This window comes from Haemaphysalis longicornis, unplaced genomic scaffold (genome assembly GCF_048455015.1).
Source record: "Haemaphysalis longicornis isolate Haplotype H1 unplaced genomic scaffold, Haemaphysalis longicornis Haplotype H1 scaffold_13, whole genome shotgun sequence".
NCBI lineage: Eukaryota > Metazoa > Arthropoda > Arachnida > Ixodida > Ixodidae > Haemaphysalis > Haemaphysalis longicornis.
In genome coordinates, this window is record NW_027526233.1 from 47,250,202 (window position 1) to 47,316,896 (window position 66,695).

At 49.3% G+C, this 66,695-nt stretch overlaps 1 non-coding gene across 1 annotated transcript; it reads left to right on the plus strand.

Annotated features, from left to right (window-relative positions):
• Nucleotides 1-47,193: 47,193 nt before the first annotated feature.
• Nucleotides 47,194-47,265, plus strand: Trnak-uuu (transfer RNA lysine (anticodon UUU)). The gene has a single exon. It is a non-coding gene; the product is annotated as a tRNA-Lys (tRNA).
• Nucleotides 47,266-66,695: the final 19,430 nt, after the last annotated feature.

Consider the following 66,695-nt stretch of genomic DNA (forward strand, 5'->3'; position numbering starts at 1 on the left):
AACATGCCAGCGGCCCTGTTCGAGAGGTTGAGGCTGCGTCAAGAACGAGAACTTGTTTTGAGACAACTTGCGAGAGACGGCCACATGTTTCCCACGGCACCTTACAGAACAAGATCCGAACACAAACAGCATGCTCGACGGCACGCACATGAACAAGACGACGTGGGCAAACTGGTGTACTGCCTGCTCACCACACCTCGCCCACGTAATCGACACGATTAGGGAACCGCAAGTGAAGTTCACTGCATTTGTGACGAGATCAGGGGCACCCGCTGCTCTGCCACTGAGCCAGTCAACGAGTTATATCACCCGCGGCGAGTTCCTTCCAGCGACGAGCAACTAGGCGCACAACGTCCGCAGCGCGCACAAGCCAGAACGTAGTATGTTGCTGGCACCTAATCTTCCGGTCCAGACCTACACGAACAAAATACTCAGATCGCGGAAAGCAACGGAACTTGTACGTAAGACATTTTCGCGCCGTGCTGTCCCCGCCGCAGTCCACGCAATCAATGGCATCGCACCGGTATTGGTGAACCTGGCCACAGTGAGCCAGACGCACTGCTCACGAAACGCATCGTATGCGGCGAATGACAGCACAACAAGGTTTGGGGGAGGTTTCAACGATAAACCGGACTCACAGCGCGCTAAACGTACCAGAGGTGGCGAACTACGTCCTACCCCGGACCGATGGAGCTGACGATGGCGAACGAAACCCATTATGCACGGAACGCCACCAAGCTAGTACAAGAAAGAAATGCTATCCGCGGCATCTTCCGCTCGCGCTGGCGGATGCGGTGCAACCCTACCTGTACGTACCAGCTTTCCGGCACCCGCTGGTTCAGCCCAAATCACACGGACAGATGACATCACAATAGTGCAGGTAGGTCCATCAGCGAGCGCGCCGACCGGGCCAGCTCATGAGGCACATCCGGTCCCGAATTTACTAGATACCTGGCACCCGCTGCTCCGATCGAGACTCACCCGACAAACACCATTTCGCACGAGAGGAAGCAAAAGCGAGGAAAACGAACTCGGAACGAATAGAACGCTTTCGAGCTTGCTTCCACAGGACACATACCCACCTCAGTATTTACGAAAGAACATGCAAACCATGAAAGATTTAGCCTCGAAACGGACACTGTAAGAACAATAATGACTGGACTCGATTGCCCTACCGATGCCACGCTTACAGCGCCAAGGACAGTGGGACCGAAAGGTATAAATGAACCACGCCCGCTTTACCACCACAACGGCTTCACTTCGGAGGCAACCGTTAAGAAGCGAGCATTAAGCGGCAAGAATTTGGACCGATCAGCCGAACGCCACGCCACTGCACACTAAACGAAAAGACAAGCTGCTCCCGCACCATACCCAATGCAGACCTCAATCAAAGCGACCTACTGAACACGCCGAAATATGCCATCCCCGCACACCGTAGCTTGCCACTGGACAAAATATATGCTTAAGCTCCCACATGCATCAAGCTCGTAAGAAGCTAGAACACAATTGTCGACTCAAAGGATGTGACTAACACAACGCCGTAAACACTGCAGAGTTTGTGGCCGACGAAGTGAATACCAAGTTACGCAAAAAAACAATTTACCATGTTCCCGTAAGGGGAACCCTGCGGAGGATGCTAAGCAGCAGTGGGAGTTGGTTGGTGTGTAAGCAGAGTTTAAGTAGAGTGGGTAGATTTGTAGTGCGGTGTTAGGATGTGAGGCGGAGAATAGAGAGACGCGCATGTCCAGTAGAGGTATGGACGGCGTAACAACAAGGGAAGGAACAGGCTCGACCATAAGCATCCTACGGGAAGATGGTGTAACCTTATTGGAGGGGAAGGGGGTGTTAGAGTGTAGAAGCACTAGAGAAGAAGAGAGAGAGAGAGAGAGAGATGTTGGAAGTGTTATGAGCATGTATTTATTTAGGCATTATCATGATCATGCTCAACGTAGGTGTCTTCGAGCTGTGGTTGGCGTTCCGCTTTGATTATGACCGCATTATTGTCTCTGAAATGTAAAGGCAAGGGCTGTTGTGGTGGATTAACCCTAAAGTTGCTGAAGATGAGTTCGAAGCACGTTCCACGGATGGTTGTGGGCTGAGCACTTGTAATCACGGCCCGCCGAGACTCGCCGGCGCACTGCGCCGCTGACGACGATGACAAGTCGAAGCCGCTTGAAACGTGCTCATCTCGTGCTGGCCCAGGAACACACCAGCAACGTTGTCGCTCCAGGAGCCGTTAAAGGTAAGACATCACCGGGCCGCCAGCAAGTCGAACATGCGCAGTGGGGGTGTGGACGGCACAACAACAAAAAGGTGGGGACATAGCCCCGACTATGAGAAGCTTCACATGTAAAAATCAAGCCGATTAAAAGTATACCGAACCTCATCGAGACAATTGCCCTCTTAACGAAGTTTCCTGTAACCGGAAAAACGAAAAACAAACGAAAGTGTCGAGACACTGAATAAGCGGACAATGATCTGGTTACAAACGGACATCAATCTAGGCGGACACTTATTTGTGCTTGAGAACAGAAAAAAACTTAAGGAGAAGCGTGCCAGCTAGCTCCGGCGATTCAGAGAATATCAGCGCCCTAATAAACGAAAGCGGAAGACGAAAGCTGCGTTCGAAGACACGCAGAAAACCGCAATTTAGGTCTACTGCCGTACCGAGTGCCTCCCAGCCCCCAGAGAGCACGACGCACCCCAGACTTCGTTATTTTATTTATGAGAACACAGAGAGACACTTGACGCAAAGCGAGTGTTTACGTTCTTTTTTGCTTCCTCACTGTACGTGCGTTTCCGCAGTGAGTCGTCCTATGACATTGAACCACTTGAGACGTTTTCTTCCCGTGCTTCGCTGTCTTGATATATATGCAATTTCGGATTTCGAACTGAAATAACCATTTATTTTTTTTATCTTTTAGCCTTTCACTTGAGCCACGACCGAGCTAACAGCACAGATAGTTTGAGTACTGATGAGTACAAATACAGTACTCTTGAAGACAGATTGAGTTCGGGTACTCATGTGTACAGATTGCCTTGTAATGACGACAGATTGAGTACTAATGAGTACAAAGTGAGTACTAGTACTCGTGAGTAAAGAGGAGTACATAGGCTCGCGAGAGTAAATTGAATATGAGTTGGTGACTACAGTATACGTATGAGTGCAGAAGAACTGAGTTGCGTACGAGTACTCTTTAGGACAAATGTGTTCGAGAACAAGTGAGTACGATTACAAATGAGTATGTGGTGATTGAATAGGAGTGATTCTGAAAACAGACGAGCTTTTTTGGTGTGAGTTTGAGTGAGTACAGCGTTAGGGAATAAAATTGTGATTGAGTTTGAGTGAGTTCTTTCTGTTTGGGCGAGCTATGGTGTAGAGAGCTAACCTGAACATCATTCAAATTACTTGAGAAGAAGCGGGACGTTTGTAGAAGTTTGAGGATAACAAATGTCCTTAAAAGGTGTTGATTTCTTCCCTCCTTGGATGATTTGACATTTATTAGTAACCAAATAAAGAAATGTGGAACTTCCTGTTGATAAATGTTAGTGAAGTGCTGGTAAACAAGCAATCGTGAAGTATTTTGAAAGATGATGGCGATAAGTTCGGTTAACTTTTGTATGTACCCCTTGTAGTATAAAAATAGCCAAACTAGCGCTGTATACCACTCCACTTCCCTGCATATTAGTTTCAAAGCGTTTTCGGTATGCGCCTATACGCCAGTCACTACGTTAAAGGGGTCGGGTGTTCGGTTGAACTGTAAAACGTGGCAATAACTGCTTAGCAACCAATTTAATTGTCAACCGCCAAAGGAAGAAGCTTCTCTGGAATGGAAGACGCCGTAGTGCCCAATATCATGAACAAATTACAGGATTACTTACGACACACAATCCTGCATAATTCCCCGACGAAGCAAAGCGGCGCAGACCTACTTCCCATTTTTTTTTCGAAGTATTCGGGATGCGTTATCATCTCGTCTTGCACAGCTATTATGTTCGACAGGCCGGATTTGGCCGCCTTCAGCTCAACTCTGCTGTACAATAAAATGTTTTTTTAAGGTATCTCACTTTAATAATATAAATGCAGTATTTTTACAGCAGGGCAGTGCGCAATGCTCTCATTGTTGCTTAGATAAAAAAATTAGCATTGGCTTAGCCCGGCTATGCCAGGATATACGTAGCGTGAGCTAGGGATCAGCACCCGTACTCCAATAGGATTGGATTTCAATCAAACACAATCCACTTTATACCAATCCAATCCAATTGGATGCAATCTAAATCAATGCAATCGAAGCCAATCCAATACAATCCAATCAAGTCCAATCCAATCCAAGCCAATCCGATCCGATCCAAACCAATCCAATGCTTTACGCGCGCAGAACGGCCCTTCATGGCATACGCGAAACCGCTCAACCTCGGCCAGTGTAGCTTCCGCTACAAAAACGTTTGTGATTGTGCGGCGTAACATAACACGCACATGAAGTCACCAGCTGTACTTGATTTGCACTGCTTTAAGCATCCTCACGTTTTCCGGATCAGAGCTGCGGATAAGTGCAGAGGTTTCCCGTAGTGCACGCGTGCACCGAAATGCCAACTAAAGTGACGCTATTTTGTGCCACACGATTCAAAACAAAATAAAAGTGTAAGCTACGGACTGGAATGCTTGGGAACACCGAGTAACGGAAATTATGAGAGTTGCAGATGCAGCTTTGGATAAGGTGTTGTACGGTGACAGCGTTAAACTAAAACGAGCACTGAGCGGCGTTTTATTCGGCATTACTGCTTTCGTATTGGGAACTTTTAGGAAGTGCTTAGTAGTTCTCGCATTTTTCGCATGCACGTAAAGCATACATATTTATTTAGAAAACTGTAAAACCATGTCACGATTCGAAATATATTTCGTTGCAAAAAGGAAACTTTGTGGTACCGAGCAGTGGAGTTAGTCCTTGTTGGCAGTTATTGTTGGGACACAATCAGTATTAAACGGTAATGAAATATCAAAAGTTCTGCTCTGCTTTCTGTCATGATGTTTACGTATGGATATACATGGTTATGCGAAATGTTATGGCTCGCGTTTTATTATTCACCTGCTCACTTTTTTGTTTAGGGGAGTCTTCTAATGCCTGCGCCATGTGGGTAAGGGAAGATGTCAGGGAGAAGCCGCCGAAGTGTTGCCTTTTCATTTACTACAAATTGTGCCCATACTACGGCTATGCTGTAAAACCGTACGACCGAGGAGTCTGCCCGACAAAGAGATCCCACAAGGAATCACTGCCGTCCCCCGTTCTGCACACTTGATTAGCCCTGAAAGAAGAGTATACTGAAAAGCATCTAAATATAGCAGTATTGGTAATGTGGGAGAAATATTTCTGAAATAAAAATTATTGGTACCGAGAAACATGTGTTGGCCCTTTCAACGGCGCTTGTTGGACTCGCTTATTCCGCGAACAGCACTTGCCATAAACCAGTCAGCCAGCACGCAAGAGAAACCACGCGGACAGTCTGAATACACCAAAGAAAATGTCAACCATCCACCATCTCCCAATGTTCCGCAGGAACCTTTCCGTCTTTGCGCCGGCACATATTTAGGTACCAGAAAATACATATAAATACCGGAAATAAACCACAATGCAGTAACAGTTATAGCGACAGAAATGGTGTGCGTGTTTTGCTACTAACAAACCTTCTTCATTCGTACGCAGATATGGTAGCGAGGATTGATTTGATTGATTGTAGGGTTTAACGCGCCGACGCAACACAGGTGATGAGGCGCGCCGTAGTGGAGGGCTCCGGATTAATTTTGACCATCTGGGGATCTTTATCGTGCGCCGAAATCTCGTACACACGGGTGTTCTTGCTTTTCGCCTCCTACAGAAAAGCGGCCGCCGCGGCCGGGAATCGAACCCGCTATGGTAGCGAGGAACCTTACAGTTTTGAAACACGTCAATGGGTTAGCCTTTATTGTTAAGCACAAGTTTGATTACGTCAATGGGGATATGTTATGGTAGCGTATTGTCACGTGACAACGCAGGGATGGGACGTTGGAAGGAAGGTGTCCAAACAAAATAAATACCTTAGTCAACCGCCCAATGGAAGTTTTATCAAACCCAGGCTTTCCAGCCTAAACACCGACTTCGTCTGCTCTTCTTTTTGTCGTTCATCCATCAGCATCCCTCAACAGCAGCACCTGCCCAGCTCGGAAGAGATGGGACTAACTTAATAAACCGCTACCTTTAGGGTAGAAGGTTGGGCTACTTGGTTATCTGACAGCCTTTTACTAGCAGAAAACAGACGCGAACGTCAGCGTATCTTTTCGTCAGCGTATGTTTTTCTTTAGTAAAATGCCGCTATCTTCAGTGTCAGTTTCTAGGGAAGCTGGCCAAAGGCCGTGACACAAGTCCCCGGCCACAGAAGAACCGCCTGTATCATATGAGAGAGAAGTAACAGTAGGTTAATCCCATGTGTGGTACGTCTTGGGGCTAATCACATGAACGATCTGGGGTGCCGAGTTGACAGACAATCTCGGAGGCACCAGAGACACAATTTTGTAGATGAAGGTGTAACGCATGCTCGGTGCGTTAACGGCCACTGAAGGCAGACATGAACTTCTGAGACCGTCAAACGCGGAGGGGAAAGGATCCAAAAAGAACTAAGGAGCCCTTAGCAAAGTTTTGGGAATGGTGGTGCTCCTCAAATCGGGACCTCTAACCTACTCGTGAGGCCCATAGCTTTTCGAGGGCAACCTGGCGAGCCAGGGCAGAATAGGCAATGTAGTGCATGCATGCTGAGTGATCTGCTGAGTCGAAGCAGTAAACATGCTGTGGAACGCTAAATGGAGTTCAGGGCCACGAGTAGGATGAACAGAATATATCCAGCACTTCTGTGCCGGGAGGAATTATTTACAAATGTGACCAAGCTAGTCTAACATCCCAATACTAATGGTCTTTTGGGACGTACACTGCAACCTTGTCAGTAAGGGTTTTATTGCGCCGCTCACCAAGGCCTCTAGCAGCATTGACGACCCCGTAAACTACCAAGCACCACTGTGAGGCTCACCCCGCGAGCTTCGTGGCGCGAGTGGTCAACGCTCCCAGGAACTCTGAGCGTTCACCCAGGCACAGCTGCCGCAGGCGCGTCTGCTGCTGATTTGTGTTCTAAATGTATGTGTGTTTCTAAGGTTTGGCGTTTTATAGGCTGGTGCTGCCACATATATAGTAACCACGGACATTGGACATGGCTTACGACAATAACAGCGCCTTGGATTCCCAGCTCGGAGCAACCGCTGCAGAAGACAGCCATGGAACATCCTCCGCCACACAGGGTGACGTGGCTGAACTTTCGCTGCAGCTTCCAAGGTACTGGCCTGAGGACCCACACTTCTGGCTCGCCCAAGTAAACAGGCGGTTCGCCATAGCTCGCATAAAATCTCAAAGCCGAAACTTCAATCACCTCGTGTCTGCGCTGCCTCCCGAGATCCGAACTCAGCTTCGCAACCTGATTGCTTCACCACCGGCGACCGCCCTCTTTGATACCCAAACGAGTGAACTAATCAAGCGGGCGAAAATGTAGGAACAGTTACACTTGCAGCTTTTCCAACTTGGTGATCGCAAGCCCTCAGAGCTACTTCGTTCTTTTCAACAGCCATTCGAAGAAAAGGAAGCCACAATGGAACAAGCTCTACTTGGAGATCTATTTCTTAAACACCTGCCCACCTCCGTCCGCTTGGTTCTGGGAACAGCGAGCAGTTTATCCATTTACTAGCTGGCCCGGCTAGTAGACTCCTACAAGGACCTATTACCTCCTGTCGAACTTCCCGTATTCAAGTTATCACTGCCGGAACGTTTTGGGTCCACCAAAAAAAGTACCCATAATGCCGTCTCCACCTGCGCTACAGAGCATGGGGGAGGAATTGCATGGTGAGATCACCGAATTATCAGATCAAATCGCTGCTCCCTCAGCCCAGCGCCAGTCCCCTCCCTCGCGCGGCCGCTCCTTCTCCTGCCGCCGCTCGCGGTCGCCTTCAAGGCGACGGCGAACGGCGTATGCTGGTATCATTGCAACTTTGGAAAACCATTCCTTGTGTTGAAACAGCGCGCAAAAAAGAAGGACAGAAAGAAGAGGACAACAGCGCGAGCGCTGACTATAGCCCGAAACCTATTACACAGTGAAAAAGTAAATACGAGCGTGTGTGACCATAACAATCCTGACGTATATATCAAGTGTGCACAGAACAACCACTGACAGATGGGCAAACTTTGCAGTCCAGCAGTGATATGGACTGGCAACTAATACAATGTTCTGAATTCTTTTTCATGTCAAATGCTTCAGCTGTCGCCCTGGTGTTTGGTGCGAAAAAGGTTTGACAATGTTAAGGCATCAAGGAAGATCTGCAATTGAAAACAATCGCGGAAACAGTGTGTTGTTATACCCTATCTTCAAGCAATTTCACAGAATGAAAGAAATAGCAGTCAAGTTTGGCGTTGATGTGGTATTCTCTGCAATCAATAAATAAGACCAGCTTGTACCCAGATTTAACCGTAAGCTGTCCGGAAAAGGTGATTCTCATAGAAACGGTTGTGGTGTTCACCACAAGGCTGTTTGTTGAGTACAAACAATGCTCAATGCGATGTCGTGTACCAATGCAATGCAGTGTGCTGCATTCCTTTGAAATGCAAAAAAAGTAAATCGAGCAAACAGGGCGATGCCTCAAAGAGGGCCTATGGGAATATTGAAGCACACCCAATGGGACGCCCACATCACATTTATCATCTCATTTTAAAAGTTTCGGCTGCTTTCCGTTGCTTATTAGTAGAGACCAGATTTTAGGCAAATGCCTATTTTTTTCCTTGCGTTCCTATCGCCCCATATCGATATATGAGCACAAATTGGAGGTGAAGGAAGGCTTTTATGGTGGTTTTATAGTGCCTATAAATGCCTATTTTGGGTGTTGGAGCCTAAACTGCTATAAATGCCTATAAATGCTTTTTCTCTCAAATTAGTGTTTAAATCAGCACTATGTAGCGTCAAGTTTCGCTTTCGAGTGCAATTTGATACCGGTTATTCATTCTACCTGGAAATATTTACTGTTCTGAATTCTATGGGTTTGAACCTGGTCCTCTTTTTAACACTCCCCCCCCCCCCTCCCTCCTTTTGCGCCGGTGCAACCGGAGCGGCGGCTTCTGTATGCTTCACGGGTGGCTTTCCCGCAGGACTTGTCGGTGGACGCACAACTCTACTCCCCAGGGGAACTATGATACCGTCAGCGGCAACGAAAGTGATGGGAAAAAATTACGCCCACCTCCCCTCGCGGGAACCCTGGTGTGATGCAACGCATCTGGGTGGTTCCATTGGTGTTTCCGTTGGGTTGATTCTCTAAAGAAACCGTTGCATCAAGCAATCGTCGAGTACTGCGAGAGAGTGCAATCGGAGACGGACGACCGCCGACTGAAACCGCGTTCGCTATCGGAGAGCAGAGAGGAGGAGAGTGGAGGAGAGACGCACCTGTGCCGACGCCGCCGCCGCCGCCGCCGCCGCCGCTGCCGCTGTTAGGGGAGAGCGTTCGCTATCTTAGAGAGGATTTGAGAGTGGAGGAGAGACGGACGCCGCCGCCGGACAGACGCAGGAGTGACATAGCCCCGAGCAAGAGATGCGTTGCATCTAAAAACACTGTGACGTACACGCCATTATCTTGTTTGTAACGTGGCCTCCGCGATTTGCTGCCGGCGGCGCGCCGTTGGTAGCCGATCCGCCCCGTTGGTAGCGCCGTTGGTAGCCGACGCCGGTAGCCGATCGCGGAGGCCACGTTTATAATTTACTAGTTGAAAGGTTTACCACCAGGGCAGAAATTGGCTCTAGGCGATTCGACTAGACCAATAGGAGGCACCCTTCCCTACTGGTACGGTCTTTCAACGTGCACGGTCTGGCTTTCTCCGCTGCCCTTTTCAGCCATGCCAAAACGGAAGACGCCGAAACGGAAGATGGCGAAACGGGTTAGCCCAGAGGTATTACGGGGCAATTCCACGTCTAAGGTCAATGTATAGAACTTGTTACGAAAGAAAAAAAAAAGAATTGAATTGAATTGAATTGAATTGTTACTGCCATTGTGGCCTCATAGCAATGACATTTTTGGATTTCCTGTCGTGCTTACAGTTCGCTCACATCTTCACTTGAAATTATCAGCATTTATATAAAAATTTATTGCGCATATTTTATTCTTTTTAGTGCCTAAAACGTTGTTTTTGCCGCCTATTTTTGGTGCCTAAAACGTGCTTTTTTAGTGCCTAAAAATCCGGCCTCTACTTAATAGTACCACGGTTTTGATGACTCACAAAAACAGCAGAACAAAGGGGATAGCTGAAGCATTTTTTTTTTGTAAAAAGAATTCAGAACATTGTAATACTTGCCAGTCCATATCGCTACTGGACTGAGAAGTAGCCTATGGAGACAGATGTTGAATCAGTGGTTGTTATGTGCCCATGTCAGATATACTTCAAGATTTTTATGGCCACCGCGCTCTTATATGCGTTTAACAGTGTAATAAACATTTCAGGTGATAGTCCGCGCTCGTGCTGTATTCCTCTTCTTTCTGTCCTGGTTTTCGCTCGCTGTTTCACCACAATAAATCTATACCAACTGGCCCACTTGCCGACACTTTTATAAAAGCAGCGCGGAAGTGTATGGCGCACTGCACTTTTCAGGGAAACTCCCTGGCGCGCCACTAGATGCCACGAGTTGTGTCAGTTGCAAAGAAAGCCGCGTGTTTTTTTTTATTGCAGAAACAACCATTGGTCTGCGTTTTCTCCTTGACACCGGGGCGGAGGTCTGCGTCATGCCGTCCTCAACTGTATTCCGCAACAGCAGGCGTGCCACAAGCACCTTACAAGAAACCAACAACACTCCCATCGCCACTTGCGGAGAGAAATGTCTGTCCCTCGACAATGGCCTCCGAAGAACATTTCGGTGGATTTATCTTATCCCTGATGTGGCCTACGCCATCCTGGGCGCAGACTTTCTGCGTCCATACAACTTGTTAGTTGACGTGCACCGAGAGCGCCACATTGATGCTACAACGCAACTTTCTTTTCTTAGTATAGCATTGAAGGAACCGCTCTTGGTGGTCCCAAGCACCTCGTCGAATTCAGTCTACGACAAGCTTCTTCAGGAATTTTCATCCCTTCTGCGACCTGCCAAATCCATCCTTCCCGTCCGACATGACGTCTCTCACAATATTGTCACTACTGGCCCAAACATTTAAAGTCAAGCTCGTCGCTTACTGCCTGATCGCTACAAAATTGCATGTGGCAAGTTAGAACACATGCTTGAGCTCGGAATCGTTCGACTGTCACCAAGTGCTCACGCATCCCCGATGGACATGGTGCCAAAGCTGTCACCTGCTGTCACTGCGGGGACTACCAGTTACTTAACAACGCCACTGTTCCCGATCGTTACCCCCTTCCGCACATCGCAGACTTCTCAGCGCCACTGCATGAGGTGACAATTTACTCTAACACCGACCTTGTTAAGCCCTACCATCTGCATCCTGTGGACCCTGCGGATATTTCGAAGACAGCAATCATTGCGACATTCGGACTTGTTGAGTACGTGCGCATGACTTTCGGCCTATGCAACGCTCTACAAACTTTGCAACGGTTCCTTGCCACTGTGACCCGACGATTACTTTTCTGCTTCGCTTACATCGATGACTAGCTTTTGTTCAGTAGAAACGCAGAAGAACATATTCAGCATCTTCTCCAACTCTTCACTTCCCTTGCCGAATATGGCCTTCTCGTTAATAAGAGCCAAATATGAGTTCGGTGCTCACGAGCTCGACTTCATGGGCCACCGTGTAGACAAGAATGACATTCGCCCTTGCCTTTATTCCTTTATTGATTCCGTGTTCAGCGGCATGCAGAAAACAAAAAAAAAATAAGGAAACGACACCTGCCCCAGCCAAGGTGTAGCAGGCTGAAAGCGAATAAAAATAAATAAAAAGCATGGAAATCCCATATGCGTTTTTATAAAAAACAAATGTGTAGTTGAGAAAAACCAGTGACACTTAGCTCAAAACCAAACTCTCCACGCTTACCCAAAGCGCAGGCAACAACGTAATAACGAAGTAGTGAAACACATATCACAAAAGTAAATCAGAATCAGTACAAACAATTAAGACACAAATTAGGGAGCTCCACATACTTCGAAAAGAAAAGGTAAACAGCGCACATATACAGGGTGTCCCAGCTGTCAAGCACCAAGGTTTAAAAATAGAGCAATGTCGTAACTCGAAGAAAACCTAGTACATAGTGTTTGAAGTACCGTGGAGAAGCAGACAGTACTTTTTTGTTATTGAGACTTATCTAATAAATTGTAATTAAATATCTATCTCGAGAATTACTGTCCTAATTACTGGTGTCAATGAGGCTCTTGGAAGTACCCACAAGGGGCATCTAACTGCGGGGTCACTTGGTATTTTTAATATATCGCGGGTTTTCTTTATCAGTCAGAATAAATGAGCACGCAATTATTTCGTCGCCGAAAATACCGCAGTTAGATGTTTCTCGTGGGTACCTACAAGTGCCTCGTTGACACTTTAGTGATTAGTACAGTACTTCTCGAGGTAGATAAATAAATAAAATTGTTTAGTTAGGACTCAGTAACTAAAAAAAGCTGCCCGCTTCTTGACTGTACTGCAAACTTTATGCACTAGGTTTTCTTCGAGTTACGCTATTACTTTTTTTTTTAAATCTTGGTGCATGATAGCTTGGACACCCTGTATGTGGCTTCGAACAGTCCAGAAAAACGGTCTACGAACGCTCTATATCTGACACCAGTCCACAAAAAAGTGGCACCTGCGACTAGATTTTCGAAGCATATCTCGCAACGTTTAAAAACCGGAGAGAAACAGCATTCCACTTCAATGTTCACACTGCATAAGAAAAAGACAGACAACAGCCAGTGCATGTATCACTTGTACGAGAGGACTCCAGTCCCGCACACCGAATCAGGCTACAGTAGCTATCACAATGTGACTAAATCACATTCTGCAGCCCCGCACACTGTACACACCCTACTACAAAATGCTATTCATATGGTATTGCAGCCCCGCACAGTGCGAAAAACAAAAAACACTCAAACTAACACGGAAAAAAAGATTGAGCAAATCCCTCTTGCGAAAGCACCTCTTGGCTAGGGGTGATGGATATCTCTCACACTGTAGGCAGTGTCTTTGAAATAAGCTCAACCAGTTCCGTTAAAATTTTAACTGCTACACAATCATTCAATACTCCCAAGCAGCACGAGCATGTGCGGCCAATCTTTGCCCAAATAACACTTTCCCGCCGTTTGCCTCCCGGCCAATCTTCGGCCAAAGTGTTCGGCCCTTAGTCCAAAATGGTCCTTGGACGTGTAAGGCTGGAGCATGGCTGTCATTAATTGGCCAATCTGCTATGGCCGCTAATACCATTGGCTGACCGCTCATTGGCCTAATACGCGTGGCCTACAATGGGCCAAAGAAGTATGGGCCTATATTTGCCAAGCATATATGGCCTACCAGTGCCCCAACATGTATGGCCTACCTTTGGCCAATTATGTATGGCTTACCATTGGCCTGATGCAGATCATTTTATGCAGGCTAGAGGAAGCTCGCCCAATGCTGCTGCCATTCATGCCCTACAGTAGGCCGTTAACCTTGGATTAACATTGAAAAAATATATATGTAATTCATTTTAAATGCTTTAAAATGCTCAGAAAATGTACTTTTAAATACGTGCAAAATGCAGTAGTAATGCATTTTAAATGCACAGAAAATGCAGCTTCAAATATACTCAAAATGTGTTACTAGTTTATACTAAATAAAACCCTAAATGAATTGAGAGATGCCTTGCAATGTGACGTAGCGGGAATTGTTAACGTTCAACTAGAAATTTTATTTTGTGATTTCGAAAAGTTTATTAGGCTCAAGCGTAAAGATATGCTCCATTGTGAAAATGTAAGCCGGCCATGCTCTGATTGCGAGCCAGCAAATGACTTAAAAGAACAGCATGTATGCGCACAGATTGTCAGATTGAAAGTTAAAGTGGCCAATTTCGCCATTACTAAGCAGCAGGAATGAATGCCTTTCAGCCCCGTCTGTAGCCAGCGCAGATGCGGCGTTGTGAATCAGAGTCCTCGTACTTCGGATTCTCCACGCCGGACATTTTACCAGCACCTGCAGTGAAAAAAAAAAAACAGAGGAAAATATTAGGGAAACACTTCTTTATTAGACGCAAATAATGTCAAATCAATCAGGCCTTTTCTCTAGCTTTGCCAACGTTCCTCGTGAGGAAGGATGTTTTAGTTTCCGCTTCAAAGAAAAAAAACGCAATGAAAACAATTCCCTTTTGAAGGACGTAAGACAATGTCCCGATCGAAAATCCCAGCATACATTCTGCTGGGAAATCAGCTGGGCATTCTGGTAAATCAGGTCGGCATGGTGATGAAGCCTGGAAACTTACCTGGGCATTCGTTTTCAAAGCTGGGAGTAGGTGGGAATAATTACGGTAGGTTAGGTGGCCACGTCAGCTATCCTGGGCAATACTGGCGGCCTTACTGGTCAACGTGACCCGCCACAACCATGCTGGCGTTGATAGTATTGACTGGTCGTCTGCGATGGGGACGCCCTTTTTTCTCCATTTCAATGCCCACCGACGTTCGCCGTTAAAATGCGGCAACAGTGAAGGGCGCCATGAGCATTCGAAAAAAGCGGTATAGGCATCGACAGCGCCCATGCAATTTGTTGTGAGCGCAACATGTTTATATTTGCACGTAAAGTATTTGGAAGCTTAGCCAGTGATATACGTCCAGGCCTAGAAACGAAGCTTCAATTGAGTGGGCCGGCCTGCGTGCGCACAGGCATGCATAACGCGAACTTATCTAATATATTGCCGCAAACCATACATTGGGTTTGTTTATTTGTGTTTTGCTTTTACCGCCCGGCTGCGCCGGTCTTTGTTATCTCTGCGCCAAGGAAAGCGCGTGTTCCATTCTTTCTTTCTGTGCCGCATGTGTTATGTGTTGTGATAGGGAGAGCATTCTGATCTAACGTGAACAGCCCAGAATAATCTTCTTGGATCTACTATGTTCTCGATGTGAATGAACGTTTTGAGAACCACGCGCGCCGAAAGATAAAAAGCTTGCAGTGGGGACGCCGGAGCATTCGATTCGACGACACTCGCCTGTGCAAGTCACTTTGTTGACCGCTGCTTCGCCGCCTCTGTATTCTTTTGAGGTGTTAGGGGAGCACAAGTTCGCTCCAATAAACGTGTTTCTCATTCAAGACAACTGCATCGTCCTTCTATTCGTGACATCTGGTAGAGGTGCTGGGTACGCACCCTTCATGCCCACTACAACCTCTGGAAGCCGCCAAGCCAGTCCAACAAGAGCCACGCCCCGCCTGCAAGATTTACCACCCGAGTTCGGTTTACTACCGGAGAAGACGAAGAAGAAAGACGTCGCAACCAGCACCATGCTCAACCAAGCCAATCTTCCTGTCGTTCTGCAGCAGCCACGGCAACCGCCATCATTCCGAGGAGCCCCCGCAGAAGACCCAGAAGAATGATTGGAGAAACTAGAGAGCGTCCGGAAATTCAACAGGTGGGACGACGCAGAAACTTTCCCGCACGTTTTCTTTTACTTGAAACATTCGGCTCGCACTTGGTTCAAAAACCGCGAGAGCTCCTTGACAAACTGGGCTCAGTTCAAAAGCGATTTCACTAAGACCTTCACTACCGCGGTCAGAAAAGAACGCGCAGTGCTTTTACTTGAAAGTCGAACGCAGCACCCCAACGAAGGGGTAGTGATCTTTGTTGAGGAGATGAAGACGTTGTTTCGACGTGCGGATCCGGAGATGACAGAAGAAAAGAAACTAAGGTTTCTCATGCGAGGGGTAAAGCAGGGGCTTTTTGCTTGCCTTGTCCGCAATCCTCCCAAGACGGTCCCGAATTCGCGTCTGAGGCGGCGGCGATGGATAAGAAGCTAGAAGTTCGAACGAGGCAGTACGATCGCCCGATCAACGTGCTGGTTTCCGAGACGATCGGTGCCGGGGCTACAAGATCCGACACACTGCGTGAGACCATCCGAGCAGGGAGGAGCTTCGGAAGCTTTTTCCGACGACATCACAACCTCAAGTGGCTTCCCTGACTCACGTCATCCGCGAAGAGGTTCAACACGCTTTGGGCACTTCTATGCCACCCGAGGCACCCCCCCGAGCCACAGGCGATGACCTACTCCGCGGCTGTTCGTCGACCCCGTCCTGTTCCAACCCGTCTACAAGAAGCTCCACCGTACCGCCGTCCACTCTCGCCGCCGTCCCCACTGTCGCCGCCGTCGACCCTACCGCCGTACACAGCCCAAACCCAGACGCCCAGGAAGACTGACGTTTGGCGAACGCCAGATCACCGTCCGCTGTGCTACCAATGCGGAGAGGCCGATCACATCTATCGTCGCTGCCCGTACAGGAGACTCGGACTGCGTGGTTTCTCCGTCGACGCCCCACGCCCCCGACCAGTGTGCAGCGCCCTACTGAGATCGACGAATACCTGTCCAACACCAACCGAGGACCAGCCCGCTCACACCGATCGCCGTCGCCCTACCCATACCAGTCGCCTAACCGCCGTAGCAATGCTGATTTCGCACGTGGAAGGTCCCCCAGCCCACGCGGGGGAAACTAAAAGTAGCAACTTCTGCAGGTGAAGTTGCTCTACGGCGAAAAACTGGAAACCCTCCAACGACGCAAGGACGCCAGAAGACAGTGATTCACGGCATGCCCTCATCCCGACGACCCAAACTAGCCCTGACGAGACTCCTGAACACGACGACAGCTACACGGCGCGACGCGTACCCGGCCTGACCGAGACGTCCGTTGAGAAGACGACGACAACGACGATGCACAGTGCCCGACCGTCAACACGTACAAGCAGAGATACGACGCCCCGACGAACCCGGAACTCGAGAAAGACTGCAGCTGACGTCAAGGTGTCCACCGACGGCTTTGACGTAGTCGCCCTCGTGGACACGGGAGGTGACTATTCGGTAATGAGCGGACCATTTGCGTCTAAACTGAAGAAAGTTATGACCAGATGGGACGGTCCGTACATACGCAAAGCAGGAGGCCACCTCGTGACGCCAAGTGGAACGTGCACATTGTGCGTCACCATAGACGGCACAACGTACCCTGCGGCGTTCGTCATTCTGCCTAACTGCTCCCGCGACGTAATTCTTGAAATGGACTTTTTGATGGACAACGGTGCAATAATCGATCTGCAGACCAAGTCAATAACTTTTTCCCCCAATCACTCCATGACGCTCGAACCGAACCCCGAACGATGTTCTGCTGTAAGGATTGCCGATGATCACGTCACCCTGCCACCCCGCGCAAGCTTGAGGGTCGCAGTCTACTGTGAAGATGCTGCTCCTGAAGTCGACGCTATCGTAGACACTGATCAAAGGGTGCTTCTCGACCGTGGTGTGTCGGGCGCAAGAGGCATTGCGCGCTTCAAGGAACACCAATCCCACATTTTGGTTACTAATTTCACCGAGGAGTACCAGCATTAAAACAAGGGCGCGGCAATTGCATTCCTGGAAGAAATGCAAGAAGCAAGTCACGTGATCGCAGTCGCCGACTTTGAACGCACACCCGAAGAAATCTTCAAGCTCCCGCAGCCCTTCGACGTGAATCCGGCGCTACCGCAAGAACAACGGAAGAAATTATTGGCTTTGCTGCGTCGCTATAGCGAATGTTTTTCGTCGAGCGCCAAACTACGTCAGACCCCTCTAGCGAAGCACTGAATAATAACCGAAGATGGAGTCCGACCTACCCGACAGTCACCGTACCGCTTCTCTTCATACGAACGGGAAGCCATCCGGACTAAAATCGACGACATGCTCAGCGACGACATTATACAGCCATCGAAAAGCCCCTGGGCTGCGCCCGTCGTACTGGTAAAGAAAAAAGACGGCACATTAAAGGGGTCCTGAAATACCTTCCGCCGATGCATGGATGTAAATGTAACCAAATAAGACAATGTATTAGCAATCTCCTCCCGCAAGAATTTTGTTAAAGCGATGAGTATTAGCTGAGAAATCGTGAATCAAAAACCGCGTATTATCGTTGCACCGCGTTTCCTCCTCTTTTCAACTGTTGACGGCGCGCAAGCACTCCCTCCCATGATGCTGCGCTAGTCAGCGGTGACGTACTACCGCTTTACGCTCCTCCGACTGCCGTCTGCTACGGGCAAGTTTTGTTGACACCATGAATTCCGCACTCCGCTCAAGGATATATAAGCGAACGAAAAATCTGGCCGCATGTGTGCGGTGGCCTGGCCTTGCCCTTTCGCGGTGTGCGTTGCTGCAGTGCAGCACGTGACGTGACTTTTAATCGGCGGCTAACTCGCAGCCGCTGGGGAGGATCTTGCGCTCGGTGCCTTTCATGCACCACGCACTGTTTATCCAAAAAGCGCCATATCAGATGTGGCCCCCCTGGTGCCGGGTCTTATTTTGCGGTGGTGGTAATTCCTGCCGGCGCCATGTGAAAAGGACCTTTTAAACCTATACAGAACCGTGCACAAAACGCTTCAATCATGTGACCATTTCAGCTTGGGGCGACGCGTGGTGGAGAGCGACAACGTTGGCAAAACATGCTCCGGCGGGGCTCTGAGCTTTCTAGCGCTGGAGCGAGCGCCTTCCTTTGACGATCTGAAACATCGGTTGCATTGGCAACAAGGCACAAACCGCCCCAGAAGTCAGTTACGGTTGCGTGATCCCGGTTTAGCTCGGGGCCCCACCTCGCGACATGTGGGCACTGCAGGCGTACCACTCACTCTCATTAGGAAGTGTGAGATGCGTTTGGCATTACAGGAGGCGATGGTGTGTGTTGTGGACGCCTTTGTTTCGCGATGAAATGCGACGAAAAAGCTTCTGCGGGTGGATAGTGCTTCCCATGGTCTGGATTATCTTTCTCGAGCGACGTACGACTCAACCTCGCATGCGGTATGAGCAGTGTACGTGGCTAAAAGCCATCTCGGCTTGCGCGCCAGAGTTGAGTGACTTGCTGTTCGTCCCCGCAAACCGCGCGCGAGGTGAGTGCCGAATTTACGACTGGCAGGAGGAGGCAACCCATCGTCTGTCAATCGCGGTTCAGACTTGCAACGCATGTTGTGACGTTGTGTTCGTTCGAAACGCATCTCTGGATTGTTTTGAAGTGCAAAAAAATGTATCCGTCAAACCCGGGCATTCGGCTCAGGGCGTTCTCTGCGATTGCACGATAGAAGTGCCACGGGGCTTCAACACTTTCTTTGTGGAACGTACTCCGGTAAGAGAATATCCATGTCGTGTTATGGCCGTGTTGCATTCAATACGAACGGTTAAGCGTTTGTTTACACTTGTTTCGTTTGTCGTAAAATGTCCAAGCACTAAGACACTCCCCTGGCAGATCAGCCGGCGAGTCGACGCTGAGCAGACGACTCATCTCTTTGCCGGAAATCCGTGAAAAAGCCGTCCAATAGCAGGATGTCTAGCTCATGACGAACATCTGGGAATCGATGATGTAGACATGTGAAGATGGCGGCGTCCAAAAACAGGAAGGAAAGGGTGAGAAAAACGCGACACACTTTGCAATAAAAGTGTGAGCTTTCCGCTGCGCGTAAAAGAGTACTACTTGGCCCAGATGACCTTGACGACCCAATCTAACGATTGCGCTACTTCATTTAGTGTGCTCAAAATGCCTTTCAGGGCCCCTTTAAGGTTTTGTGTTGACTACCGGCGACTGAACAAAATCACGAAAAAGGACGTGTACCCACTCCCCCGAATCGACGACGCCCTCGACCACCTCTGCCACGCGAAGTACTTCTCATCGATGGACCTGAAGAACGGCTACTGGCAAATTGAAGTGGACGAGAGAGACCGAGAGAAGACTGCATTTATAACCCCAGACGGCCTATACCAGTTCAAGGTGATGCCGTTTGGGCTGTGCACAGCACCAGCGACGTTTGAAAGAGTCATGGACACTCGGCTAGCTGGCCTTAAGTGGCACACCTGCCTCGTATACCTCGACGGCGTAGTGGTATTCGCCCGGACTTTCGACGAACACCTTGCAAGGTTGGAGTTTGTACTCGAGGCCATTCGTACGTCGTGGTTGACGCTGAAGCCTGAAAAGTGCCGTTTCGCATACGGGGAACTCAAGTTCTTGGGCCACGTCGTCAACGCCGCGGGAGTCCTACCTGACCCGGCTAAAACTGCAGCCATTGCGAACTTTCCAAGGCCGAGAAGACAAGGGCGTGCGAAGGTTTCTCGGGCTGTGCGCATACTACCGGCGCTTCGTCGCAAACTTCGCACGCATTGCAGAGCCACTCACGCGCTTGACGAAAGATAGCACCCCTTTCAGCTGGGAAAACCACCAAGAAAAAGCATCTGCGAGCTGCAAAAACGCCTGCAAAGCCCGCCCGTGCTCGCTCATTTCGACGAAAATGCCGAAACGGAAATGCACACTGACGCTAGTGATATAGGCTTGGGTGCCGTCCTTGTCCAAAAGCAAAGCGGCTGCGAAAGGGTAATCGCCTATGCCAGCCGTGGTCTGTCGAGGGAGGAGAAAAACTTTTCTGCCTCTGAGAAAGAGTGCCTGGCTATTATATGGGCGATTTCAAAATTTCGCCCATACGTGCACGGAAGGCCATTCAAGGTTTAACAGACCACCATGCTCTGTGTTGGCTCGCCAATTTGAAGGACCCCTCTGGCCGTCTTGGGCGGTGGAGCTTGCGCCTGCAGGAGTTCGACGTTACAGTCGTTTATAAATCCGGCAGGAAACACTCCGACGCCGACTGCCTGTCCCGCGCCCCCGTCGACCCACCACCACAAGACTCTGATGAAGACAGCGCGTTCTTCGGGATCGTGACAAGGAGCGACCTAGCCGCCCAGCAGCGTGCCGACCCCGACTTACGCGTCATAATCGAGTACCTCGAGGGATGCAACGTTGGCCTTCCTAGGACCTTCAAACGCAGCTTACCAGCATTCAGCCTGAGAAACTCCGTCCTTGTGAAGAAGAATTTCAGCCCCGGAACAAGAGCGAATTACCTTCTCGTCATCCCCGCGGACCTTCGCGACGAAATTTTGGAAGCGTGCCACGACGACCCGTCTTCCGGACATCTCGGCACAGCCCGCACTATTGGAAAAATCGAGGCGAGGTACTACTGGCCCGGCCTTACCTCTGACGTCACCCACTACGTCCGGAGCTGCCGTGACTGCCAGCGACGAAAAAGGAGACTGTTTCGCCCTAACGTCACTTATCTCGTTTGATGTACAATGTTCTGTTGCAAATTGACGGTTCGAGAAGCACTCGCGCCGAACCATAAAAAGACAGATGTAGTTAGGCGTTCAGGGCGTTAGCATATTGCTGGGCGTAAAGCGGAGCGTACGCTCGTCGCGACGCGCCCAAGGATAGTTTCAGTACAGCGTTTTTCGTTGCGTGCGCTAACGCTTGGGCCGCCTCCTGTTGAGCCCAACGCGAAGTACCCAAATTTACCCACCTTTTTAACCTTTTCTTTTTTTTGCCTAACCATGGCAAGCTGTAGCTGGACGGCGTTTTTTTTTTCAATGCGTTAACGCTGGTTTCGATTGTAAAACTCTTGCAAGTACGATAGAAAGAAACATCCCCCTCGCGAGGGGCACGATCAAATGCAGTTGATTTCTGCGGGGGGGCGCGCCTGCAAGTCGTATGGATTACGTATTGGTTGTTGTAGTTGTAATTGTTGTCTTCCAGCGTAGACATTGTCGGTGAAGTCGATGGTGAAACGTGCCGTGAACCCCCTGCCGCGGCTATGACGCAACGTGGAGCGGCTATGACGCAATGTGGCGCGGCTATGACGCAACACAATCCACTTTAATTCAATCCAATCTAAATCCAAGCCAATCCAATCGAATCCAATCCAATGGCCCTCGCGAGAGAGTGTTATAGCGCCGAAATCGCCACCACGCGAACGCGTGAATCTGACGTCACGATTACGCCACAGATGTTAGCGACCGCAGCGCGCGCGAACGACATGTTTTAAGGGCGAACCGAGCGCGGCGAGTGAGCGCGATGCGAGCGCCCCTCCTGTTCTTGCGCGCGAACCTAACGCGGCGAGAGAGAGTGTTGCGCACGTCCCCACCTGTTGTGCGCCCGAACCGAACGCGGCGAGAGAGGGCGTTGCGAGCGGAGAGAAGGCGAGGAGGACGAGGGGGAGAGGGCGCACCTCTGGCCGACGGTTGAATGAGTCAAGGATATAAGGCACGTTCGTAACCTTCCTTTCTGTGTCGGCTTTGTGGCTCAGTTGGTAGAGCACCGTGCACCTTGCGTTCCGCCCGCACAGTCGTAGAATCGAAACCTGGCGCCGGCAAGTATTTATATAGTGTAGGGGGAGCGATGCGGACGCGGACCACGAACGCCAACGCGGGTGACATCGTGAGTTACTGAAATGCTCTGCATTTAAAACGCCGCCGACAAGACCCGAAGGACCTCTGCAACCGATCGCCGTCCCATCGAGACCATTTCAACAATGTGGAATGGACCTTTTAGGCCCGTTCCCTACGTCACGATCACAGAACAAGTGGATTGTCGTAGCGACAGACCTCATGATGCGCTACGCAGAGACCGCCGCTCTTCCGAGGGGGACTGCACAAGAAGTGGCAAAGTTCTTTGTAAGCCAAGTTGTGCTGCGACAGGAAGCCCCGGAAGTCCTCATCAGAGACCGTGGAACGGCATTTACTGCGGAGCTGATGCAAGGAGTATTACGCTACAGCAACACGGATCACCGAAGAACGACGGCGTACCACCCCCAAACGAACGGACAAACAGAACGTCTGAACGAGACTATCGCAGATATGCTGTCAATTTACGTTGACGTTGAACATAAGACTTGGGACGAAGTGCTCCCGAATGTCCCGTTTGCGTACAACACGGCTATCCAGAAGACGACGCAGCTCACACCGTTCGAGCTTGCCTACGGAAGACGCCCGACTACGATGCTCGCCGCCATGCTTCCGCACGTAGAAGACGACGACCTCAACGCCGACTCAACGCCGACGTCCACGGATATCTTCAACGTGCGGAGGAGGCCCGCCAGATCACTCGGGTTCGTATAACAGACCAGCAGCTGGTGGATGCGGGCCGCTACAACCTCCGACGCCGAGACGCCGAGTACCAACCAGGGGATCGTGTGCGGGCTTGGACTCCCATCCGATGACGCGGGCTCAGTGAGAAGCTCCTGCGACGGTATTTCGGACCCTACCAGATTCTACGACGTGTTGGCCAACTTACCTACGAAGTGATCCCCGATGGTGACTCCGGCACATCACGACGACGTACGCGGCCCGAAGTCGTCCACGTGGTTCGCTTAAAACCTTTCTACGGACGATAACGAATTTTATTTTTATTTTCGGACTGTCGCTTATGTTAGCATCGGGTAGATGCACTTTTAGAGGGGGGGTAATGCCGCGAACCATACATTGGGTTTGTTTATTTGTGTTTTGCATTTATCGCCCGGCTCCGCCGGTCTGTCTTATCTCTGCGCCAAGGAAAGCGCGTGTTCCATTCTTTCTTTCTGTGCCGCACGTGTTACCTGTTGTGATAGGGAGAGCATTCTGATCTAACTTGAACAGCCCAGAATAATCTTCTTGGATCTACTATGTTCTCGGTGTGAATCGACGTTTCGAGAACCACGCGCGCCGAAAGATAAAAAGCCTGCAGTGGGGACGCCGGAGCATTCGATTCGACGACACTCGCCTGTGCAAGTCACTTTGTTGACCGCTGCTTCGCCGCCTCTGTATTCTTTTGAGGTGTTAGGGGAGCACAAGTTTGCTCCAATAAACGTGTTTCTAATTCAAGACAACTGCATCGTCCTTGTAGTCGTGACAATATGAACTACAAGATGATATGCCGGGCTATGAATATATATGAACAGGTACAACACTACGAAGCCAGAGAGATAACCACCACCGTCGTTCCTAGCCGTTGTCGCCTGCAGCCCTGTCGCGCCATAAAATAGCTCATGGAACACGTACTGTTTGCTTACGGAACATGATCTCAACTCCTGCTGGAAGTAAGTGGTACCTGACCTCACCGTTCACCGACAGAATAGGCGTACATGAATATGCTAGTTTTATTTATTTTCAACACGTTTTTAACGGCGCGCGTCACTCGACTCAATTGGCCGCCGTCAGGGGGGCAGCGCGACACATGACGACGGCGGCTACGACTCCCACCGTAATGGCTGCTTGCTGTGGTTCCACGATTCGGTAAATGCACAGTGGCGTGAAACTTCTGGTTACGTGACGACTATGGATTTATTTACCGGACGAACAGGTACGGCTGGGCAGTTAAGGTAAGTAAAACGTCGTTCAGTAGTCCTGTGTATTTAAGTGAAACATCGTTTACTAGTCCTGTGTATTTAACGGAGCACTGTTGTCCAGCCGGTGCCGGCACTTCGGATTGACGTTCTGTGTGTGCAACGTATCGCTCGCGTTGGTGTGCGATATCTATCATATCGGCGTTACGCAGATTTGGCATTTGACAAGCGACCTTTTCTGCATTGTCACGTATGTAAGCAGAACTTGCTCCAAAGTTTGCGCCTTGGGACTTGCGAAGTATTATCATGTGCCAATAGTCAAACTGACCACACCGAAAACGCCACCGCCTTGTTCTTCGCAATGAGCCTCCCAAAAAATACCACTTTCCTCCAGCCCCCAGGTTATAAAAATAATGCGTAGCTAGTGTAATTGGCTGAGCACTGTCTTTAGGAGAATTTATACTAACAAAAAAAAGTAAAACGTGGGGTGTCCCTTGAATTCAGTCTAGAGCAGGGTATCGGAGTATATTTAGGGACCCCTAGCACGCTCCGCGCAATGAATGTTTCAGTATTAATGTCTTCAATTACGAGCGTGAATAGTGTTGCGCGTCCGTCAGCCGCCTCGGGAATATGCATTTATACGACTTTTTATGCGACCACGTTAAACCATTGCGCGTATCGTGTCCCGTTTAGACGTTGGCGTGCTACGGACGGACAAACAGCGTGGTTGTAACCAGGTGGCCGGTGCCGTGCGCGCTGTGAAGGTCGAAACTTATTGTAAATGGAAATCAAATGTGCATTCACACTCTCCATGTCGAAAGGACTTTGCCTTCTGGTTCTGCCATGCCCATCCCAATGATCATATTCTTCGAGAGGCACTCCTTTCATTTCATTCCAAGTTCTGAAAAGTTACATTGGAGAAGCGCAAGTGTTTCAAAAGAGCATTCCTGTTCTATGTGCGCTGGCGTTTTCGGTAGTGATGCACAGCCATTGCAGTTGTTCTTCTGATAGATGCAAAAAAGAAACACAGTAGTGGCGAGATTTCAGGGCATTTTACGAAACCAGGGTGGTTTAAATGGGGAGGATCCACTGGACAACATCATGATGTAGGCCAAGAAAAGACAACTTATGGAGCAGCAACGAGTGCGGGACAGAATCAAAGGCTTTTTTAAAATCCAAAAATACACAGTCTGTCTGTTCTTTCACGTCAAATGATGAGAAGAGATCACGTCTAAATTCTGTTAATAGCGTTGTGCAGGAAAAACCTGCCCGAAAGCCGTGTTGGCAGTTCGTGAAATATCAATTAGATTCCAGGTGTTTTATTATGGCGCTATATATTATATGCTCTAGGATTTTACTACAGACACTTGTGAGGGATATGGGCCTATAGTTTTCAGGATTGCTTTTCGGGCCACTTTTGTGAATGGGCGCAACGTTAGCGATTTTCCAATCCTCAGGCAGGTCACCAGAAGCGATCGACTTGGAAAACAGAGTAACGAGAAAATGGGCAATAGTATAACGGCAGGCATAAAGGACGTAATCGGGTATGCCGTCAGGTCCGCCTAAAGAATTAACTTTAACATTCTGGAGTTGTTTGAGTACACCATTCTAGGTCACAATGACGGGATCCATTTGTTCATTTATTTGTTCTGGGACACTCGGAGCGTTCTCGCAATACGTTGGGGAGAAAACAGACTGAAAGTAATGATTGAAACAATTAGCCTTTTCATGGTTTCCAGAAACAGTTGTGCCGTTAACGTAAAGACAGGGTATTCCTGTATGTTCCTTGCCCTGGGATTTCAAAAATTTCCACATTTCTTTGGGGTTTCCCTTTAACTTAGTTCCCATGGAGCAGATATATTTGTCTTTTGCAATTTTGGTCCGGATTTTTATGTCTTTGCCGAGGAGCCTTACGGCATCCATTACGCTCTGGTCTTTCTTTTTTCTATACGTTTGCAAAAGACGGCGCTTTTTGTTGATAAGTACACGTACGTCACGGGACACCCACGCCTTGTCGGCACGCCTTTTGCGTGATATTAGTTTGCTAGGAACACATTTTTCTATTAATTGCTGTAGTTTGTTCTTGAAAGCTTACCATTGAGTGTTGCAATTAGAGCATCGGCTCATTTCTTTAAACTCTGGTAAAAAGGATGCAAGTTCCCTGGATAAGGAGTCATAATCTCCTTTATTATAAAAGAAAACTTTACGTGGGTTATTGTGCACAGTTTTGAATCTGATTGGGGGTAAATAGGCATGGACGCAGTCATGATCACTAATTTCAGGGACGACTACAGTATTTCGGACAAGTGAGGGCCTATTGGCGAAGAGCAAATCTAAAACGGAAGCGCGGTCTTTTCCTTTCCTGGTGGGTTCGGTTACAAATTAGAAAAGATCGTTTGCTTGTATCAACTCGTAGAAACTGGCAGACAGCGCACACGCGTCGGTGGGAATGCATTTTTGATCCAACCACTGAACTTCCGGCATGTTAAAATCATCTCCAAGTATGTAATCGTGGTTCAATGTTGACAGAAAGTCTCATAAAGACCCGAAGGCTTCTGGATCAGCGCATGCTGATGAACAATAAAATGACCCGATAGTGATGACTCGTCCGCTGTTTAAGTAAACGTTACACCATACCGATTCTGCGCAACTCAACGATACGGTTAGTGAACTAGATTGTAAGCTGGCATCGACAAGCAGAAAAACACCTCCCCTTGGGTATTTCTGTCACTACGATATACGACAAAGCCATGTGGAAAAACGTCAGCGTCCTGGACCGAACTATGAAGCCAAGACTCTGTGCCAATGATAATCTGGGGCTTGGCTGTTGAAGTGAGCGTAGCAAATTCATCAACTTTGTTTCTTATGCTACGGCAGTTCACTACGAGGATAGTAAACTCTGGAATGTGTAATGCTGTCTGAACAGAGTTACGACCGCATGCACCATGTTGCGGAGACAACTGCGTCCCGCTTAGCTAACTTTTTTTTTTGGTTATACCCGCCGCGGTGACTCAGTGGCTAAGGCGTTGCGCTGCTGAGCACGAGGTCGCGGGTTCGATTCCCGGCCGCGCGGCCGCTTTTCTGATGGAGGCGCAAAGCAAAAATGCCCGTGTGTACGAGATTTCGGCGCACGATAAAGACCCCCAGGTGGTCAAAATTAATCCGCAGCCCTCCACTACGGCGCGCCTCATCGCGTGCGTTGCGTCGGCGCGTTAAACCCCACAATCAATCAATCAACTTTATGGTTCGACTACTTGGTCGAGCCCAGAATCGTAGACGAATGTTTTTAAAGCAAAGCTTTTTACCTCTACCCCCGAAGGGTTCTTTTGCGACCTTTGGTGTCACCAGAAAACTCCAGCGAACAAATAAAAGAATTTACTGGCACCGCCGGGAATCGAACCTGGAACTAATAGACTAACAAAGCGAGAGCCCGTTGTCTTACCGATTTAGCTACAAGGCCTTTTTTTATTAAATGCCTGTTTAGACATGCACAAACAAAAGGCACATACACTGGTTAAAAGTCGCCAGCTGAAACCCGGCTGACGATTGTCACACTAAAATCTTTTCAAAGAAGCAAGGTCATTCAGCAACGCCACCAAGTCATGCGGATGGCTCTGTATACTATATAGCTCTCTCATTTGCACCATACTTTCAATGAAGTTCTCGCGTACCGGCCGGGCATTTCGATCAGCATAGCGTACACCCATCCTATTCTTCCATAGGCTGTGGAGGCCTAACAGCATGAACATGTCATAAGGAATTCCTCCGTCGTTTACGACGGGCATATACCTTATTCCGTGTGGCGTTAACGGTAGTTCTTTTTTGAGTGTTCTTTGCAGCACGTCCCAAAAGAATATTGGGTCCAAACAATCCAAAAAAACGTGTTGAATGGTTTCTGGTTTTTTACAAACAGAACAGTTATTGTCCAAGGAACGAAAAAGCCTTTTTCTTGCAACCATGCATTTAACGGTAATGTATTAGTGTGGAGTTTAAAGAAGAAGGTCTTAACACTGGATCTTACTGGCATTCTCTTAACCCGCTTAAGTTAGCTACGAGCCCACGCGAAGACTTGGAAGACGGGTGGTGTACTCCCCAAGCACATCTACTGGTTTACCCCCTGCGTTCTCGCTGAATGCCACGTTAAAGCGCCACGCGACCACTCACGCCCATCTAGCGGCCCTGTGCGCACCTTGCTGATGTTGTAAGAGTTACAAAATTTAAAGGAAGCTCACACCAATGCAAGGCATCTCACTTCTAGTACACCAATGTGCTAAAGCCTGTGGCCTCTAGTGTTCACGTAAAAAATCGCAGCTCCTTGTCGTCCGCCCTCACGCCAAACAAAGGAATACATTCAAATACTCCTTGATGGCCAGGCCATCACTTCAAGCTTCAGCATCAAGAACCTGGGCCTACATCTCGAGGCTAACACCAAGAGTGACGTCTCCTTGCAGCGCCTCAAAAACAGCATTAATCAAATCATACACATGATCACGCGAGTTGTCACCAAGAAGCGAGTCCTAACGGGATCCGCTAACTTTTGATTAATGGAAGCTTTTGTCCTCTCGAGAGTCACTTACGTCAACCCCCTGTCTTCTTCTCGACAAAGAAGACATAGAGATGCTTTATGTAATGATTAGAAAGGTGGTCGAGCAGGCCATAGGACTTCTCATTAGTGCGTCCACACAGAGGCTGCTTAGCACGGGGCTCTACAACACCGTGGAAGAGCTGATAGAAGGCCATCTTTCTATCCAGAAGCTCCGAACGAACAGAACTGGGGCGGGTTGCCGCATCTATCCCCAGTTTGGCTGGGCCGCACAGAATGTCCCTCCGCTTGATGTACTCCTGGACTTTTGCCGATCGTGGCTACCTCCAGATCCAAACTCCATGCTTGTACCTAACTCAAGACCGAAGACATGACGGCAGCAGAAGAGGCCGCCATGGCCTTGGATCTCACTCAGCCAGGTATTCGTAAGGTAGTCACCGATTCCCAACAAGCCTACCGGAATTACCAGTCGGGTTTGGTGTCCCGACCTGCACGGCGTGTGCTGAAAAACCACTCCCAAAAATGGTTCCATTCCGCTCATCTAGACACCCACTGACGCTTTCTTTGAGGGCAACAAATATGCCCACCCAACAAGCCTGCGCTTTTACCTCCCGCGCTATGGAGCTGCACGAGGACAGTCACCCGCTTGTCACGTTCAGAGAGATAACCCAGCATTGTCGCCTTCTGAGACAGACCGTCCCTTCGCCTTACCCTGACCTTTCCAGAGAACCGCAAACTACCCTACGGCTCATACACCGGGCTTCTTCCCACAGACTACGCGTCTTCACGTAATGTATCCGAATCCCTACGACGCTAAATGTAAATTTTGCTCAGAAGTAGGAACACTCCGCCCCGTAATCGGGGTGTGCGACTTTGGCCCTGAGCACCCTCCTCTCTTTCCGTCAACTACCCAAAAAAAGAAATGGGAGATGCTGCTCTCCAGGCCCTCTCTACCTACCCAGCTTCAGCGGGTATACAGAACACATGCCGCGCAGACTGCACATGGGCCCCACAGAAGAAGGAATCACTCCCCAGGGCTGCACTCTGGGCCGTTCAGAAATCTGAACAGAAGTATTTCTTCCTCCTTTCGCTTCCTCCTTCTCTGCCGCAAATCTCGTCGCCTCCGTCCGCGGCGCAGAGACGGAGAAGTCAGATCGTCTAACACTGGGTTGGAGCTTACTTTATTTTATAAAAAAATTTCCACTCTTGTGCTACACCAATACAACTCAACGAAACACCGTTTATGCATCATGCATTGATTTAACCTTACCAAGAATATCTCTTTGAAGTAATGAATGGTGTGGTTAAGTGCATTTCACTTCTGTCTGGTTTTTATATTTTTGGAGCGATGTGAGTGAATTTAAGTGACGTCGCAAGGGTAATCGTTATGGATGCCATTTACAGCTTTGCTTTCTAACCACATTCACGGGGTGGATTGGCACGATTTTTTTTGTTGATAACTAGATTGTCATGCCTCAGTTTGTACGGTAAATCTAACGTACGGGCATGTTGTAGAAGTTTCGAATGTACTAATCTTACAGCAACGGTAAGATCATTGCGCATTGCAAAATCAGTCTCTTTTAGCGTAGGCCCACAGGAAAGGATGCGCTTCTTATCTTTGTAGCTAGAAAACATCACAATAATCGGACGGTTCTTACTCTCGCAGAATGGCCCAATTCGATGCGCACGCTCAATATGGTCGGGACTAACCCATTCGCCTAATTGTGTTTGAAAGAAAGAGCGTGCTTTTTTCTTCCGAATCAGCCCAGTTTTCGTTTACAGTATTAGTTATTCCTTGTATGATTAAATTATTTCTTCGAGTTCTGTTATTGGCGACTTCTAGTTTTCCTTTTAGCTGGGCGATGTCTCGGGTAAGGCAACTAGCAAGATTGTTTTCCGATGATGCGCTAGGCGTAGTTTCCTTGATGGTAGAGAGTTGAATGCCCAAAGCTAACTGAAAAGCTGTTGTGCCAGGAGACGCTGGAGCTGTTGACCGGCGGCTGACAGGGCGACAACCATCGCGAATTTATGAATGCTTGCGTCGACCGCATAAATCGAACGAGACTACTTGAATCACTACGGCACGTACGCCGTGTAGGCAGCACTCGAAAAAACGTAAACATACCGCGCGGGAACGCTGCGAGCAAATGTGACGTTACATCCGCCTAGCTAGAGTGAACTAGCTAGTTCACGGTAGCGTAGCGTTGCTCCTCACCCGGCGAAATGGTGTGTTACTTCCTCTCCTGAAGGGTAGGTGATTGTGCCGGCTGCTCGGCTCAGCGCGCTCACGCATCGCCTAAAGGGGTCCTGAAGAGAAAATGCATTTGTCTTTGCCTAAATTTGTCTGATTGAACGATCTTTTAGGAACACAAATCCCAAATATTTTCACAATTCATTGCTTCTGGAATTTAGGAGGCGCCGTTGAAATTCTCGTTTTGAGGCGCATCACAAGCGACCATGCGCGCGCCGGCGGTCGGCAGCGCCACTAGGGAGCCGTCACGTCAAATACATTCGAGAGTTCAACGCGGTTGAATGTTTTTTTGTGTATTATATTATTCTGGAAAGCTGCAAACCCAATATTTTAAAAATAATGCATTCTTTATTCGTTGCCAAAAAACAGTTTTCTATCCACGAGAGCGGTGTCGTGACCGCTTTAGTTGTCTGGCAACCATTGCAGCAGCACTCAGACCTAAGAGACCAACTGGGTGTTTGCACACTTTGTAGCCAGTTTCCCTGCTGGATTTCAATTCAGTTTATTCAGCATTCTCAACAAAGAACAACAAGCTGCTAGGGCAAGAACAAAAACCCGCCATAGAGAAGCTTGACAAAGGTCCTTGCCCCTGAGTTTGACAATGGCCACATTGGCAACGAGCACTGAACACACCAGAAATGAAACCAAAAATTTCTTATTAGACAACTAGCAACCAAATGTATAGGAATAAATAGTTCTACGTAAACAAGGATACCAGGATTTACAAGTACAAAAGGAATTTCACATCAATTTCCTCAAACAGAAATTACACAAACTCTAAAGATTGGCAACAAACAGAATTAACGCGTTACATCACGCAGAACGCAATGTGCAATATATTAGAGTATGGTTAGCCAAATGCTCTAGAAAAATGGTTATAGGTTATAAAAATATTTCCTCAATTCTTTAAGGTCGTAATTTGTTATATGTTTATATTCATTAGGAATGTGTGGCAAGTTGTGCTGCAGTGACTGCAATTTATAGTTATTACGAAATTTAGGTATAGACCAGATATCACTATTCCGCGTACACAACGTGCTTGTTCTATGCTTAAGGGAGGCTATGGTCGTCAAAAATGTTTAAGAGAATCGGAACTAAAAAAATTGGCCCCGTATCTGCTCCTTTCGTTGCAAATGCCGTCAAAAGCGATACTCTTTATCGGCTTTTGCGAAGTAAATGCCTCCCTTCGCTTTCCCGCTCACCTCTCATGTTGTTCCTCTTTCGTCGCGCTCCTCCCAAGGTAAAGACGCCAAAGGTTTGCCTAAATGATTTTAAATTTCCCGCGTTCCACTGCTCCAAACCGGGTGTCTCGATGCGAACGCTGCCGTACGGCGAAGACGCGCGTTAATCGAGACGCCCTAGTTCAACGTTTATAGAACCGCGTTTCCCTACTCCACGTGCGTTGCAAGAAGAACGTGGAACCTATCCAGTGGAACCTTGTGTAACTGTTGCCGGTTGATTTCATAAAATGGCGTCAGAAGGTACAGTGGCGCGGGCGACAGCAGCCGATGACGGAGTGAATTCTTTTTGTGCTGTTGATGAAGTATTTATTCTGGAAAGTCAAGCATGTCTGATTTTTTATAAAGGAACACTGCAAATATCACTTCTGTATTGATTTGTTGTCTCATATTTGCGTAATGTCTTGTTCTTCTTCAACAATGTTGACAAGTATGAACATTACACCGGACATAGACGGGTAGATTTAGCTGTGACTATATAAGACTATTGCGGAGGCATTGTTTTGCTTTGGCCGGGTGGCTGAATCCAGTCACAGACAGACAGACGGACAGACATACAGACAGACAGACATACAGACAGACGAAAATTTCCGGGTTGAAGTAGCCCAAGAAAGACTATCGTCTTTAATAAAATGGGCGTAAAATTCGAAACCGGTACATGTGTTCTACTTCGACTAAATTGAGGTCTTTGAAGGCTGTGTAGGTTGAAGCGAGATATTCCAGGTTAGCAATGTGGCGGACAATTTTCATTTGAAACATAAATATTTTGTTAATATTCGTTTTGCTTGTCGTTGCCCATACCAAACTTCAATAGTTAATATGCGACATAAACAAAGCATGTTAAATTTGAATCTTCGCCTTCACAGGCAAAAACCGTCTACAGCGAGATAACACTCCGGTAACTTGAGCGAGCTTCTTACGGATAGTTACTACATTTGAATCCCCGTTCAGATGAGAAGTAAAATTAATTCCTAGAATTTTGTGTTGATGGGTAATGCAAATTTCATTTCCATCGTATTTAAGGACATGATTAAGTTGTACTGGTTTATTCTTTGCCCGAAATATCATAACTTTTGTTCTATTGGAATTCATTTTCATGCGATTTATTTCTGACCAAATAGAAAGCTTGCGTAATATTTCATTACATTTCATTGCTAAGGTATTAACATCAGGTCCAGAGATTATTATACTACGATCGTCTGCATAAATTACAAATTTTACGGTGGCATCAATATTCACGATGTCATTAATGTACACATTATATAGAAGCGGGCCCAATACGAGTCCTTGGGGTATGCCATGTATGACCGGTAAATACGAAGATTTGTAACTGTTCAACTGAACAAATTGTTTTCTGTTGTTTAGATAGGATTTCATCAACGCGAGAGTTATACCACGAATTTTACCTAATAATAGCTTATCCAATAAAATGCAATGGTTCAGATGGTCAAGAGAATCGGAATTAAAAAAGGTAAAGACGCCAAAGGTTTGCTTAAATGATTTTAAATTACTGAAGTCTGTAAAGATACCAAGAGTAAACAGATTGTTTTCAATGTTTTCTAATACGTGTTCTTTAAGTGTAAGTAAAGCTGTTTCCGTTGATTTTCCTTTTGTGAAAACAAATTGTGCATATGATAACATATTTTTAACACCAAAGAATTTTGATATGCGAGTAAGCAATATTTTTTATAGACCCTTAGAAAATACTGGTATGACCGATATTGGTCGATAATTGGAGGGGTTATTTGGATCGCCGCTCTTGAAAAGTATAGTCACCCTGGATTTTTTTATATCCTCTGAAAATACGCCTGAATGAATAATCAAAATAAAAATATGAGTCAAAACAGCAGTGATACGCGGCAAAACGTATTTTACTGGTTTTATTTGAATGCCGTCTGCGTCTAAAGCTTTACTATTGTTCAAAGCCATAAATGTTCTGTATATTTTTATTTCATTCGTTGGATCCAGAAATATGCTATCAGCAGGGGTATTTGGCAGTGTTTCTACAGTTGGCCCGGAGAGACGGGCACACCAACCTTCGCGAAATGATTATTAAAATGCTCGGCAAGTGCTACGCGGACAACACGCAGTTATTGTGAAATTATCTTTCTGGGGGAAAGGCTTTTCCGTTGGCGTCCTAAGACCTCATTTATGAGCTTCCAGACAGCGTCAGGGTGTTTTTGCTTGATATACAAAAGAAGTTGTTGGTAGTAGGCCGCCTTTGCGGCTCTAAGTTCAGCATTTATTTTTGTTTCTAGTTTTTTTTAAGCTTTGAAAGATCTCCCGGCAATAGAGTGCGCAAGAAGGTAAGAAAAAGCTTGTTTTGTTCCGTATCAATGCTAGCATTGTGGGCGTAACCCATGGTTTTTTTATTCTTTTTGACTGCTTTACCTTTGTTATGGGAAAATTTGCTGTGTATATTTCTACGAACGCAGCTATAAACTTCGAGTAGGCCGTAGTTGCATCTGTTATTTCAAACAAGTAAGACCAGTCATATGCACTTATGTCTTGTTTAAGGATTCCAGTGAGCAATCAGTTATGTGTTGTATGGTCAACGGCTCATCTCGATGATGCCTAGTTTTGCCTTCAGTGTAAGACATAAAAATAGGACAGTGGTCACTGACGTCTGATGAAATTGTACCGGCTTCAAGAACGAGAGTATCGATATTTACGATCAAAAGATCAAGGCAACTGCAGGTGGTTTGTGTTACGCGGGTAGGCGTATTAATTACCTTAACAAAATCGGCAGAGCATAACCTGTTTGTGAAGTCATGTACATTAGGGTTACTGTCAAGAATATTTATATTAAAATCACCTCCGCAACCTAACCGATATTTATTTCAGGAGACGTATTCCAGAAAACCTTCGAAGAAATCGAGAAATCGCCAAATATTTCCATTTGGCGGCCGGTATACGACCGAAAGAACGTCTGCATTGTGGCGTATTGTTAATATTTCATAACCATCTTCGAATATGAAAAACTCTGATAATATTCATAATGACTACTTTGTTCTATAAGCACAGACACACCACCACCACGCCGATATGGCCTATGGCCTATGTTTACTGTACCAAGTGTCAGTAATCATTATTACATTAAAATGGAATAAATATTGCTTCAGAAAATAGCTGATGTCATGGTCTTTGCTTTCTGCAGAACGTGCATTAAAGTGTAAAACAGTGCTTTGCGATTTGTAGGGAGGTTTATTATTATGAGGTAACGCAAAATCGTGGTGTTTCATTTCAAGCGGTTAGCTGTGAGCGGGACGCGCGCTAGATTGCAGGCGTTTAGGAGCTTATCGCTCCCTGTTCCGCTGCAGAAGTAGTGGGCGGAGCAGCCGTGTTGTCTTTTTGTGTGCTGCGAATTTTTCCGAGGTGCCTTTCGCAAGAAATGTGCACCGCATCAGAGCTGTCGTATTTCCTTGCAAAGATTTTACCGTTGAAGGTCCACACTGACTTCCAATTACACTCGTACTTCCGCTTCACGACCATTCCTAGAATTTTTTTTGCGCAGGGCAAAGATGCTCATTGACGTACATGGGCTGGCGCTGTCTATTCCTAGATCCTTGTTAGTCAGCCTCAACTTCTTTGCTTTCTTCAAAGGACTGTCGCGCTTCGTTCGGTACGTAAACTGAGCAACTATGCTAGATTTTTCAGGTTTGCGGGTAGGAACGCGGTGGCAGGCAACGATGTCAGCTTCTGTCATGGTTTTTCTGATTGCCGTTCCAAGGGTTGACCCAATTTCAGTGACATTTTTGTTCTCTGCTTTAGGGATGCCCTGAATTTCAAGATTTGCGTTACGAGAGTACTGCTCCATTTGAATTACCCGTTTTTCAAAGTCAGTAGTTGTTGCCTCCAGTGTCATGTTCCTTGCCTGAAGTTCTCGGTTTTCACTTTGCAGTTTTGTATTCTTCGCTTGCTCTGCACTCAATTACGTCTTTAAATCTTCAATTTCCTTGTGAGCATACTCTAGACTTTGAGCCTGGGTACGCTGCTCAGTGCGGAGTTCTCGAATCTCCACGCGTAGTTCACGTTCTTGTGCCTCTTTGAATGTCTTAAGTTCCTGCTTCATATCTTCCTTCAGTTTCAAAAACTCAGCTTTCATGTCATCTCTTAGTTTAGCAAGATCTTTTGCCATGCTTTTTCAAGAAAAATCAAACTCGTAACCATGGCCAATACAACAGGGCAGAGAAAGAACATGCAAGCACGTCCGACAACTTGGCAGTAGCGACGATCCGCAATGTAACAAATTGTGACCCAATACTTACGCAGACAGAGCACTAACCTGCAGCAAAAACAGCAGTGGTTAGGCCTTCCAAGCGTCGTCGCCACTGCTAAGTGAGGCGCGCAGCCGAGCCAGGTTTCCTTTTGTAGCTGCGCCCGGGTCGCGATGCTGAAGATAGCGCTGCGACTGACGATAACGGCACCGAAAGGCAGCTGATTTCTTGGCTGTCTTCTGTGACGAGGGCGTGCACGGGCTCCAGAGAATGTCGGGCGTTGCGTGCAGTTCGGCGGAGCAGCAATCTGCGGCAAAAACAGCAATGGTTAGGCCTTCTTCCAAGCGTCATCGCCACTGCCAAGTGAGCGTTCACGTTCTTTTCCCGAATTCTCTTCGGAATGTCATCTTTTTTGTATGAAATTGCCCAAGATCACTAGAGCAAAAAAACAAAAAGTGCCCCGTGTGTGACTCGAACCTCAGACCTCCGGGCCAGCCAAACGTTACGGCCAGCCCAGTCGGACACTTTATCCACTACACTATCGACGTTGGAAGCGTGCGCGGCGAAACACTGCTGCATAAAAGCCTCTTCGCATTTGTAACCCAGAAGTCTGTCGTGTTTTCATAAATTTTAATCTACCCAGAGCTTTAATCGCCAACTTACTGCTGAGCGTTTCTGCAGTAAGCCACAGCGGAGCGTATACAATCAACAAAACAGCGTTAACAGCATTGTTCATTGCAGGAAACATGGAAGCAATCGTCGAACTGCGTGATGTTGGGACTCGGCGCTGTATCGGTGCTTCTCGCTAGTTATTTTTGCGCTTGATGAGTGAATAATGGATGGGTTTTAAGTTCCGACTACTCGAAGTTCCTTCCATAAACGTGTTTATGTAATAAACTCTCATTTTAAGCGTTCGGCCATGTAAGCGTACGGTCATGTATCTCGCCAAGTCAGAAGTTTCACGTTCCCACAACTCACTTTACAGGCTACGTGAGACAGACGTCGGCAAACTTGTGCAAGAACATCGGCTAGGAAAACGAGAGTTTAGACTCGTAGAAACAGCGTAAACTGTTTACGAATGCCCAGTATAGATTAAACGTGGTTACCTCTGCCTTCGCGTCTCACCGGTGGTGTTGACTGAAAGTTGGACCATGTTGATCAGGCGTATCAGAGATCAGACGTCTGCCGTTCAGTTGCAGGGCGAGTTTAATCATGGCGCCGATGTTGTAGCTTTATCTGACCCTTTGCAATCCCGCTCTACGCCGACATATTGTGCAGACGAGGGAGAACTGGGATTCGCTTCTTACGGACTTACTGAAACGTCACTTCACGAGTTGAGCAGAGAAGCCTCAGTGAAACCGCAACTCCATTTGTTTACACATTTTCCGATATTGGCCAACAAAACGGGTATGCAGTGTTTGTTTATCAAGGTTCCACGGTTATAAGCACACACGGAACACAGTTTTTTTGAAAATCTCCACACTACCCCTTTAAGCTCGGACTTCACCGACTCGGAGTACTGGGGACTGGGGTACTGGATGATATGGCGTCTGCGTCGCGGGGATTGGTCTTTCCTATCACCGGGTGGCACACCAACCTCTCTGTTATATCCCGTCTGAGCGACGAGCGCATCCGTGCCGTTTGCAGAGTGGGACGCAGCAGTGAGTCGGCATGACTCCTGCAGAACTCCTAATCGCATGTGGTGATAAAATCATAAAATCAAAATAGCAAGCAAACGCTCACAAACCTACCCGATCAGACTGAACGCCGAGGGGACTACGTGCTACGAATGGCTCCAAGAGAGCGCCGCGCAGCCGCGCTATATGAAGGAGCGGCGTTTTCTTTATCATGGCCGACGTTTTCGAATGACCTCAGTGTTGTCTTCATGAAAGCTCGCGTATTTACTACGTTGCCAACTTTTCCGAAAAGGGCCTATAACATGCTGAAAAGTGTCTGCTTGAGTTTGTTATTTTCAACTCTTCCCGCAACCCGCAAGCTGTCGGCGCCATTCCAGGTTAGTACCACGTGTTTTAGAGTGATTTTCCACCTGTTTTTGTCGCTTTCGTGCAACATAATTTTCTTCGACTGCGAATGGTTGAAGCACCAAGGAAATCGTATAGCTAGGGTAACAGCTCCGCTAAATTACACTGTAGCTAAATGCAGTTGCATCACCTCTCGTTGCAAGTGCGAACACCGCCTCATCCCGCGACATTCCCAGAGCCCGCGTCACTGGGTGAGCGCACATTGCATCTCGGTTTCGGCTCGTTTGTTCACAGGGATACAGTAACACGTCTAATAACCACCCGCGAGCATCCGATCTTAAGCTGACTAATGCGTCATAAGAAACTTCTTTTATTTCGTATAGGTATCTTAAGGCGATTGATGCTCGAAAGTGCCGCGCTGGCTGTGTGCTGAAAGCATGGAGGAAAGAAAAGTTGCTGAAAGCTCCGCCACTCAAGCTCCGGACCGGCCGGACGGCACGGGAGCATACGCTTGCAGCGCCGCTGGACGGCACTGCAAGGCCCAGCTAAAGATGTTTCTCTCACCCTCATCCTGTTCCGAGCTAAGCGCTCCGATCGGTGCTTCACGTGCGCGCACGCGAATGGACGCTCCCACATGTAATGATTGTTTTGTTCGGGAATGCAAACTCTCGCAATAAAAGGAAGACAAAAAATATTTGTTGCTTTTGTGTGGTCCTTCCTTCCGTACCGAAGCGCAGAACACGCCCTTTCTTGGGAATTTTACCATTCCAAACTTCCCCTTTCTGCTTTGCCGGATTCTGCGTGTAGTGCGACTCAACGACACGGCCGGGTCAGACAGGCCGCTGCGGTGGTCTCACGCGTACTTACGTCCCATCACCAGCACTATGTCGATTCAGCTACGCGCAGTTTGATCAAGCGTTTAGGGAGTTTCAAGTGATGAATGTTCCCTATTCGTCACGAAGGCAAGCAAAACTGCTGGCGTTATCAACGCACGACTCTCCGCGCCGACTTGACAGCTTGATGGCAAACTTATACGCAAATGCGGTTTATGTGTGCAAGCACGGTGGTCACCTGAGGTCTACGGGCAAGGGAATTCGTCCACAGCAGAGGTAAGCAACCGACTTGACGCATGTGGTCTCGTTCTTGAACGTTCGGTTACACTTGGTTGCTTGCGCTAGTTGAAGAGCGCAACACGCGCGCACGCACAGCGCAAAGCACAAAGAACAGCTTGTCGTAACCAAATCTTGTATTCAACGCCAACCGTCTCTAGAGAGTGCGCTCGACCATCTTTGATTACACTTAGAAAATCCCTGTCAATGATTAATCATTTTTTTAGAAAAAAATACTTTTTCTTTCACAACTAGCAATTTGAACATCGTGGCTATTAGCTGTGGCGATATAACCTATAGATTGCGATAAAAAAACTCGCAAAAATACAATATTGTACGGGACGTGCTAAAACATTTCCAGATGGCAGAAAAAAACGCGCTTCCTTTCTATAACGCATTCACCTAAGCTAGTGTGTCTCAATACGTGCTTTGCGGGGAAGCAATGCAGCGTTTCTGTACCATATATGTTTGACATTTTTTTTACAGCTCGTACAACTTTTTCAGAGACAATGCGGCTGTATTGTTCGTTTACATTGTTGACGGTAAATGCGCAAAAAAAAACATCGTAGTTGTAAAGCTAGCAGTTTCGGAGCACTAAACACTATAGCTGACTTTGGAACATTGCAATATTGCTCATGTTCAGGCGCTTATCGCTCTGCGTGGGGGTCGATGTAAAATAGTCTTAGGCGCATTTGAAATAGTGTAGAAAGTTTATATATATGTGAAAGTTTATTCTCAGGGCTTTGTGTTTTGGGCGAGAAAATAATTTTTATTTTGAGCGGGCACCACGAAGCTCAGTCGCTGGGCCGTAGAATATATATATATATGTATAGGCGCCGTAATCTTCACAGCAATACGCTTGCAAATTTTTTCGAGTTAAGCGAGAGTAAAAGTACGTTATATATATATAAATATATATATATATATATATATATATATATATATTTATATATATATATATATATATATATATATATATATATATATATATATATATATATATATATATATATATATATGATGCTACGGACGTAACAAATGGAAGTCGTGCGGAGCCACAGGCAAGACGTGGTACCACAGAAGCCGGTCAGCAGCGAGCCGGGCAGAAACTCTTCTTCGCCCTCCTCTTCTACATGCCAGCATACCCCCTGGATCCCGTTCCACTGTGACATACCCTACACAGGCGATTGACTGCCGACTAACGTAACAGACAACCTAGTGATTGTCCTGTACCTAACACTGTAACAATTTCCCCCGTGGAGACGAAGCGCACCGAGCGAGTTAAGGAGTGCGGCTATGACAACGTTTCAGCCGAGCTACATGCACGACCTGGGTCTTCCTGGAGCGGCGGTCCCGAGCAGTAACTTTTGCGATAACGTAGTTCGCGGCCCTCAGCTGAGACAGCACTACAAAGGGCCAGAGTACGTAGGCAAAAACTTTTGGTAGCGGCCTCGCTGGCGAACTGGAGTCCAAAACCAAACGAGCTTGCCCGGGTAGTAGGAGACTGGTGGGTGGCGCTGATCGTCGCGTTCTTTGGTTCGCCCCTGGGAGCTGAGGGTGCGCAGTCGAGCCAGTCGCCGGGCTTCTTCAGCGAGGCACAAAACCTCAGCCAGCGACGTATCTTTAGGCGAGGAGAATGGAAGGATGGTGTCTAGGAAGCTTTGAGGAAGGCGGGCGTACAGAAGGAAGAACGGAGAATAGCCTGTGACCTCGTGTTTGGAGGTATTGTACGCCTAGGTTATGAATGGAAGAACAGTGTCCCAATTGTTTTGTTCTGAATTGATGTACATAGACAGCATGTTAATTAGCGTGCGGTTTGTGCGTTCCGTGAGTCCGTTCGTCCGCGGCTGGTATGGTGTGAAATGTCGATATTCGGAGCCACACAGCTGAAGAAGCGCTTCCACGACGTCCGCCGTAAACTGGCGGCCACGGTCACTGATTACAACGCCAGGAGCTCCATGGCGTAGAATGACGCGATTAAAGAGGAAAGATGCGACATCCGCGGCCGTTGCAGTGCAAAGAGGAGCAGTCTCAACGTAGCGGGTCAAAAAATCCACACAGACGATGATCCAACGGTGACCTGCCTTGGACTTCGGCCCCACCAGATCAATACCCACTTTGTCAAAGGGCGACATGGGAGGATTCACCGGTTGCAAAGGGCCCGGAGACGGAGACGTAGGACGCTTGTAACGCTGGCATTGAGGGCAACTGGCGACATATTTCTGTGCTGCTGTCTGCATACGAGGCCAGTAGAAGCGTTCCCGGAGCCGATGTAGGGTGCGGGAAAGGCCAAAGTGACCTGATGTTACGTCGTTGTGCATTGCGCGGAGAACCAGATGTCGGAGCGTAGTGGAGACGACAAGAAGCAAACGCGCGCCACCAGCAGAGTAATTCTTCTTGAACAGAACGCCGTCGTGGACAATAAAGGGTGTCGACATTGTGTCCTCCGCGGTTGCAGAAAGCCTGCGCAGCGTTGGATCTTTCCGTTGTTTGGCACGAAAAAGTGGGGCGTCTGGGAATTCTGGTGACACGGAAGCCAGACAGTCCTCGAAGGTGTCGTCGTCGGTCAATGTGGCCGGTTGAGGTAAGCGGGACAAACAGTCCGCATCGGTATGACGGCGCCCACTCTTGTAAGAGACTGTGAAGTCGTATTCTTGTAAGCGTAAGGCCCATCGAGCTAGGCGACCGGAGGGGTCGCGCAGTCCGACAAGCCAGCATAACGAGTCGTGGTCCGTGATCAAAGTGAAGTGGCGTCTATACAGGTAGCAGCGAAACTTTTGTACAGCGAACACAACGGCGAGGCATTCCAATTCCGTGATGGTGTAGTTGCGCTCGGCTCTGGACCGGGTACGGCTGGCGTAAGTGACGACGTGTTGTGCCCCTTCGTGTAACTGGACGAGTACAGCTCCAACGCCCATGCCACTCGCATCAGAGTGGAGATCGGTGGTTGCCGTGGGATCAAAGTGGAGCCAAATTGGGCCAGAAGTTAGCAAAAAGTTAAGCTGCTGAAAAGAGGACTCATAGTCGGACGTCCAAGAAAAAGGGCTGTCTTCACAGAGTAAGGACGTCAGGGGATGGGCAATTAGCGCGAAGCCTTGAATGAATTTTCGGTAATAGGAGCACAGACCCAAGAAGCTCCTCAGGTCTTTCAGGGATCGTGGGGCTTGGAAATCGCGCACGGCGGAGATCTTCTTGGGATCTGGCCTGATGCCTTCCTTATCTACGAGGAAGCCTAGTACGAGGGCTTGGCGCTCCCTGAAATGACATTTTTTTAGTTCAGCACCAATCCCAGTTCCTCGATGCAGTCCAGGACAATGGCAAGTCTGCTATTGTGTTCTTCAAATGACCTCCCGAAAATAATGACATCGTCGAGATAGCACATGCACATGTCCCATTTTAAGGCACGCAGAATGGTGTCCATAAAGCGCTCAAATGTAGCGGGCGCATTACATAATCCAAAAGGCATCACATTGAACTCAAAGAGCTTATCAGGTGTCACGAAGGCCGTCTTCTCTTTGTCGGATGGGTGCACTGAAATTTGCCAGTAGCCCGACCGGAGGTCGACCGAAGAAAAGTACGACGCTGAATGTAAGCTGTCGACGGCGTCATCAATGCGCGGAAGCGGATACACATATTTTTTTGTCAGAGCATTGAGTCGACGATAATCCACACAAAAGCGCCAAGAGCTATCTTTCTTCTTTACAAGAATCACAGGAGCTGCCCATGGACTTGAAGACTCCCTGATGACCCCTTTTTTCAGCATCTCCTGCGTCTTTTCAGTTATTACCTTGCGCTCAGAAGGGGACACACGGTATGGTTTTTGACGAATCTGTGCCGTATTCTCAGTGATAATCCATGTTGCATGCGCGACGCCATCAGTGAAGTTTCGTGGCCATCCCGAGCAAAATCAAATACCGCAGCATGTCGGGTAAGCACCTCAAGTAACACCTGCTGCTTATGAGAAGGAAGCGAGGTATTTATCATGTGCTTGAGCTGGGTGGTGTAGTCTGTGTTGTCGTTAGTCGCGTCGTGCGTCCTATTCACCGCATGAATGGTTGCGGCAACGTCTTCGTCGGAACGAGCGGGTTGAAGTCCACGGGCAAAAGCACGGGTTCACGGGAAGCGTTCACCGTCCAAACGCAGCTGCACCCATCAACGACAACAACCAAAGCACGGGGTATGAGCACATTCTTCTCAACTGCGTTTGTTGCATCCGCCTCCACCAGAACTTCGTAGCTCCCTCGAAGAAATGTTTCGGACTTTACAGGGACAAACATTGGCGTCATGGGAGGTAGCAGAACCTCATCGGTTACAGAAAACAGGCCTTTAGTGTCATTACACCCTTCTTCATCACAAGTAGGTAGAGTTTCGTTTCGGAACTACATTTCTCCAGTTCCGCAGTCCAACATCGCACCGCAATCACGTAAAAAGTCTATCCCCAATATAACGTCATGAGTTGCCTGGGCTAAAACAATGAACTCTTTTCGAAAGCTGTCTTCGCCGAGAAAAACCTTCGCTCAACAGATTCCAACTGGAAACAAACGCTCGCCTCCGACTCCACGATACTGAATCTTTCGGTCACAGAAAAACATAACTTTTGGTCCAAGACGGGTTTTGAAAGCGAAACCCATGACTTACTGCTAGCGCCGAAGCAGTAAGCAGCAGCTCCGGTGTCTACCAAAGCTTCCGTGTTCACACCATCTACAGAAACAGTCACTTTGTTCTTTGACATAACGACGGGCAGGGAAATTGGCGAAAATGACCGGCCCGCGACCTCACCCCCGTCGGCCGCAGCATCTAGTTTCCCTCGGGTGGTGGGCTCATTCGGCGGCATGGCGTTGGAGATCGTGGTCGTCGAGTGGTCGCAGGAGGAGTGAAGCTCTTGTTGGAACACGGGGAATTATTGCGCGTTGTAGTTGGCTGGAACGACCGCTGGAAGGGTGCGTTGGTCTTGTTATCTGTGTATGGCCATCGAGGAGGCGGTTGGTAATGCTGGGGAGGCCGACGGCAAAAGCGGGAAATGGGGCCGCGGATACCACAGTTGTAGCACGTGCGCTGTTCACGGAATGCTACCGGTTGACCTAAGGAACGGCGTGGTCGGGAGTAGCCGACAGTTGCGTAACGGATTGGCTCCTCAAAGTAATTTTCATACTACCGAGATGGAGGACTGAAAGCTGTACGCCTGGTATGGTCTTCATTGTACGCGGTACGCTCATTCCTATTCCCTGCTCGAACCCAAGGCACCTGAGAGTGACTCTGGATGGCTTGCACTGTGCATTGGCGAAATACTGGGTCAGGAAGAGCGCACTGGTGAAAGCTTTTGTCACAGCACAAACCTTGTTGTGCGATTTCTTCTCTAATGATGCGACGAACCACCGAAGCTATGTCCTCGGAAGGGGTCGAGCCGACGTCCACGCTGGCAACATTAGTCACGTTTGCCAGGCGTCCAAACTTGGGGGTGATACGTCGCATTTTCAGGTTTCAAACGCGCGGCAATGGCGAATTACATCCAGAGCTGACGCCAGGTGTTCCTTAGTTATGAGGTAGTTATAAACATCCTCAGTGATACCTTTAGGCAGGTGACCTACTTTGGCTTCGTCTGGCATCGAAGGATTAACGAGGCTGCACAGTTTGGGGACTTCTTCAATATATGTGGTGCAAGTTTCGCCCGGAAATTGGGCTCTCTGCGCAAGAGTCTGCTCTGCCTTCTTCTTTCGGGCAGCTGTGTCGCCGAAGCTCGCCCAAAATTCATTGACGAAACTGTCCCACGTATCAAATCTGTGCTCATGATTGTCATACCACACCAATACAGTAAGGTACCAAGGAGAAGACCACTTTCTCGAGCTGTTCGCGAGCGTCCCACCTGTTATACTTCTGACTCGCTGGTAGTGCTTGAGCCAGTCCTCGGCGTCTTTTTCGATAATTCCGTTAAACTTGCGTGGTTCTCTCTGATGAGGCCAGACACCGACCCTTCCAGAGGATGTGGCACCCATCGGCCACGTTGGCATTGTCGCTTCTTGCGGAGGTAGCCCGGCAACACGCCTGCTGCGTAGAAAATAGGGTGGTTCCGCCTCGTCCAGGACGACGAATTACCCAGCACCTCCACCAGATGCTACCGACAAAACAAATGGATGAAAGCTTTATTTACAAGTCGTGCGGAGCCACAGGCAAGACGTGGTACCACAGCTTCCGGTCAGCAGCGAGCCGGGAAAAAACTCTTCTTCGCCCTCCTCTTCTACGTGCCAGCATACCCCCTGGATCCCGTTATACTGGGACATACCCTACACAGGCGATTGTCTGCCGACTAACGTAACAGACAACCTAGTGATTGTCCTGTACCTAACACTGTATATGTACGTCTCTGTTCTACAAAATGCATTACGAGGGTACTGGCTTCAGCAGTCTGAAATGCCTTTGGCTATCCCCGACTTCCGACCACGTCTTACGTGCGGCCGCTGGGAAAAGACATTCTACGTCTTCCCGCGGTGGTCGAGGGGCGGCGCTTGTTGACCGGGCTCTGAGCAGTCGTAAATACAGATTTGATTGATTGATTGAAGGGTTTAACGCGCCGACGCAACGCAGGCGATGAGGCGCGCCGTAGTGGAGGGCTCCGGATTAATTTTGACCACCTGCGGATCTTTAACGTGCGCCGAAATCTCGTACACACGGGCGTTTTTGCTTTTCGCCGCCCTCAGAAAAGCGGCCGCCGAGGCCGGGAATCGAACCCGCGACCTCGTGCTCAGCAGCGCAACGCCTTAGCCACTGAGCCACGGCGGCAGGTAGTCGTAAATACAAAACCCCGCCGTATAGTCGAGAAGGGAGTCGCCGCGGAACTAGCTCAATGGTAGAGCACCGCACGCATTATGCGGAGGTTGTGGGTTCGATTCCCGCTTCTGGAAAAAACGGCGGATTTTTTCTCGACTTGAATTTTCAATTTTTTATTCCTGCAAAAAAAAATGCAGTCTTACCTCATTCGGCATTATAAAACACTGTTAAAACGCCAAACAGCACTGGCAATAAGGACTGCAACTTTGATATATATATATATATATATATATATATATATAGTAAGGAAATGAGCGGCTCGTTGAAGAAATACAGAAACATAGGTCAGCAGTCTACAACGCCAAAGGAGGCATAGGGGTGTGGTTAGGCTCTTTTCTTTTTCACTACGGTTGATGAAGTAAACATTTTTTTAATATACAGAAGAAAGAAAGAAAGAAAAACACGCGCCCAGAGTGGGGACCGAACCCACGCCTTTCGATTAATTGTCGAATGCCTTAACAATTCAGATATCTGGGCGACTGTGTTCTCCATCACTTTCTGGGCTATTTTTATTTACTAGAAGTGTATCTGACGCTTGAGGGTTGTGGCCAGCGCCACTCTGACTACACGGGGAGAAGGGGACCTTCTTTGCAACCCCCGGGGCGTGACTAGAACGTCTACAGCCTGTCATGAGTGGGTAACTGGCGGGAAGCCCTCTTGTGCTACCTAGGCATCACAGTCGCCCAGATAGCCGAATTGGTAAGGCATTCGACATTTAATCGAAAGGCGTGGGCTCGGTCCCCACTCTGGGCGCGTGTTTTTATTTCTTTCTTTCTTCTGTATATTAAAAAAATGTTTACTTCATTAACCGTTGTGAAAAAGAAAAGAGCGTAACCACACCCCTATGCCTCCTTTGGCGTTGTAGACTGCTGACCTATGTTTCTGTATATATATATATATATATATATATATATATATATATATATATATATATATATTTATATATATATAAACATATATTGTAGCGTTGATTATGGACACGATGTCAGCAATTGGCCCAGTCGTCTATGCAAGGACAATTCCCCGTTGGGGATATTCGGTTTGGTACACGCCCGACGACGAGAACGCCGAAGAAGCGCTTGGCGCACGGGCCGATCCTGTATCGTGTCAGACCGTGCTTGCTTAGTGCGTAGAATCTCGGCTTCTGCGCAGGTCTAACTGATCGTTAGTGTTCCAATAAACCATGCTTCAATTTATATGTATATGTATATATATTATAGTGGGGTTTATTGACAGGGCGTTATGGCGAGGTCTTACTGCAGGGACGTCCAAGCGGGTCAGAGCGAGCTCTCGGCGGGTCTCAGAAGCAGTCTCGCGCACAGCAATCTCGGTGGGGCTGCCAGTCCCAGATCCAGGCACATACCCGCTTGTGGCGGATTGTCCCATATTCGAGCACATACTCGCTTTGGGGGAATTGTCCCGATACTACGCACATACCCATTTAAGTAAGTGCCCTTGCTGCTCGTAGTATCTTCATTACTCCTTTGGCGCGCCGTGGCACAAAATAAACCTTTGCAGGAGGAACACTGACACATCACACCCCGTGACAGTGGGGAGTGTGGCTGTTTCCGCATATCGGGTAAGATGATCCACTGCAATGATGATCCAACGGTTTCCTGCCGTTGTGCTCGGGAGGGGCCCGTAGATGTCGATCCCAACGCGGTCGAAAGGGCGCGCTGGGCATGGTAGTGGCTGTAGAGGTCCGGTAGGGTGTTGCGGCGGAGACTTGCGGCGCTGGCATTCGAGACAGGAGCGGATGTACTTTGTAACAAACGTGTACATTCCGGGCCTGTAGTAGCGTATGCGCAGCCGCTGATATGTCTTGAGGACGCCAGCGTGGGCGCATTGCTTGTCAGCGTGGTAGGATGAGCCGATAGCGGAACGCAAATGACGCGGAATAACTAGCAACCATCAGCTGCCATCTGCGAAATCGTTGCGCCGATATAGGAGTTCATTAAGAACGGCGCACTGTGAAGCCTGGCGACGGAGTGCACGGGACGCCGAAACTGTGGACGGACTCGACAGGTATTGCAGTATGGACGCAATCCAGGGGTCTTTCCCCTGCTCTGCAGCCATGTCGCGGATGTCAAGTGACGCCAGGGCGCAGTCGAGCGAGGATATGCAGGCATTGTCTGACTCCAGGGGACATCTAGAAAGGGCATCGGCGTCCGTATGCTTGCGGCCGGACCGATACACAACGGGAATGTCGTACTCCTGGAGGCGGAGAGCCCAACGGTCAAGTCGGCCGCATGGGTCTTTTAGTGACGACAGCCAACACAACGCGTGATGGTCCGTGACAACGTTAAACGGGCGTCCATACAGGTAATGACGGAACTTGTGAATCGCCCAAACGATCGCTAAACATTCTTTTTCGGTGACCGAGTAAGTTCGCTCCGCCTTTGTGAGAGTACGGCTGGCATAGGCAACTACATACTCCTGTTCGCTGTATTTTCGTTGCGCCAGTACAGCGCCAAGACCGACACCACTGGCATCAGTGTGTACCTCAGTTGGTAGGAGGAGTCGAAATGGCGGAGTATTGGGGGCGATGTAAGCAAGCGCCGTAAAGACACAAAAGCTTCCTCGCAGTCAGGCGACCAGGCGACAGCTTCTCTACCAGATCCATTCAGAAGCTTCGTCAAAGGTTCGATGATTGTGGCGAAGTTCCGGACAAAGCGGCCAAAATAGAAACATAATCCGACGAAACTTCGTAGGTCTTTAATCGTGGCGGGTTTCGGAAATTGGGCCACGGCGCGAAGCTTCTCCGAGTCGGGAAGGATGCCATTGTAGGCGGCCGATGAGGCGGTACGGCCGAGCCCACGTTTATTGTGGTTGCGTTGGCTGTGCCATGAACACGACGAGGCGCGTAGAGCGCGGGTGCCGTTCCCGAGGTGTGTCGGGTGCCGAGTGTCGCGTGTCCTCCATGCCACCTGGCCAAACTCCTGATGATGATCGTGCCGCTAGTGAAGATGATGATGGTGGCGCTACAGGGCTCCCCCCCCTAGCGTGAAGCGCGGTAAAGTGACGAATGTAAATGACAATGCACGAAAATGCACTACGCACTATGTACAGGTATGTACAATTTGTCCGTTGTCAGGAAGAGTCCGTGGGCACTCAGTGGTCAAGGGGTAGGGGTTGAATAACGGCACGGTCCTTGTCGTCGGCGAGGTAGCGTCCGGGATGTGGGGAAAGCTCTGGTGGACGAGGCTGGGAGTGCGGCAGCGGACGCGTGGGTGGAAGTGGTGCAACTGGATCTTCCGTAGACGGTGTGATTAGCAAGCACAGCTTCCACGCGAGGCACAGGAGCTGCCGATATGCAGTGTAAGGGGAGTTGAAATACCTGCGCGGGTGGGCTTTAGAGTGGGGATGGTGGCTGCATCGCCGTCTTTGCAACTTGCGCACACGAAACGGGAGGCGGCATCGCGGAGCCTTCCGATGTTGAGCTGTGGTTGCTCTGCCGTGAAGTCTCATTCCCGTCTTGCGCGCTAGTTTTGTGTGCCTTGCTTGTAGTCGCACAGTTGAGCTGACGTTATAGTGTCGACTGAAAGTTCTCTTGCAGCAGGGAATCGGTCGAGGTCAGGTCTCACCATCTTTTGAGACGACATGACTCAAAATGGTCAGTTTGCGAGCAGCAAAGCGGCATTTCTTCAAGTTCAGCTGTAATTCAGCAGACGTGTAGCACGTCAAGACCTGTTCTAAGTGCTCAAGGTGAGTGGTAAAATTGGGCGAAAACACGACAATGTCGTCTAAGTAACAAATGCATGTTTTCCACTTAAGGCCCCGTAGAACACTGTCCATCATTCTCTCAAATGTTGCGGGCGCATTGCAAAGTCCGAAAGGCATGACGTTAAATTCGTAAAGTCCGTCAGGTGTCACGAAGGCAGTTTTTGAGCGATCAGGTTCGGCCATGGGAACTTGCCAGTAGCCTGAACGTAGATAGAAAGACGAGAAGAATTCAGCACCTTGGAAGCAATCAAGAGCGTCATCGATACGAGGTAGCGGGTAGACGTCTTTGCAGGTGATTTTGTTCAGACGCCTATAATCAACGCAGAACCGGATGGACCCATCTTTCTTCGTGACAAGCACGACGGGGGATGCCCAGGGGCTTGAAGGGGGTCGAATGACGTGGCGCGTGAGCATGTCAGCGACGTGTTCGTCAATCACACGCCCTTCCGCAGGTGAAACACGATAAGATCGCTGCCACAGTGGGGCGTGGGATCCGGTATCGATCTCGTGGGCAACTGTTGACGTGCGGCCCAAAGCGGTCTGATGACAGTCGAAGGATTGACGGAAGCGATCGAGAATGGCGAGGATTTTGTCCCGTTGTGCTGGGGTGAGATCGCCATCGAGGGATCGTTGAAAAACATCGGGGTCTTCCTTGGGATGAGGACTGAGGACATTCACCGAAAACGAGGATGTTTCCTCCGGGACGGCCATGATCAGAATGGGGTCGAGAGCTTCCAGGTATCTGAGACATTCCCCACGATATAAGGTTGATGGGCAAGACGATGGGTTGCTGACAAGCATGACACTGGACCCAGATTGGACGTCGAGGACAGCAGCGGGCAAAGGAAAGCATTTCCGAGACGAAGATACACTCGATGGCGTGAAAACAACAGGTGAATCAGGGGTGACGTCACACGAAACAGGCGCAAGCACGGAGGAATGTGGCGGGAGAGACGTGTGGTCCATCACAATTAACCTCACGGACACGTCAGTCGATGATGGTTCGCAAGACGGAAATAGTGCGACCTCTGCACGATCACAATCAATGATGGCATGATGACGTGATAAGAAGTCCCAACCGAGGATGATGTTGTGCGAACATGGAGGAAGGACAATGAACTCGATGACGAATGTGATGTCTTGTATCGTTACACGAGCAGTGCACATGGCTAGCGGTTTAACCTCTTGCGCGCTTGCGGTTCGCAGAGTAAGGTCGGAGAGTGGCGTTAACACTTCTCGCAATGAGCGGCAGAGTCGTTGGCTTAAGACGGACACAGCGGCCCCAGTATCGACAAGCCCTAATGCGGCTACATCTTCAACGGTCAGTTCAATAACATCGGCGGGTGAGAAACGAGGACTTCGGCATTTAGTCGTCAGTGCAGTTCTTGCTGGGGAACCGCAGCCGTCAGTTTCCCTCGGTGGGTGGATTCTGGCGAGGGCGCATGGGGGAAAGGGAACGGGAACGCGGGGACGAGGAGCGGCGGCGCGGAAAGGGCTGCTGGTCCGCAGGGTACGAACTCGGTGTAGGGCACGTGTCAACACGAGCGAAGTATTGCTGCGGTTCATAGGCGGGCGCTTGATACGGGGCGTCGTGAGAAAACGATGGCCGCCGGCGGCACAACCGGGCCACATGTCCTGGAGTACAACACGCGTAGCAGATCGGGCGGTTGTCGGGAGTGCGCTAGGGATTCGGTGTTTGGGCTGGCGGCCGGTTATACGCCATCGTTCGCAGATCTGGCGTACGGTAGTAAGGCTGGAAAGCGCCTGGTTGCAGCTGTCGGACGACTGCAGCGTAACTCAGCGGTAGCGTTTCAGGAGAGGCGAGAGGTGTGACCACCGGTGGTGCACAGGGAACTGCCAGTTGTGGTGCCGCTACGGGTTGCGCGAAGGGCACCGTCGAAGGTGAAGCAAACGGTGCAGTTACAGAGGAAGTTACGGGAGCGGGAAGAGGCGGCGGTTGGTCGATTGAAGGAAGCGTCTCGGCAACCTGTTGTCGAACTAGGCGGCGCACTGTCGGAGGCAGTGGACCCGCAGGCACAGGAGCAGTGGGGAGCAGGGAAATCTGCCGCGTAACTCCTTCCCGCACGAACTGCTGGATGTGGGGCAAGAGGCACGAAAGGTCAGAAGGCAAGGTTAAGGATTATAAAACTTTGTGACTTCGCTCACAGTCTGCGGGTTCTTTCCCAGCAGCATCTGGAATGCATATTCTTGAATGCCCTTTAGAATGTGTTTGATTTTATCACACTCGGGCATCGCAGGATTCACTCGCCTGCATCGGTCCACGACCCCTTAATATAGCTCGTGTATGCCTCGTTCTCTTCCTGGGCTCGCTTGCGTAGGCTTGTTCAGCTTGAAACGTTCGCACAGCAGGTCGAGCGAGTGCTGCCAGGAATCGGGCCTTGAAATCCATCCAAGTGCGCGTATCAGTCGTATTGTTACGAAACCACAACTTTGTGACTTTGTCCAGATACAAATCGACGTTGTTCAGCTTCATGGTGTCATCCCATTTATTATGAATGCCCACCCTTTCGTAGGAAGTCAGCCAGTCCTCTGCGTCGGTATCATCCTCGCCGGTGAAGTGGGCAGGTTCTCGTTGGAGAAAAACACCGGAGCACATGATGGGTGCGGGCTGCGGCGACACCATTTCCTCCTGGTCGATTCCTCCGGGTACGGGCCTAAGCACTCGCTTGCTGCGTAATTCCAGGTTGGGGACCTTGTAAAGTGTAGGACCTCCACCAAAATATAGTCGGGTTTATTGACAGGGCGTTATGGCGAGGTCTTACTGCCGTGAAGTCCAAGGGGGTCAGAGCGAGCTCTCGGCAGGTCTCAGAAGCAGTCTCGCGCACAGCACTCTCGGTGGAACTGCCAGTTCCAGATCCAGGCACATACCCGCTTGTGGCGGATTGTCCCATATTCGAGCACATACCCGTTTTGGGGGAATTTTCCGGATACTACGCACATACCCATTTAAGGAAGTGCCCTTGCTGCTCGTAGTATCTTCATTACAATATATATATATATATATATTTATATACAGTGAAACCTCGATATATCGAACAGCGCTGTGCCCGCGAAATAGTTCGATATAACCAGAATTCGATATATAAAATCACGTAAAAAACGCGTCATAAACTGGTACAAATAAATAAATTAACGAATTGTGCAGTAAATACTCACTTGGTGCTTCAAAGTATTTATTCTTTTGGCTTAAAGTACTGCAGCAAGGTAGCCTGGCGTGTTATACACGACTTCCTCAACGTAGTCCAAACGTTCCACAAGCGACAGGCCGGTGCCTTCTATAGCGCTGCAGTAGCGGTGCGGTGGGGCCAAAACCGCTGAAGCCTCGGTCGAAGTCGGGAGCGGGGCACTATCAGCGCTTGCGGGTACAACCTCGGCCGCGTCTTCGTTTGTGCGCTCAGTAGTAACCCCCCCCAGGATCTCCACATCCGTCAGCTACGCCGTCGTTCCGGTGCTGTCGTCACCGCCAACAAAGTCATCAATGCACATGCTTTGTGGCTCAGCACCAACAAAGCGCTCCAGCTGGCCCCAGGTTTCTTCAAGCTCGCATTCTCCTTTTGCACCGTCCAATTCTGCTTCGGTGCAACCGATGCACAGCAGCCGGAAACGCCCATCGCGCCACCGCTATCCTCGAGGGTACTGCGGGATAGCTCGCCGCCTGTCAACAGAGCGGGAGCGGTCTGGGCAGTCTGGGGTGGCAGAGTTCGATATACACATTTCATGTCCGTCCCAGTTCGAAATAAAAAATTAAAAATGCGTGTAATTTTCCGCGTGATATAGAAAATGTTCGATATAGACAATAATTCGATATACCCATGTTCGATATATCGAGGTTTGACTGTATATATATATATATATATATATATATATATATATATATATATTTATATATATATATATATTATAATGGGGTTTATTAGCAAACGGCTAGAGCGTGGTAGCGGGGGCTGGTTGTACCAGAGGCCAAGCTAGCTCGGGAGTCCACGCGCAGGTCTCTCAGCAAGATCGTTCTCGATGGGGCTGCTCCGATGACTGAGCCTTGCACATAGACCCAGTTGGGGGATTGACTCCACCTGACAGTCAGCCTCGGTCTCAGTTGAGCACACACCCCTTTGGCCACACTGGGGCGCCTGCTAACGGCCACTATCTCTGTTACAATTACCCCCCGGGAAAAAAGGAGCCATCCTTGGCGACTCAAGGCGAGGTGAGGACGAGCGGGTCGTAATACGGCTTAAGGCGCTGAATGTGAACAGTCTCGCGGCCACGGCGACGACGATCTGTAGGAAGAGTGACCGGCTCAACGACGTAATTCACGGGTGAAGTTCGCTCGATGACTCGGTAGGGTCCCTCGTATTTAGCTTGTAGTTTGCTCGAAAGGCCGGGGGTATTGGACGGTGTCCAAAGCCAAACTAGTGAACCAGCAGCGTATGTAGGAGCGCCGCTGGAAGCATCGTGGCGAGCCTTCTGGCGACCTTGGTCTGCGGTTGTGAATGATCTCGCCAGTTGGCGGCACTCTTCTGCTTGCTTGGCGATTTCCGAGACGGGTGCAGACTCGGAGGCATCCGGGTGGTATAGAAGGATAGTGTCCAATGTACATGATGGCTCACGTCCGTATAATAAAAAGAACGGCGAGAAGCCCGTAGTTGTCTGCGTCGCCGTATTGTAGGCGTAAGTGACGAAAGGCAGAACTAAATCCCAGTTGGAATGGTCGGGAGAAACGTACATCGAAATCATGTCGCCTAATGTACGGTTGAAGCGCTCAGTCAGTCCGTTAGTTTGCGGGTGATAGGAGGAGCTCTTTCTATGAACGACTCGGCATTCGGTTAGCAGGGCCTCCACAACGTCTGACAAGAAGACGCGTCCCCTGTCACTCAACAATTCTCTCGGCGCTCCATGGCGAAGTATAAAACGTTGAAGGAGGAACGATGCAACGTCGCTGGCGGTAACAGCGTATAGTGCGGCTGTTTCTGCATACCTCGTGAGGTGGTCAACCGCGACGATAATCCATCGGTTGCCTGCAGTCGTGGTGGGGAACGGACCATATATGTCGATGCCGACACGGTCGAAAGGGCGAGCCGGACGTGGTAGCGGCTGCAGCGGGCCGGTTTGGTGTTGAGGGGGACACTTGCGACGCTGGCAATCTGTACACGAGCGAACGTACTTGGTTACAAACGTGTACATTCCACGCCAGTAATAGCGCAAACGCAAGCGCTGGTACGTTTTGAGCACCCCAGCGTGCGCGCACGTTGCGTCAGCGTGCCAATAGATTGCGAGAAGGGCTGTCTTTGGTTGCCGTAGCAAATAGTAAAAAATGGGTATAGCTTCTAACAAAACTGTTTGTTGGTCGACGTTTCGATCAGATGCCGATCTTTCTCAAGACAACATTTCGTATTTCTGTGCACGTATTTATAAGCTCGTCGTCCAACGACGCCGAAAAAAGAGAGAGGGGGGATTTGGGGGAGAGGTAGCAACAAACATGATCTCGGCGAGGTGAGGTGAAGGTTTGCAAAAAAGAGAGAGAGAAAAAAAAAGACAAGAAAGAAAACGCAAAACACAAACAAACCTAAACATGCAGAAAAGAGAGAGGAGTACACAACTCTTTCAAAAAACATGTCCTCCATGGTTCGTCAGCTTGTAGAACGAGTGACAAGTAGCGGCCGCTTCAGAGGGGGGGCGCTCTGCTTAAGAAACGAAAGCGCAAAGCAGTAACAGGGACGCTCTCACACCATCACTGGGAGGCACAGAATTCTAATGGTCACTGACCTCACGGGAAGAGTTTACAGGAAGCGGTCGCAGCCGCACACATATCTCAGTGACGCCAACCCTACAAAACAAACAGGCAGGCTCGTTAAGAGTGTAGCTACGATCTCCGCACTGTGGCTCAAAGCATGCACGATTCTGCCTACCGGGAGGACGGGCGAGCGCCATTCATCATTCTTAGCTCTATTCTTCTGCCCTGCCCGGGCAGCCGACAGGGTCGTTCCTGACCATGAACCAGGGAGAAGGGGCTTAACTAATCCCCTAACCGCACGCGGGAGTCGCGCGGGTCCTTTGTTGGAGGAAACGGCGGCGGGCGCCTCGATGTTGTTTGTGGCATATGCCGCCTGTGAGGACACCCCAGGAAGGGAATAAATAAAATAAGAATAGCTTGATTACTTGTTTAAACAACACAGAAACTTACAATTTGGATAGAGGATTATTCTGCAGCCAGATTATCGACAGCATGTATAGACGACATAATGCCCGGGCTAACATTCATTCCTGCCTTTACGGTGTTGAATTTGTAAATAATGTAAGATTCACGTTGTTCGCGTTCTCTTGTAGTAGAAAATCCACTTTGTAAAAGTGTGACCCTGATGGAGTCGAACGGGTGGTTTTCGGAGTTAATATGTCGTGATAAGGGTAGATCCGGGAGTGAACGAACATGTGCGCGATGATTGTTGAAGCGCATGCGGAATGCCGTGTCCGTCTGGCCAATGTATTGGATGCCACAAACACCGCACTCCAGAAGGTACACCACATTAGAAGAGTCGCAGTCGAGTGTCGCGTGAATTAGATGCTTGAAATTTGAGTTGGTGCTTTCTGCCACCGTTGGACGACGAGTTTATAAATACGTGCACAAAAATACGAAATGTTGTCTTGAGAAAGATCGGCATCCGATCGAAACGTCGACCAATAAACAGTTTTGTTAGAAGCTATACCAATTTTTTACTATATATATATATATATATATATATATATATATATATATATATATATATATATATATATATATATATATATATATTCTGGAGGTGGTGGGTTCGGATCCCACCCGACGGTCATTTTTTCACAGATTTATTTCTGACTCAACAAATTCTTCATCTCTTTTTATGACCCACCACACCCTTCCCTGTGCTTTCCGAGGTTTTTTTGACTGCCGTCCCTTATTTTCGGTCATATTTTCACTGAGCCCCTCATTTCCCATTTTCTGATTCCTCGCGATGACATTATCATTCTCATTAACATTACCCAATCCTCTTCCCTGGTGCATCATCATCATCGCTTTCGGTACGGTGTTCAGAGCCCACTGGATCGCCGAATAAACGTCCCAGTTCCCCCGTTGCTCACGGGCCTTACAAGTGGTGGAGGTTGACCTCGGTCCCGTCCTAAACGCCTTCAAAGCGCACCCCTAGAGCTCCGTTCCGGTCGGCGTTTGCCTTCAACACAAATGCAGCGTGAGGCTGGCAGCAGCCATGCTGGCGCGTCCACTCCTGCGCCTCTTGCATTTGCCGTCACCTGCCGCGAGCGCGACCCCCCGCATTTCACAGGGCTCCGCGGTGAAGACGTCGATGACTGGTTGGGTGAGTATGCTCGGGTCAGTGCTTTCAACCGTTGGGATGACGCGGCGAAGGTGCAGCAGGTTTCCTTTCGTTGGACCAGGTGGCAAAAACATGGTTTCTGAACAATAAACACCGCATCGACGACTGGGCTAGCTTTTGCCAGGAGCTGCGCAAGATATTCGGCACGCAGCCGCTCGGTCGGACGAGGCGAAACGGAAGCTGGTCGCTCGGCTTCAGCGCTCTGACGAGACGTATACCTCATACATAGAGGACGTCGTTGCTCTCTGCCGCCACGTGGATGCACGCATGCCAGAGGCCGACCAGTTTCGCCACATCCTGAAGGGCGTCGCTTCATTCGCGTGCAACGCCCTGGCGGTGCAAAATCGGACGAGCGTCAGCGATGTGCGCCCTACCTGCCAGCGCCTGGACGAATTGCAGGCTGTTCGTCTGCAACCGGCTGCTCTGGCTACGCCGTCACAAGGGGACACGGACTTGCGGCTTCTCATACACCAAATCATCCACAAAGAGCTGCAGCTCAGCGACCCGCTTTCTGCCCCACGATATCACTTTTGCACGGAAGCTCCTCAGCTGCGCGACCTCGGGAAAGAGAAGCTGGCATCTATTGCCGGTGTGACGCCGTCGACGCCTCCTGGTCCTACGACACCCACGCAATCCTACTCGGCCATCGCATCCAAACCGCCTTTACCAATGGAAGCCCTGCTGACGCACGGACACTTAACAGCGATATCCAGAGCAAGCATGCCACCGGGATACTACATGACCATGCACCCTGGCCGCCAGCCCTTCCCGGGTGACCGCCGCGTCTGCTATTATTGCGGGATTCGCGGGCACATATCTCGTTTCTGTCGACGACGTGAACAAGATGAACGGCGTGGGTACGCACCGTTCGAACGCGACATAGGCTTTTCTTACGGGTCCCGACGTGGCACATATGGTTCGCCCCCGCATCGCCCATCGCCGCCGCCAATCTCGTTCGGCCCGCCTCGGCCCGAGCGTCCATCACGTCGACGCTCACCCTCACCATATCGCCGCTTTCTCTCACCTCTTCGACCCGCGACCCGCTCCAATGACAACCAATCGGAAACCTAGCGCCTGCAGTTTCCGGAGAGGAAACTGCACTCGTCAAAAGCCAAAAACTCCTTCATTAGGACCATCAAATACATTGTCTGTGGAAGTTGAAGGTTTTTGTGTTGATGACCTTGTTGATACTGGAGCCAGTCTATTAGTGATAATGAAAAGTTATGTTCGCGCCTCCGAAAAGAGACTACCCCGTATACCGGACCTTCGTTGTGCGGTGCTAATCGAAAGGTGCTCGAGCCATCCGGATACTGCACAATACGTGTTTTGATAGAGGGAATTCGGCACCGTATTCAGTGCGCAGTGTTACCTACCCATGAACTCATTCTGGGATGGGACTTTCTATCATCGGCATCTGCGGTCATCTCCTGCCGATACCGCGACATCGAGATCACCGCTACGCCCTATACGGATGTTCCTGACGTCAAGCAGCAGTGCTTCGTGGAAAGTACCGATTTCGTCCTCAAACGTGGTACTGAGACCGCAATTTCCGTTCGCGGTGGCAACTGTCGTGATCGGGACTTACTCATCTTTCCCTGTGCTCGGTTTCTCCCAAGAGGCATCGTGATCGCCATCTGTCTTGTGCGCTTCTTCCATGGGTCAGCCACACTGGTTGCCGCGAACCTTACTTCTCAACCGATTCTCCTTCGTCAAGGCACCACTGTGGCTATCGCTGCTGACTCCGAAGCTGTCTGGGTTGTTCTCCTCTCCCCTATTTCCTCATGCCCAAGTTTGCACTCTAAACCGTTGCACCCGGCTCTATCTGCCGCAATCAGTTCTGATCCCTCCCCACGCAAACTGGCTCTTTACTAGACCATTACTAAACAGCGCAACAAAAAGACGGACTTTAGCTGAGGTACACAGGACGAGCGCTGACTGTCAACTGACCTTTTATTGGAAAAACACATATTTATACCCCACACACCTAGACACACGTGCTATAAATGCACACAACAAAACAAGCGATTCATCATAGCAGTGCTATGACGCGCCACACACGCTCTACAAATTCCCATCAAGAACACACGCACTTGAAATGATAATAAGCCCAGCTAAAGTCCGCGTTTTTGTTGCGCTGTTTAGTAATGATGGATAACCAACTCGCCCAATACTGCACTTTTCTTTACTAGACCTCCTGAACAAACAAAAATCCTTACTTGATTCTAATTGTACTACGCTTGCCCAAACGTCCGTCGCAACGCACCGAATCGAAACAGATGGATCCCGTATTGTTTGCCGCCGTCCTTACAGTGTGTCTTCTCCCGAAAAACAGTCATCAGTGAGAATGTCGCCGATATGCTTTAACGCAAAACTATCCGCCCAACAAACAGCCCTTGATCGTCCCGCTTGGTCCTCGTAAGAAAAAAGACGGATCCATTCGATTTTGTATCGATTACCTCGCACTCAATAGAATTACCCAAAAGGATGTATATCCGATGCCTCGCATCGATGATGCCCTGGACTGCCTACAAGGAGCGGAATATTTTTCAAGCCTTGACCTCCGCTCAGGTTATTGGCAAATTCCAATGAACGAGGCCGATAAAGAAAAGACAGCTTTTGCCACCTCTGATGGACTATATGAATTTGATGTAATGCCTTTCGAACTATGTATCGCTCCTGCGACTTTCGAGAGAATAATCGACAACGTTCTTCGGGGTCTTCAATGGAGAACATGCCTGTGTTATTTGGACGACATCGTAATTTTTATTTCAAGTTTTACTGAGCACTCGAAACGACTAGATGAGGTTCTTACATGCCTTGCGAATGCGGGCCTTCAGTTGAACATCAAGAAGTGCCGTTTCACCACAAGAAGCATAAAGTTTCTACGCCACGTAGTCAGCAATGACGGGATTCGGCCCGACCCAGACAAGATTACTGTTGTCATCGATTTACCACGGCCACAACAGCAAAAAGCCCTACGTAGCTTTCTTGGCCTAGCGCCTTACTTCCGCCGTTTCGTCCGCAACTTTGCTGCAGTTGGTTCGCCCCTCAACAAGCTGCTTCACTCCGGAACACCCTTTGTATGGTCAGACGACTGTGAGGAAGCTTTCCGACAACTCAAGCACGCGCTCACCTCAGGGCCAGTATTATGCCATTTTAGATGAGTCTCGCCCTGTTATTCTGCACACGGATGCCAGTGCCCACGGAATCGGTGCTGTGCTGCTGCAGTCTGATGATCAACGCCGAGAAAAAGTTGTTTCTTACGCAAGTCGTACCCTTAGCACCACCGAGAAAAACTACACAATCACCGAGCAAGAATGTCGCGCTGTGGTTTGGGCCGTTCAAAAATTTCGACCTTACCTCTACGGCCGCCACTTCACAGTAGTGACCGACCACCACGCTCTGTGCTGGTTGCAGAAGCTGAAAAAGTTATCAGGACGGCTCGGACGATGGGTTATTCGACTCCAAGAATATGACTTTACTGTCACATACAGGACTGGGAAAAAGCACCAGGATGCGGATGCACTTTCTCGTTGCCCTCTGGAGTCAAACAAGCCTTCCGCGTCATTACCCCTTAGCATGGTCCTTCCCATCGCACCTGTCAATCGTGTAGCAGTTGAAGACCTCTCGGGCCTGCCTTCGCTTCAAAGGGCCGACACATACTGCCGTAGAATGATCGTCCAGCTTACCGGATCATCACCTTCTCCAAACAGTAGGTCCCGTTGACAGCTTCAATAGTTCAAGTTTTTGGACGGCATCTTGTACCGTTCCACTCATCTCTCTTCTGGGCACCGATGGGTTCCCGTTGCGCCACGCTCCATCCGCGCGCAGATACTGGAAGCGCCGCACGACGATGCCACAGCCGGCCACCTAGGCTTCAGCAAAACCTACGAGCGAGTCCGCAGTCGTTTGTTTTGGCCGGGCCTATCAACCTGCGTTGCCCGTTACATCGCCTCGTGCCCGTCTTGTCAGCAGAGCAAGAGATCCACATCCCCACCTGCCGGACTGTTGCAGCCGCTTCGCTGTCCGTCTATGCCTTTCCAAACAGTTGGTATAGATCTCTACGGGCGTCTTCTTTGTACGGCTGCAGGATATCGGTGGATTGTGACAGCAGTTGACCACCTAACACGCTATGCAGAAACCGCGCCAATTCGCTCTGGCTGCGCAGCAGAGGTCGCAGACTTCTTCCTGCGCGCAATACTGTTGCACAATGGGGCTCCTCGTGTTCTTTTGAGTGATCGCGGCCGGGTTTTTCTGTCCGCTGTTGTTGAAGGTGTACTTCCTGCTTCGAACACAGTCCACAGAACCACTTCTTCCTACCACCCGCAAACGAAGGGCCTCACTTAAAAGATTTCACCGGACACTCTTGGATATGCTTTCTATGTACACTCGACCTGATCACACCAACTGGGACACAACTCTTCCATTTGTTACGTTTGCTTATAATACTGCAGTTCAACGGACCACCGGCTACTCTCCATGTTTCCTCGTAGTAGGCCGCAACCCATCGTTCATTCTGGACACCACATTTTTATCGGCTCCCGTGTCGACCTCAAGCCCCTCCTCAGAACAGTTCCTCTCCCGTGTAAACTATTGCCGTCGAGTGGCTCGTCTGCAGACTGAAGCCAGCCAGCACGACCGCAAGGACCGCTACGACGCCAGCCACCGTACTGTTCGGTTCTGCCCTGGTGACGAGGTCCTACTTTGGACGCCCAGTCGAAGACCAGGACTATGTGAAAAATTTCTTCACCGTTTCACAGGCCCGTACACGGTACTCGAAGAAACTTCCCCTGTGAACTATCGTGTCACGCCTAGTCAAGCTGCCTTCGACCGTCGATACCGTAGCACAGAAATCGTGCACGTGTCACGGCTGTTGTGCACCCTACTTCATGAACCTTAGCGCTCAGGCGCCCGCGTTCACTCGGAGGGGAAATTATTGTGAGCGCGTATGTCGTGTCACCATGGCCTCGACACTCTTAGGCACTGTTTATACACTCTGGGCAATCTCCCGCAGTCCCTCCTCACCGTGACATTATCATTCTCATTAACATTACCCAATCCTCTCCCCTGGTGCATCATCATCATCGCTCTCGGTACGGTGTTCAGAACCCACTGGATCGCCGAATAATCGTCCTGGTTCACCCGTTGCTGACTGGGCTTACAAGATATATATATATATTTATATATATATATATATATATATATATATATATATATATATATATATATATATATATATATATATATATATTGTTACGGGGCAATTATTAGATTTCCCACAAATAGGACGACATTCATGTACTGTGCTAACGGGCATCATCATCAAGAAGAGAGATGAAGAGAACGCTGACGGTGAAGCGCGTTCGCTCCCTGGCTTGTGCGGTGCTCCCTTCCATCGTGGTTTGTTATAACTAGCCTCTGAATGTGTATCGTAAATACACCACTTTAAACACAACTTTACCTCGTATCATTTGGTGGAGAGTGGTGCGTCGGCCCCGTGCTGCTCTACCTCACCCCTTCCTTGGCACGAATGAGCCGTGGACACGGCTGACTCGGAGGTGCTGATCAGGGAACTCCGAAGCGGGCCTCATGTCCGAGGCCCCACAATTGCACCGCCTACTGAAGCAATGAGCACCGCTACGCCACTGGTCATCGTGAGCCAGCCTCGAGATCCTGGTTTCTTCTACGGTACTGGTGATGTCGACGTGGAGGACTGGATCAGCCGCTACGAGCGTGTGAGGGCCCACAACTGCTGGGATCCCACTATTATGCTGGCGAACCTCGGGTTCCACCTTAGAGGATCGGCGGAGACGTGGCAAGACACCAACGCAGCCAGACTTACTAGCTGGGATAGCTGCAAGGCGGAGATGATTGCAATTTTCGGCAAGCCTGCTGGGCTCCAGCTCGCGGCGAAAAAGAAGATTGCGTCGCGAGCGCAGACGTCGACCGAGCCGTACGTCAGCTACATCCTAGACGTACTGGCCCTTTGCCACAAAGTTGATGCTGAGATGCCCAAGGAAGATAAAATCGACCACATTTTGAAAGGCATAGCTAACGATGCCTTTATTCTGCTCATGTGCAAGGACTGCTCTACCGTAAACTCAATTCTGAGTGGGTGCAAGCGCACCGAGCAGGCCAAAAGCCACCAAGTTACAAAACAATTCAATCGCCTTCTAAATACCGCCACCACTTCTTCGTGTCAGGGACCGTTTGCTCCTTCTGGTCAACCACCCTCGGAGACCATTGCGGACGCAGTGACACGCATTGTCCTCCGCGAGATCAAGGCGATGACACCGGTCACCGACCACCACTGGACGTCTGATGGCAATCTTCCGGCGATCTCTGTGATACAAGCGGTTGTGCGCGACGAAATTGCGAGCATGGGCCTGCACCCAGTCTGCCACGTGAGCTACTCAGTCCATTATCAAGTTCCCTTCAAGTCGCGTTCATGCAGTCACAATGATCACGTTCCCTGCTCTACGAATTTCCGCGCGCAACGTCGGGCCTCGTCTTACAGAAACCCGGCGGAGTAGAGGACGCCCGATAACAGGCCTTTGTGTTTTATTTGCAGGCGTGTTGGCCCCGTTGCACGATATTGCCGCTGTCGCTGGTTCCCTTCCGCTCAAACCTCCTGGAACGACAATACCATTGACCATGCGCCGCGTCGTTTTGCACCTTCCTACCAGCAGCGCACTGCCGACAACCCCGCCACATCCAATCTGCGATTTCGCCGCTCCCCTTCTCTCCAGCGCCGACAGTCCCGCTCCCCGCAGCCCCGCCGCTCTACTTCGCTGAACAACTACGTACGTCCCACATCGGAAAATTAGTGAACGCAGCTCCCGGAGGTGATGGTGCATTCGCGACCTCGACCAAAAATCCTCTTTTGACGCTACCTACCAGAGACAATTTACTTGACGTGAATGTTGATGGCGTGCCTGTTCGTGCTCTAATTGATACTTGGTCCCTATATCGGTAATGAGTGCAAATCTCCGTCGCCGCCTACGTAAAGTTACGACACCTGCTCTGTCGTATGTTCAAGTTGCTGACGGCGGTACGCGGGCCATTGCTGGCATGTGCACCTGTCGTGTTAGTATCGCCGGCCACAACACCACTGCAGTTTTCTTTGTTTAGGACAAATGCCCTCACGACATTATCCTTGGCCACGCTTTCCTGTGTGAACATGCCACGCTCATCGATTGTTCAGCGGGACTTCTGCATCTGGAGTTACCGGGTTTTGATAGCGACGCACCCCCGCTGCGCTTATGCTCTTGCGAATACGTTTGCCTGCCGAGTCAAGCAGCGACCTATGTTCCTCTCGCTACATCCACGCCGGTTCCTGATGGAGACTACCTTGCCGCTCCCATCGTAGACGTTCTCCTGACGCGTGGTGTTGCCCTCCCACACACTGTTGTTACCATCAGGCATAACAGCGTTAACTTGCCTCTCATCAACTTTGGATTTCACACTCAAGTCCTTCCCGAAGGACTCACCATCGCCACCCTTGCTGCTTTTTGTGCACCCGACGTTTCTGCTTTTGCTTTGAACCATCCGTCAATTCCCCATGAGGTCTCCGATCCGCTCTTTACCACTCCAGATAAATTTCCACCAATGATCAGCCCAAAGCTATCGACCCGCACAAACAAACCAACTGCGCTGTCTTCTGACATCATTTGCCGACATCTTTGACTTGACCGACAAAGCTTTGGGCCAAAGTTCTACAGTCACCCATCGGATCGATACTGGTGATGTACTACCCATCCATCGGCGTCCGTAGCGTGTGTCCCATAGTGAACAAGGCATCATCAAGAAAGAGGTTGACAAAATGCTCGCCAAGGACATTATCGAACCTTCCTGCAGTCCGTGGGCTTCGCCGATAGTTTTGGTAAAGAAAGATCGCACTTGGCGATTCTGTGTTGTCTGCCGCCACCTGAACAAAGTAACTGAGAAGGACGTCTACCCTCTTCCCAGGATCGACGGCGCCTTAGATTGTCTACACAGTGCCAAGTACTTTTCGTCCATTGACCTACGCTGAGGTTACTGGCAGATTGCAGTCGACGAGATGAAACGAGAAAAGACCGCCTTTGTCACCCCAGACGGTTTATATCAGTTCAAGGTTATGCCTTTCGGTCTCTGCAACGCGCCAGCTACCTTCGAACGCATGATGGACTCTCTCCTGCGGGGATTCAAATGGTCCACATGCCTGTGCAACCTCGATGACGTCATTATTTTTTCTCCATCGTTCGAGGCTCATCTCCAGCACCTGTCCGAAATACTTGCTATTTTGCGTCAAGCGAACCAAAAACTCAACTCCGCGAAATGCCGATTCGCCAGTCGCGAACTAACTATCTTGGGCCACCTTGTCGACGCAAATGGAGTGTGGCCTGACCCCGACAAAATAAAGGCGGTTAGAGATTTCCCGGTGCCCCGGTGATCGAAAGATGTTCCAGTTTTGTAGGCCTGTGCTCCAATTTCCGTCCCTTCATCCGAGGCTTCGCTGATATCGCCCACGCTCTCACCGACCTTCTCAAAAAGGATTCCGTCTTTTCGTGGGGAAGTGAGCAAGCTCAGGCTTTCAATACCCTCATCTCTCTCTTAACAACTTCGCCCATTTTAGCTCACTTCGATGTTGCCACTCCCACGCAAGTACAGACTGACGCTAGTGGTCACGGCATTGGAGCCGTCTTAGCTCAACGCCAAACCGGCCACGACTGCGTTATTGCCCACGCCAGCCGCCTGCTGACACCAGCTGAACGAAATTATTCTATTACTGAACGGGAATGCTTGCCCTAGTGTGGGCTTTTGCCATATTTCGTCCATACCTCTACGGTCGACAATTTTCCGTCGTGACAGATCACCACGCACTATGCTGGCTTGCGTCCCTGAAAGACCCTACCGGACGCCTCGGGCGCTCGGCTCTGAGGCTGCAGGAGTACTCCTATTCTGTAGTCTATAAATCCGGCCGTCTCTATCAAGAAGCTGACTGTCTATCGCGGTACCCAGTCGAGCCTCCCGATCCAACAAGTTGCGACTCACTCGCCACCTCGGTCTTGTCTATTTCCTCGTTTCAACAGCTTGCTGCAG